The sequence below is a fragment of the Hypanus sabinus genome, chromosome 17 (assembly GCF_030144855.1).
Source record: "Hypanus sabinus isolate sHypSab1 chromosome 17, sHypSab1.hap1, whole genome shotgun sequence".
Taxonomy (NCBI): domain Eukaryota; kingdom Metazoa; phylum Chordata; class Chondrichthyes; order Myliobatiformes; family Dasyatidae; genus Hypanus; species Hypanus sabinus.
Window position 1 is genome coordinate 59,886,976 of NC_082722.1, and position 72,089 is coordinate 59,959,064.

The 72,089-nt window shown below is 41.6% G+C and overlaps 1 protein-coding gene across 1 annotated transcript; it reads right to left on the reverse strand.

Annotated features, from left to right (window-relative positions):
* Window positions 1–1,224: 1,224 nt before the first annotated feature.
* Window positions 1,225–53,407, reverse strand: mlycd (malonyl-CoA decarboxylase). Its single transcript, XM_059993154.1, has 5 exons — window positions 52,814–53,407; window positions 30,244–30,356; window positions 20,862–21,018; window positions 15,298–15,450; window positions 1,225–4,567 (listed from the first exon to the last, which is right to left on the reverse strand). The coding sequence occupies exons 1-5, from the start codon at window positions 53,309–53,311 to the stop codon at window positions 4,034–4,036; spliced, it is 1,455 nt and encodes a 484-aa protein (XP_059849137.1). The 5' UTR covers window positions 53,312–53,407; the 3' UTR covers window positions 1,225–4,033.
* Window positions 53,408–72,089: the final 18,682 nt, after the last annotated feature.

Genomic DNA, 72,089 nt, shown 5'->3' on the forward strand with positions numbered 1-72,089 from the left:
GTGAAGACAGGTGCAAAGTACCCATTATGTTCATCTGCTATTTCTCTGTCCCCCATTACTACCTCACCAGCATCACTTTCGAGTAGTCCAATATCAACTCTCACCTCCCTTTTTTTTATGTAACTGAAAAAAACCTTTGGTATCCTCCTTTATATTATTGGCTAGTGTGCCTTCATATTTCATCTTTTCCTTTTATTTTTTAGTAGCCTTTTGTTGAATTTTAAAAGCTTCCCAATCATTCAACTTCCCACTCACTTTTGCTACCTTACATGTCCTTTCCTTGGCTTTTATGCAGTCCTTAATTTCATTTGTCAGCCACGTTTGCCTACCCCATGAAGAACAGTTATTAAAAGTGTGAGTATCATTAATATCTTCACCTTAAATCCATCTCAAGAAACCATTTCAGAATTACTACCTTGCCTATGCACAAATATGTAAATGATAGCCAAATTTGACCTAGTAAACGGTTGCATCAACCAGTTCAGATCGAATTTGCAACCACACTGATGACGTCCAATGAGAATACACAAATTGTTCATTAAAAGAATTAACAGATTCTTTTCACAAAATTATCAGAGACACTAGTAAATTTGGCCTGAAATGATTGTTTACTCCCCTCAAATTGCAACAATTAAATCTTAAGAAGTGGAATACATTTAAAAACCTACATATGGCAAATAAGTCACCTATTTACCTTTTTTAAGTTTCCATTTATTACCAAAGTATAATAGCTGATGTAGGTTAACCTATATTAGGTATGCCAAATACATCTTGATCATATAAATACTTTGTTAACCCCTGTGCAATACTAGATAGTCATTTATCACTTCACTTATGCATGGTCTTGTCAAATCAAGCCCATTCCAATGCTGAATTTCTGGCTAAATTTGTTCTCTTGGCATCTTTGAACAATAAAACCTGTATAGTTAGCATGACACATGGTCATCATCTGTAAGCTGAACAAATGGATGATACTTTAGCAGCAGGTAAAACAGGTTATTAAATTATTGTTTTGTCAACTTTCTTGAAGGTTCTTTCTATCCATTCATTCCAGAATAATTTCAAAGGAAGAGAGGGCAGCCCTCATTATTTCGCTGATAGACAATCTTCACGTATCCCTGAAAAGTCTATGGCACATTCAAAATTACGAACATTTCAATCATGCATAATCCACCCACACCTGTATTCCCACATTTTCACTAGTTCATTGAAGTAGCCCAGTTGTACAGATTTAGATCAACAATTTTCATTTATTGATAGAAACCGGGAACTTTCTGGTTTTGATACATTCTATAGTACAATTTCTATTGATACATTCTATTGTATATTTTCCATTGATGGATTGCATGAATAGATCTTAATTTCTTTTATAAGTTCATTTTTCTTAACTTCATATTAATGTAATTTCAGAATGGATGTTTTGTGAATTACAAAAAGACAAAATTACATTTTGTATTTTTAATACTGTAATTTAATTAAATTACATCCAAGTAAGTGTTCAAAAAGTGACACATTGATGTGCATAGCATTTTTTTAAATATCAAATTGCATTTTATTGCATCCATAAATGTTACATTATCTGCAAATTATGTTTAATTATTTTCCTCATTTCATGGATTTTGACCTTGTTGAACTAGACAGAATTCTAGTAAACCTAATGGCACTTAGCTGTGTGTTCAGATATACCATTTTAAAAGAACCTCCAGATAAAAATCTAATTAAAAGTAAATGAAGGCAATAAAACTAAATAGAGAATGTTAATTGCAGTTCAACAGTTTCCTTTAAACTAGTTATTGAATAGTTTCACTGTTACTAATTCTGCTAGGGGTCATGTATGTTCAATGCAATTTCTCTAAATGGATTTCTTTAAGGTGCATATTGTCTCTTCCTTAGTTAGATGATTTTTTATTGCTCAGCTAGCAGTTCTTTACACATTTTAACTTTAGTCAGCTAAAATCAATTTTCAAATTGATATTAATGCCAAGACAAATATAAAAAACTGCCACACATTTGCTCTGTTAGCCATAATATATTAGAATATTACATTTTCTATTCTCTGCTGAAATCCTTTGATTTTGTTCATGACGGGGAAGTGCCAAGAATTTTCACCTTCCCAGATAGAACTCTTGCTGGGTGTCAGTTATAACAAGTCAGTTTTCATCTTTATTAACAACAGGGATCAATGCATTTTTACTTGTTCTTGTTTTCTGGGTATTATAAAGGTTTGTAATTTAAAATTATAGACACACTGAATAAAAGACGATTTTACGTGGGTGATCTCATTACCTTGGAGTACTTCACTGTTCAAAAGGACTTCACTGATTTTAGTCAATGGTTTTAATGTAGAAGTGAATGAAATCAACTATGCCCAATCAATTATCCTTAATTGGAAGCATCTGAAAACCAGATTTTTTAAAATTTATAAATTTACACTTCTTTCATTTTCTTTTAGATTGTACAATTAATCATCCAGTTACTAGGTGATGGATGTTTCTACCCAAAAGCAAATAAGTGTGCCATAAGGTGCCATGCTTGCCTCATTTCAGGTGCAGATTTGTTGGGAGTTTGCTTCCATGGTGATTGCTATGCTGCAAGATTTTTGTAGTTTGTTGGCAGAATTATGGGGGATGAATGGAACAGCTCACAGCTGGCCTTCAACTTTCTAACAATAATTTGCAGTCACACATCTGTATGTCACAGAATGAAGAAAGGTATGAGGACTAATTCTAAAATTAGGCGATCGATAGTATTCCAATGTCATTATTTTTGACGATTGTCACTGCTTTAATTTTTTTTTAATTTTTGAACAATATTCTTAGTACACACTGTTGTTTTTCCTCAAAAGCTCAACTGAATTCAAATAAACATTAGGTGACTTTTACCTTAGATTATAACAGTCATAAAATGCACAAAGTTTCTGTCTGCCATTTTTGGAATTAGTAGGACAAATTGTCCACTGTTAGCACAATAGGGAGAGGATTAGGTCCAAATTTCTGCAATCTTCAAATAATATTTAATTAGAAACTCACTCAAAGTCTACTGGAAGGGTCAATAGCATTCTGGACATTATTTCATCAGAACAGCTAAGTTTTATTCTGTAAGTCAAGATATTAAACTGCTAAGTTTCAACACTTTTTTTTGCTTTAGTACAAAGTCAATTATAGCCTGATATATATGCTGACTTTCATCAAGAACTTGGCAAAGTGTTGGTACCTATGATCTACAGCACATAATTCAATAATAAAAAGGATAATTATGAAATATTATCCTAGCTACAACATCCAAAAAGGATCTAAATTTAATGTTATAGAGGAGTTGACCCATTTAAGGAACTGCCAATAAGTGCAAGTTTGGAACGTGGACCGCTAACCTAACCACTAACACAAATAACTAAAATGGACAGGATGATCCTAGTGAACTTACAAGCAATTCACTATTTGAAGCAATTATTTATAATGGTAGTCTGTTGCCAAGGTGGAGTTTTCAGTAGTAGGATACAAGAGCATTTGAGTGCCGTTACCATCACAAATACTTTTGTGTGGGAATTGACTTTGTTTAGATTAGCTAAAAGGTTACAAAATGCTGAACATCAGCTCGTCAGCATTGAAAGCTTTTTAGCTGTGAAGAAGAACACAGAAGCCCTAAAGAAAATAATGATACTTTCCTCTCAGATTATTGGGCTTTACAAAGTTGAAAAGTTATACAAATGCCTATAAAACAAGGAAGGATATTCTAATCCAGCTGTGTCAAAAGAACACGTTGGTTGTCATTGTCTTTAGTGTTGAGGAAAAATCTAATTTTTTCATATGCCTTACTTAAAATTCAGTTAGAGAATTACCAGCCAATAGTATTTATCATTCTCATTAAATCATTATGTACGTTAAATGATATACTATCAACAAAGCAAATAAATAAAATTGCCTTCACCACCATGAATTTTCCATAATTACAATTTGCTTTATTTAAACACTTATAAGCAATACTGTACTGATTTCTCCTTTCTTAGAGAAGAAGTGCATTGCCCAGTAAAGCTCTAAAGCTTACTGAATTTCTGAAATTGAGCTACAAGACTCAAGACCTGTTCAGATGCTTCAATATGTCTTGTCCTCAAGTACTGGGCACTGTTATAATTAGTATCTTCCAGGAAATAACGATAATTAGCCATAATTCCAGAGGATGATGAAATGCCACGAGGGCTTGTGTCAGCCAACCAGTTTAACCGCCACATCACAGCACCATTTTGAAGATGAAAGTTGGCTACTTGATTAAGAGCAGCCCCACGATGTTTTTCTCCATACAAGTACCAGGCACAAAGTCTCATAAGTGGCAACTCCAGAACTTGAACAAGTTTTTTGGACTTCAGCCACTCATTGGTGATAAGCAAACTCTTAAGTTTTTCTAATACAGGGTCTCCAATAATTTCCTGGATTTCTTTACACTCAGCTTGTGTAAGGATCTTGTATGTAGTTCCTTCCTTCATTTGGTCACTGATGATTGCAACTAACCATTTTGTGAAGCCAGGAATAGGTGACAGACTGGAAAACTGCTTCATGTGAGGAAACTCGCCCTGAAAATTAGATTAAAAAAATGAATGCCAAAGCCACTACACATTTCAAATATAATCAGTAGTGATATTACTCTGGCCTGCTATGCCAAGTTTCACCTGCTCCTCTTTTTTTTTTATCCCATTGTTCCTTAAAAGTTTAATCTGCATAATACTCAATGTGATAAAACTGCCTGCATTATGAAAGTAGCAATTCCAAATAAATGTTACATACTACAATGCACATTGTCTGAAAACCAGATAAAAAGGTGCTGCAGTTAGACTAATTATAAAGAACTGTGCTTTTCAGAACATGACATGAACCATAAGCAAAAATGTAGTTCCTCAAGTCATTCAGTAAGGTCACAGTTAAATCCACTTACAATGGTTTTGTTGCTGCCCAAAACTATAGTAATCTTCACCTGAATATTTTTACCTATCGAGCAGCTACAGCCCTGGAGGTTGAGAATTATAAAGAATTACAAATGAATAAAAGCATCTCTTCTCTATGTCTGAGACAACTTCACCTCATTCTAGACCCTGTACGCGAAATTGGATTTAACCTATTTTTGAAGTGCTGCATTTTATCCTAACAGCAATTCACCCAAAAATTTGTGAAATCTGGATAACCTTTTTTTTAGAAATCATTATTGTGATTTATTTTCTTTAAGTAGTAATCAAACTGACCTGCACAACCAAGGAGGCTCCTGCTAGGTCATTCACATGCTGTTTCATGGCGAGCCTCAGACTCCAAGGGGATTAAAGAAATAAGAATGGGAGTCAGGTCTTGGCAACATGATAGATGACAAACTGATTGTGGAAGTGGGGGTGTGTGTGCAAAAGAACGTTGTAATATGTGGAGTGGATGGGTCTGTAGATAGTGGCAGGTTCGTAGATCCACATTTCCTTTGCCAATATAAGGAACCAATCATGCCATGAGTATCTCTCAGCCATGGTGGAAAGTGGCAACTTTGAGCTACAGATCAAGACATCACTGAACTGGAGATTCACAGATGCTTGATCTCACTTAGGTTGCTCACAAAGTTTTAATATATTAGAATGGCTGGGGTCGGGGCCCTATAACATACATAAAAAATTCCATAGTTTGGATTATATATAATTCTTTACATTCATCCAGAAGTGTGTGTGTATTACTGAGAGTTAAAAATGGAGCTCTTTTGATTGAATCTCCATTTGTATGTTGTTAATGAGCGCTGCATGCATTGATGATGTTATAATACGCACAGACTCAATACATGTCACTTAAGTTGAGTGAATTACAGTAAGTCCAATTTCCTAAAGAGCATCAGCATGATGCATCAACACATGAAAAAAAAGATTTTTGAATGACTTTCACGTTAAGAAGGGTGCAAATGCATTTTTTAAAAAATAAACCAATTATCAAGCAGTACCTGTCTCTCCACAATCTACCATGTCAGTCTCTCAGAATCTTGTAAATTTTGATGAGTTTATCTCTTATTCATCTAAACTTCCATGGCTCAGAAATTCAATTGCATACCATTTTGTTCAGCATTAAGACATACACACATTTTAGTTTACCTACAGTGACCACAATGATCCTGCGTGTCATTTACTTAGCAATACAGCGTGGAGTAGGCCCTTCGAACAGCACGGCCTTGACAATTCTGATTTAACCCTAACCTAATCAGGGGATAATTTACAATGATCAATTAATCCATCCAGTATGTCATTGTTCTGTGGGAGGAAACTGCAGAACCCAGGAAAAACCAACATATTCCACAGGGAGGGTATACGCACTCCTTAGAGGAAGCTGGAGCTGTACTCTGAACTCTGACACCCCAAGCTGTAATAGCATTGCATTAACTGCTAAGCTTCTGTGGCACCTTTCAAACCATTCTGGCTACTTTGTTGGAGTGAATCAAGTTTGTGTACCCTAATCAAGCAGAGGATGATTTTTTTTTGTCCAAAACTTGCTTTAGAGAATTGCAAGGGAAGTTAGAAAAGCCAATGTCTTCCAAGGTAGGTGAAAACTGGGGAATGTTGTTGACTCTTGAAAATGTTCCTTGTTCTGTACAATGTTTTTGATCCAGGTTTTACTCTATTTGTCATTACTGACAAAATGGACAATGTGAGGCTTGTAGTTTCAAAGAAACCTTTCTAGTCACCTATATTGGGACTTCAAAGGGACCTTAAAGGATAAACAGGTGCTGCCATTTGTGTGACCAGTATTTCATAAAATTTTGACAGACGTGACGTGGGGCAGTATTCATCAGCAAAATAAGTTACTGAGTGATGTTGACTTCGAAGTTCTAGTTGCCTCCCAGATAATCAAGTTGAACTGCACATCTGTGAAACTTGTTTGGTAGCTTGGCAATCAGACTGGGGGATAATGCACTGGGTATGAGAACCACTGCAAAGGCACCCAGGCAGAGCCTGCAAGTTCGCAAAAGTATACCAATCCATGCTTTAGTCTTGTTATCTCCTTTCACTGATAGTTGTACGAAGTGAGCCGCTGGGGTCAGGTCATAGGAAATCTTCTCTCTGGAGAAGGTAATGCCAAATGTTTTAGTGGCCAGGCTCTATGCAAGTTGGAATCTGGTTAGACCATAAGACACAGGAGCAGAATTAAGCCATTCAGCCCATCGACTCTGCTCTGGCATTTCAATATGGCTGATTTGTTATCCCTCTCAAACCCATTCTCCTAACTTCTACATGTAACCTTTGGCACCTTGATTAATCAAGACCTGTCAACCTCCACCTTAATGACTTGGCCTGCACAGCAGTCTGTGGCAATAAATTCCACAGATTCATCACCCTCTGGTGGCGATAAATAAGTTTTTCCTCAAGTGGCTCTAAATGGATGTCCTACTTAGGCTGGGGCTGTACCCTCTGATCTCAGACTCACCCACAGGAAACATCCTCTCCATATCCACTCTGTTTAGGCCTTTCAATATTTGATAGATTTCAATGAGGTTCTCCCCTACTCCCATTCTTTTAAACTCCAGTGAGTACAGGCCCAAAGCCATCAAACACTTAGGTTATCCCTTTCATTCCTGGGATCATTCTCATAAACCTGCTCTCGACCCTATATACGCTAGCACATCTTTTCTTAGATAAGGGGCCCAAAGCTGTTAACAACACTCCAAGTACTGACCCACACCTTATAAAGCCCCAGCATTACATACTTGCTTTTAAGTTCTAGTCCTCTCAAAATGAATGCTAACATTCCACTTGCCTTCCTTACTACTGATCCAACCTGCAAATTAATCTGCAGGGAAACCTGCATGAGGACACCCAAGCTGCTCTCATCTCAGAGTTTTGTATTTTCTTCTCACTTAGACAACAGTCCATGCCTTTATTTCTTCTGTCAAAGTGCATGATCGTACACTCCTTTACACTATATTCCATCTGCCATTTCTTTGTCCATTCCTGTAATCTGTCTAAGCCTTTCTGTAGACAACCTGCTTCCTCTGGGTACCCTCCACCTATCCTCCTATTGTTTGTAAACTTGGCCACAAATACATCAATTCTTCCATCCAAATCAATGACAGAAAATGGGAAAAGAAGTGGTCCCAACACTGACTTCTGCAGCACACCAACAGCCAATAGAACAGGCCCCCTTTAATCCCACTAAGTTCTAAGAAATACTGCAAGGTCACAACTCTCTCACAAATTACCCTGTTAAATATAATACTACTTTAATGGCATAGTATAATTAGCATCATTAAATTGGAGAGCAAACATCAAGAAATACTACCCCAGTGTAAAGCCCCAGAGGACGCAGTCAGTCAACCTGAAAATGACTGATTTATTTCTAAGCCAAGAAAGGACATTGGTGCAGGTGGTGCCTGATCTACTGATAACCACATTTTGTTTTATTTCAGATTTGCTGCTCATTCTGTTTATTTCTATTCCCTATTTTCTGCCCTTAAACAAAACTAAATTGCAGTCTTGTTTTGCCATTTATGCTGATCTTTCTTTTTGCAATCTAACATTCTTCTATCAAGGGACTAGCAAATAACTTTCCAGATGGCATCTGCTATTGGCAAACAGATGAACCGCTTGGAATAATTTTTTGCTTTCTTTACAGGGCACTTTTTCCTTCAGCTTTCATTGCTCTCTTCATTTAAAGTAACTGAAATGAGGTTTGTGACTCAATCACTATTTGGTGATGCTTTATCTGTATATTTAGTAAAGTGTGATGTATTTTTAATGCTTACTTTTCTAGCCTAACAAAAGGGTACAGTTATAAACTAAGCAAAATAGATTTCACAGCTTTTCAGTTTATTTTTAATTTGGGGTTTATCATACTTCATGCATACAGTTACAACTGATTAGAGGTGATACCTGTGGTGAATTAAAATAGGGGAGAGAATCTAGCTGCAAAATCTATGTCTGATGTACAGCAGAGCTCCAAAAAGTCAGAAACTGCTTAATGAAAGATGGCAAACTAATGGAGAGGATAGTAGAATCAGCATTTATATTAATTATATCTTTGCTCATAAATATCCAATGTTGAATTACAAGAAAAAAGACTATTGGTATGTAGTTTAAACTATATTGTGTAAGTATCAGCAAGGCATACAAAGTTAAGATTTATATAAAGAATTGCCATTTTCATTACTATAGGATTACATATTATAAATAATGTATTATAAGATTCTAGTTGAATTTATTTTCATTGCATTTTAAATGCAATGACAAAAGATCTCTACGTCATTAATTTAATGGATTAGCCATGGAAAAGATATGTGCATTATACATATACAAGCAAGAAATACTCTTCATATTGGTACAATCTTACCTATTAAATAATTTACTAATTCAACCATTCTGATATAATCTAACAGTGCAAGTGAAATTGATAGCAATCAGCATCAAAGTCTTTAAAAGTGGAAGACACAGGATTTTAGGTGTTTATTTAAGTAGCACAGAGTGGCATTGAAAAGTAATTCCCAGAATGGGGCGATAGTGAAGGAAAGACAGCTTCCTAAGGTAGAGGAAAAATAAGTGGGATTTCAGAACAAGAACAATGATGTGTGTGGGCTTTGTTGCTGCCTTTGGTTACTAACCAACTACAAAGCACACTATAAAAGTACAGTCATCACTGAATGGAGGTGAGCTTCTACAATTGCTTCTATTCTAAAATGAAAACACCGGAATTCAAGCAGAAAATCATTAATGTAGTGCATTGTTGGAATTGTCTTCATTCTTACTTACTACCCATTACGCCATTGATGCTTAGGGCAGCGACAAAGGTCCTTCATCTGTCTGTATAGAAGGGTTCTTCATTGCTGCTTCCGTAACAATTATTTTTGACCAGTCAGGGTTATTAGCCCTGAGCTGAACCTCCTAACCTGGAAGACCAATGGACCACTCTTAGTCTGGCCTCTACCCTTTGAGCTGTTTGGCATGGGTGATCCTACCAAGAGTCAAAGCACAAGGCCCTGACTCCAAGCAACAAACAGTTGCAAGAAAAATTTTGTGAACCCTTTGCTATTACCTGTTTTTTTGCATTAATTACTCATAAAACGTGATCTGATCTTCATCTAAGTCACAATAATAGACAATTGACGCTACGCCCAGTGAATGTTATCCAGGCTTTCTGTGTTTTGGATATGGACTTGGACTACAGATTTTTTTTCAGTCTTAATAGATTTATATTCTGTGTTTTTCACCCTATTTGTCTTGATTTTTTTGGGCAGGGAGGGGAGATTTGGGTGTTGATGAACATGATGCCTTTCTTTTCTTTCTTGGTTTCATGGCTACCCAGAGAAGAAATTCAGAGTTGCATACTTTGATAATAAATGACCCTTCGAAACACAATATGCCTAAACTAATAACACACAAACAATTGTACTTTTCCCATCTTCATTGAACTCATTGCTTAATTATTCACAGTCCAGGCTGGAAGAAGTCTCTGAACCTTTATCTTTAATAACAGGTAGGACCTCCTTTAGCAGCAATAACCTCCATCAAACGTTTCCTGTAGTTGCTGATCAGACTTGCACAATGACTAGAAGGAATTTTAGACCATTCCTCCATACAAAACTGTATCAGTTCATCAATATTTCTGGGATACCTTGCATAAACAACCCTCTTCAAGTCATGCCACAGAATCACAATTGGGTAAAGATCTGGACTCTGACCCGGCCACTCCAAAACACAAATTTTCTTCTTTTTAAACCATTCTGTTGTCGATTTACTCTTGTGTTTCGGATCATTATCTTGTTGCATCACCCAACTTCTATTAAGCTTCAGGTGACGGACCGCTTCCCTGACAGTCTTGTGTAAAATGTCTTGATACAATTTTGAATTAATTGTTCCCTCAACAATTGCAAGCTGTCCACGCCCTGAGGCAGCAAAGCAGCCCCAAACTATGGTGCTCCTTCCACGATGCTTCACAGTTGGGATGAGGTTTTGGTGTTGGTGTGAAGTGCCCTATAGTGGTGTGCATTTCTGCTCAAAAGTTCAGCTTTTGTCTCATCTGTCCACAGAACATTGTCCCAGAAGCTTTATGGACATCCAGGTGGCCTTTTGCAAACTTGAGATGTGCTTTTTTTTGAGGGGAGAGCAGTGGTTTCCTCATTGGTGTCCTTCCATGAACACTATCTTTTTCCAGTGTTTTTCTTATAGTGGTCACATAAACATAGATTTTAGCAAGTTCTAGAGATTTCTGCAGGTCTTTTGCTGTTACCCTTGAGTTATTTTTCACCTCCTTCAGCATTGCACATTGTGCTCTTGGTGTGAATCTTTGCAGGCCACTCCTAGGGAGAGTACAACAGCACTGAGTTGCCTCCATTTGCAGACATTTTCTCTTACTGTGGACTGATGAACACTCAGGTCTTTCAAAATGCTTTTCCAGCCTTTTCCAGCTTCATGCATTTCCACAATTCTTCTAAGGTCCTCTGAAAATTGTTTTGATTAAGGTGCAGTGCATATAAACAGATCTTTCTTGAGAAGAGCAGGCTCTATCAGTAACTTGACTATCATTTTTTTAATATAGGACAGGGCACCTCTACAACCCACATCTCCAATCTCATCTCCTTGATTGCAACACCTGAATCCAAGAGCTTTTGTGGAAGGCATTACCCCTGAAGTTCAAATACATTTTTGAATCTACAGTGTGGTTGGTTAAATGGTGTACTCAGTATTGACAAGAAGTAGTACAATTGTTTGTGTGTTATTAGTTTAGGCATATTGTTTGCTTATTATTGTGACTTGGATGAAGATAAGATGACATCTTATGAGTAAATAATGCAGAAAACCAGGTAATTGCAAACTTTTTCTTGCAACTGTTGCTCTCTGGGTCATTGAAGCACAAAAGCCTCCAAACCCTTTTGCAAGGTTGTGTCCTTTTGCAGGAATTTTCCTTTTCAGCTGTATGAAAAGCCAAAGGCATCATTTTAAAAGTATTGGACAGAGGATATCCCATGTGTTGCAGCCAGTAAGTATTGTTCAACCACCATCAAAAGACACCATCATCTTCCTGTCTGTCGGAATTTGTTGGGGTGAAAATTATCTGCTACACTTACTCTATCACAATACCTACAACTCAAAATAGCTCAGTAATTGTAAAGATTCCAGAGGTATTGAGTCCATGGAAGGTTTGGTATCAATATAAATCCTGCTTCCTTTTATTTTTACTTTGGTTTAGTTTGCAGCAAAGGATTTGTGGGGGACTAATTTCCATTTTCAGCATTTATTTAATAGACCATAAGCAGATTGATCACATCCATTGTCTAAAGAACATTATTTACACTGGGCCTCATATACAATAATAGGGATAAACCTGTGAAAGAAGCTCTCACTCACCACTTTGGTGTCTATTGGTTGCCGACTTCATTGAATTGTATCTAAAGCTAAACATCCTGAAAAGTAAGTCTAGATTTAACATACTAAAGCTATAATGTGACAGGATATGAATAATAAAACAGATGATGAAATTGGTACCTGGGCAGACCTGTTCTCAGCTTTACTGCCTCTCAAATCTGTCAAATTTTAAAGTGTTTCTGAGTGAACACTCAGCTTCCTGTGACAGAGCTCCACGTAGATCTGTTCAGTGGTGATGAGGGCTTTACCCATGATGGTCTGGCCCATATCTGCTACTTTTTGTAGGCGTTTCCATACAAGGGCACTGGTGTTTACATACCAGACTGTGACACAACCAATTAATATACGCTTCACCATACATCTATAGAAGCTTGTTAAAGTTTTAGATTCAGCCTGTCACCTTTGCAAATTTCTAAGTAGAGGTGCTGTCAAGCTTTCTTCATAATGGCACTAATGTATTGGATCCAGGATAGATCCTCCAAAATGATTACAGCTAGGAATTTAAAATTGCTGACTCTTTCCACTCTAATCCCCCAATAAGAACTGGCCTATGAACCGGCAGTTTCTCCCTCCAGAAGTCAATATTCATCTCCTTGGTCTTGCTGACAGTGAGAAAGTGGTGGTTGTTGTGGTATCAATCAGCCAGGTTTTCAAACTCCCTCCTATATGTTGATTTGGCACTACCTTTGATTCAGCCGATGGCAGTGGGAAACAGCATGAAGGCAAAAGATGACATTGCAGTTATTGGCTAGACAACACAAGAAACTGAATCAATCCTTCACATATGAATAATTTAACATAATAATTTTCACAGTTTTCCATCAAGGCTTCCATCAATGCACTTGGTAACTTGGTAACTGTGTGAGCAACGTCAAAGTTTGAGGTTCAGATAATTGTAGTCAGCAAGTGTACAGTTTACACAAAAATTACTTTCCCTCCTGTGGTTGCTTAGAAGTAGAATTTGAAGTTCAGTGTACTTTACTGTAATAGAAGGAAAATAGGGATTAGGCTAGAGAATGCTAAGGAAAGGCACTAAATTAATCATTAAAGAAATGGATATTGAGTATCTAAAAAAAATGAGAAATTGTAAGATATGAGAAGCAAATTCCAAGAGGTCAGCTAAAGTGACTGACAATGCAGAAAAGGAAAATGTATATTGAAAGAGTAAATTCCAACAATATGTTGAAAAGAAACACAGCAAATAGAATTTTAAAATTGCCAAGAACTCAGTAAAAAAGCTGATCATAATATATATATATATGTGTGTGTGTGTGTGTGTGTATGTGATTTTTAATTAATTTTCCCCCCTCACACGCAGTTCATTCGTTCGTTACATGCCATGTCATAGGATGCGGGCGATCTTGGTCTTTCCATGATCATGATTGTTGCTGGCAAATTTTTCTATAGAAGGTTCCATTGCCTTCTTCTGAGCAGCATCTTCACAAGACATGTGATCCCTGATCCCACCCATTACCAATAGTCTTCAGAGATTGTCTGCCTGGCATCAGTGGTCACATAACCAGAACTTGTGATATGCACCAGCGGCTCATATTACCATCCATCACCTGCTCCCATGGCTTCTTGTGACCCTGATCAGGGGAGCTAAGCAGGTGCTACGCCTTGCCCAAGAGTGACCTACTGGCTAGCAGAGGGAAGGAGTACCTTACATCGCCTTTGGTAGAGATGTAGCTCCACTCTGCACCCAACAGATACAACTGTTGGTTACATTAGCAGTGCAGTGATACAAGCTAAACACTTGGTAATGTGAAGATGTCAATCATCCTGTTAACAGGTAGTAGAATAATAATATTGAGACTGCTGGTGAATGCAAGTCAATTGACAACTTGGCTTGAGTATCAAAATTGAAATTCAATGCTGGTTAGTTTGAAAAGCACATGTACACAGACTGAGCCACTGTATAAATCTTCACTTGAATAAACAAGGGCGTCATGCTACTGGGACAGATTATTTTATGTTACCTTAGCAACTTTGAAAAATTATGCAAAAATTAATCTCAACATAGGTATTATTATATGTTATGTGTACTACTACACTTTACGCCCTGGTTTGATGATGTATACAATCATATACATTATAAGGCTATATATTATAATATAGTTAAATGACAATAAACTTGACTATTATAGATGTGTCTAATTTCTTGTATTAATTTATTTTGATCCTTTCATTAAAAGTAAATTTCTAAGTAGATGTCTTTCACTAGAAAGAATAATTACTGTGTTTCATATGATTGGGAAAATAGCATATGATTGAGCATCAATCCACACTAGTGAAGGGGGTCATTAATTTCGTCAGAACTGATAGCCTCAGAGAGCTGAGAGGTGCAGATGAAGTGAGAAATGGAAACAGCACAGAGGGAAAACAAGGTTATTTTGTTCTAAACCTTTGCTCTACCAGAACTAGCACTACTGACTGATAACAGACTTACAAAAAAAACTGAAAATAATTTTTTTTTCAGCACTGACAACTCCAGTCTTGATGCAAAATAAAAGCAGACTATTTCAGTGAAATTAGGTTAGCACAAAACAAAATCAGTTTAGGGAAGAAGCAGTGACAAGCCAGTGGAAACATGGGTCTGAAATAATACATACTATACTGTTTGAGTGAAAATTAATTGAGAAAGATCAATTTATCTTTTACTCTCCACAGTTTAAATTCTGAACTCCATCTACAATCCAGTATATTACAAGTGATAAATAGATAAATTTTATAACATACTTTTAGGGTAACATATAAAAGAATGGCCATCAGTGATAGGTAGGAACATCGAAACAATGTATAATCTATTCTGCAGTTATCAGACATGTTTTGCGGCAAGCTAAGCTCACTTATTGACATTGAACACTAATTGAGCTAATACCAGTTATTGTTGAACAGTGATCCTTGCAGACTACATACTTACTGTGACTAAGACCTACCTGTAACTCTTTTACTACTCGCTTGATGAGATAATTTCCAAGCTCTACCTCTTGCAGTCCTGGTTGTGTAGAACTGATGGAGTAGAAAATAGCTGTAGTGATCTTGTTAACGTCTTCAGTCATTTCAGGAGTGGGATCCCGTCCAACAATAGCCTACCACAAAACATTAATATAAAACTAAAACCCTTATCCTTTTCCACTATCCACTTTCCTTTCAAACATTGGATGCACATTAGACATACAATTGTACAACTTTTGTAAGAAAATACTAACTTTAATTTTCATCTAAACATAAAGTTCCAAAATTATGGCTACAAACATGTCTAGGATTCAATCTTGAAGCTAGGTGACTTTGTTCTCTAAATACGTCAATGATTTACTATTGATTTCACATCTCCTCCATTTCATTTGTGCTTTCAGTCGCAGTCTCCAAACCAGACCTAAGACTGACATAAAATAACAAACCTAATCAAACTCCTCCATATCCAGGCCCCCAATTCATGGCACATTGTATTGGCTTCCCCTTAGTGGTCACTGAATTCAGTTTACCCCTTGGTCCTTAATTCCAGACTTGACCAAATGCAATGACCCTCACTTCACTTTAGGAGATAAGCTAATTGTTCCATGTTTGAGCTGAGCAATCCTGATGAAACCTAAACAAGGTATTAATGAGCAGGGTTATTAATGTCCCTTTGACAGCCTAGCCAATGACACTGTTCATCACTCAGCTAAGAATCCCAATGCCAATCAATTCATTGTCTCTTATACTCATGTACTGAAGGATGACAATAAACAATCTCGAATCCTGGATGTAAGTTACTTGAAGATAGTAGTTAGCTTGGTTCAATCTGATTGGACAGGACATGCCTGGAGAATTCTGCACATTGTCAGATGTCAGTCTTGTAACTGCACTGGTACAGCTTGGCTCAAGGCTCAACCGTTTCTGTAGTTCATGTCCTTAGTACTACCAAGAGGATGTTGTCAGGCCTTATTAACTTTGTTGTATCCAATCTCTCAACCATGGAGTGAATAGAAAAGGTTGGAAACTAGCTTCCCTGATAGTGGGTTTCTCAGGAGGAAACTGGGATAGATCACCCACTGAACACTTCTGACTAAATACAGTTGTCACCAGCTGGGCCTTTTTTAACATTGTGGATGGGAGGTCCTTGGAGGTTTAGTTGCCCACCACAAACCAAGACTTGATGAGGGACGACCCAGAATTTTGATCAAATTATGAAGTTGTGGGATTGCTTACTCTGCATATTCTATGCAGTTTCTGTTGATAGAGCACGTAAATAACCCTGTATTGTAGCTTGACCAGATAAACACCCTATTGCTGGTATGCCTGCTATTGCTGCTAGCACACTGAACCAGGGTCAAATCGTTGGCTTGACTGTAACAGGCAATGAGATTACGGATTGTGCTGATGTACATTGCTGCTGAAGGACTACCACAGTGCTTCATTGAAATTCAGCTTTGAATTGGCACATTTCTTCTGAATTTATCCTATTTAGTGCAATTGTACTGTCACGTAAATGAGGAAAGGGGTTCATGATGTAAAGATGGGACTTTGTGCCATAAAGATGTATGGATAGAAGAGTTCACTCTTATGAGACTTTCAAGTGATCATGATCAATAATGAACTAGTCATTGTATAATTGGTTTTTAAGACTCTCTCAACTGTATTATAAAGCTGTAAAAGAAAGTTAAATATCCTAGTACTATTAACACAGAGAGCCCAGAGTTTGTTTTCTTTAATAAAAAAAAGTTTATGCATCCTTTTGTGTCTGACATTCTGTTAAATTAGAATGCTTACATTTCCTAACTCTCTATCATTATTTCTTTTTTATTATATTTGGTTTTCTGTGGAGAAAATCAAATACAATAAAAAAGAAATAAAAGTTTATGGAAATGTATGGCACAGAAGGAGGGCATGATATCTCTGCCAGTTGATGAGAGCAATCTAATATAAACCCATTTCACAGTTCCTGGTTCACAGGCTTGAGATCACTGTACATCTAATGCACATCCAAATGTGACTTAAGTGCAATGATCATTTCTGCCTCCACATCCCTATGAGAAGCAAGTTCTAGACCATACACAACATATGGATAAGAAATTATCATGTCTTTTCAACAAATAAAATCTATGTACCCTTGCCAATTATGTCAACAAGAGTTCTTCTTATCTATTGTAATTATACACATAATTTTACACTTTCAATTAGATGATGTCTTGGTTTGCTATGTTTCAAACAAATACAATCCTCCCCAAGTCTGACAGCGTGTTGGCATGCTCATAAATCTCCTCCACATCTGTTCTAAGATCATTACAACCTTCTGTAACCAGATGGAATTAAGCATTCAAAATACATACACTCAATTAATATTTTGTTGTTTGGGCATAACCTCCCTTGTGCTATATTCTATATTTTGCCTAATAAAAGGAAGTTTCTTAATGACTACTCTGCTACTTTCAGAGACATTATTACATGCACTTGTCATTCCAACATCCAGTGCATTCTTTCTCATGCCTTGTTTGATCTATGCTGAATTGAATTCCATTAGCAATTAAGCTCTCCATCCAGACTAATAATACATTTCAACAAATTTCTTTTTTAAATCAACCTTTCAAGCCAAGGTAAAATTAATTTTGACCAGATCAGTCATGACACGATGGGCTAATTCTTTATACAACGATCTAATCAGTAACTACAAATAGAAGCTGCAGTATAAATTTACTAGTGACTTCTTTGATCACATCCAACCTTGTCCCTTGGCTGCCTCAAAATTTATACAGTACTGTGCATAAGTCTTAGGTACATATTATATGTAGCCTAAGACATTTGCACAGTATTGCAGTAATTTTATGCATCGCACTGTACTGCTGCTGCATAAAAAAAAATCATGACACATATGAGTGAAGATAAACCTGATTCTGATATGGGTCTCTATTGTGGACTAAGAGTGGGGGAGTGGGAAGAGGACAGGGAAAGCGTTGGGAAAAGAGGAAAGGAGAGGAGAGGAAGTGGGAAGCACCAGAGGGAAATTCTGTAATAATCAATAACAAATTGTTATGAATCAAATGACCCTGCCTTATGTGTCTGCAGCCAAGTCACAATATAATTACTATGGTCTTCCCTGCCACCTATCCCACACTTATTCTGTGGCACTCCATCTTTGCCATTCCCAACATCCTTTGCTCCCGCCAGCTTTACAAACTCACTCTCCACTCCATATTGACAAATAGAGTACTGTACAAAAGTCTTAAGACACTCTAGCTATATACATGTGTGCCAAAGACTTTTCTACTCTACTGTATCTTATTTAATCAAGTTTAAGACATTTATTTGTATCACAAAATAATCAGAATGAATAGTATGATATAAATGTTAGCTATTCCTCTATTACTTTGTCTTTTAGAGCCCAGTTATCCACCTGAGCCAGATGGGACTAAACCTTATATGTGTAAATATTGGGTTGTGTTATGTTGGATTGAATTAAATACTTACAATTTGGGCTTGTTTTAGGTTGGACCATGCTGTGCCAGCTCAGCACTTTATGCAGAATAATTTCAGGTTCATTTACTTGTTTCTATCTTCAAGCAGGACAACAGCATGTTTGAGATTATTATACCTACAAAATTAGCATGGTTGGGAATAGGAAAAAGTGAAAGCACTTGAACTCCTATTGGGATAGCTTTAGGTCGTTTTAATTACTTATTTTTAGTAGCAATCTAGTTAGGATCTATTTCACCTGGACCTGACATTGTATCTGAATTCTTAAATGCCAATGGACATATCTTTCCTCGCTCTTATAGTCCTAGAATTCTACATGTGCCAATAAAATTTCTACCAAAACCAAAGCAATGTATGGTTACAAATTTACCAATGATGCCTGTGATTTTCTTCCTGGGCCTTTCATATGAATGATACACATATGGCCCAGATACTAGCTGCCAACAATGTACATATGAACATCTCTTTTGTAAAAAAAGAACCAATGCTTTTTTGGCATATATGATGAATAAACTCTTCTCGGGCTACCTGTAGCTGCTGGTAGCCCAAAAAGAGTTTATTCCTCTCTTTTGTATATATTGATAACGTAAGCTGGCCTATACAAAGGCACATGAAGCCATCTTCAACACAGGTTAAGAGTACTGCTCCAGTACTGGCAAGCTGACCTTAAAGCATCTAGCAGATGTTCTCTTTCAGATCCCGTAACATTGCAGAATACACATTGATAAAGATCTGAGCATACCCTCACCCCCATAGTACCCCCAGAGGCTGACTACAACTACTAAATCTCCCTACAATATCTTGACCTTCATGATGCTGATCACAGCAACCATCAACCTATTTTGCCAAACTGATTTTCCTGTATGCCCAAGGCCTGCACTATTTGAACACAAAACCTTGGGCTTCTGTGCAAGAGCTTTGCAGCTGTGGACTATTAAATACATTCACTGCCTTTCACACACAGTACTTTGAATCTGTACCATTCAGCCACTAATATATTTCTGATGCCAGCAGGTATTTTAAACCCTCATATCTACTTCATCAGCAGCTGCTCATTTGCAGGATCTCTTATGTTTGCTATTCCAATTAGTAATGAAGTTAGTGAAATCTTTTGCAACTCTCGTTGTAATTTTTTCAGACCTAGCCAAATTTTCCAAACACGTTTGCTCTTTCTTCTGCCGAATGTATCGGGTACTGGTACAGCAGGGGATGGGGATCACTGGCACAAGACTTACTGAAACAAGACTGTTATTTTGTTTTCTACTTCAATTCATATAGTTGATCTTTCATTATGTGCCACGTAGTATGACGTGGGCGAACATGGTCTTTTCATGATGATTGTTCTTTACAAATTTTTCCATAGAAATTGTCTGCCATTGTCTTCTTCTGGACAGTGTCTTTACAAGATGGGTGACTCCAGCCATTATCAATACTCTTCAGAGATTGTCTGCCTGGCATCAGTGATCACACAACCAGGACTTGTGATATGCTCTGGCTGCTCATACGACCAACTATCGCAGGTTTTGGGTGAGAATGATCAGGGGCTAAGCAGGTGTTTCTCACCTTGCCCAAGGGTGACTTGCAGGCTAGTGGACAGAAGGAATGCCTTACACCTCCTTTAGAAGAGACATATCTCCACCTCACTCTCTGAAGTTTAGTGAAATGAAAAAAAGGGCACAAGAAGCAGTATTTTACTCATCATTACTCAGACTTCCAATGAAATTTTTGTATATTCTCCTGATGGCTGTATTTTAATAGTTCATTCAGTGAATGAGATGTTCAACAACGTAACCCTCCCACCCCTTTAATTTCTTGAGTTTAGATTTTATGCTCGCATCTCTAGAGTTAACCTACAACCTAATGACTAACTCACTGGTAAAACTGCTACCACTGAGCAATGGCTAATTAATTGAAAATTAACAATCTTTATGAGTAATTTAACCAGGACATTTTATTTTTGAATATTCCATTGATACATTTTATTTAATTTATAAATACTGGGTTCTGACTAACAACCACTGTAAACTAGTAGTAATAATAAGCTCACCTGTATATTTTTAGATATATCATCTGTTAGTGCTACATGTAGAACTATCAGAGGTTCACCCGGCATGGTACCATGTGTGAAAACATAGCACCTTCTATAAGGTCCAACTCGGCGTTTAATGTCAGTCCAGCTTCTGACTGGATGCACTGCTTCATATCTGAAAGAAATAAATGACACATTCAAGCTGTATTCAAGGTTAAGTGAAGGAATGTTGTCCTGTTACACAAGTTTAGGGAGCAAGTAGCCATTTAAAAGTTGGTCCTCAAAGATTTTCACCTTTAACTACAACTTGGATTGCTTCTGGTGCCACAAGTTACTGAGTATAAGAATAGATAGATCAGATGAATGCATGGCTGAAGGAAGTTAGTATAGCAGGAGAGGATTTAGGCTCCTGGATCACTGGGAGCATTTCTGGAGAAGCAATATGTGTTGCATGTTAATCAGATAGGATCTGTGTTGGGAGCAACAAATAACCTGCTGTAGGAACTCAGCAGGTTAAACAGCATCTCCCCTAGAGGAGGAGGCAAACTGTCAATATTTTGTGTCAAAGCTGAGTAGGAGGACTGAGAATGGAGAGGGAGGATAGCCAGTTAAAAGAGAAGACAAGCAATGCAGAATGCAATAAAGCCATGATTGGCGTACTGAGGAATCTCAGCTTATTAACAAATATTAAATGGGCTTGCAAGACTGAGAAGGGATGAACGTTTCAAGGTGTGCCTTGGAGAGCTTTTTGACACATTAGGTACATAGGTCAACCTGGACCTCATCTTCAAGAATGTAGCTGGTTAGGTGGAAAATGAGAAGGGTACCATTTTGGAGATAGTGACAATAACTCAATAGATTTTAAACTGATTGTTGAAAAGGTGGATCATTAATAAAGGTCTTAAATTGGGGGAGGAAAATTGGAAGCATCTACTTGCAAGTTAGTCTATGTGTACATGCAGTTCATGTGTACAAAGCTAGGCAGGGAGTTAAACACTTTCTCAAAAATCACCCAAGCTGGAAGCTTTCTTCAATGTTTCTAATGAGAGCTAACTTGTGGAACAATATTGCTGTTTTAAGAGCACATGAAGAGTGGACTGAGATGGATGTTTTTCTTCCATGTGCTTCAAATCAAAATCCAAATTAATCCACCTTTTCAACAATCAGTTTAAAATCTATTGAGTTATTGTCACTATCTCCAAAATGGTACCCTTCTCATTTTTCACCTACCCAGCTACATTCTTCAAGATGAGGTCCAGGTTGACATGTCATATCCTGCATGGAGGTCGGTGACCAGTGGTGTGCCTCAGGGATCTGTTCTGAGACCCTTACTCTTTGTGATTTTTATCAATGACCCGGATGAGGAAGTGGAAGGATGGGTTAGTAAGTTTGCTGATGACACAAAGATTGGAGGTGTTGTGGATAGTCTGGAAAGCTGTCAGAGGTTACAACGGGACATTGATAGGATGCAAACTGGGCTGAGAAATGGCAGATGGAGTTCAACCCAGATAAGTGTGAAGCGGTTCACTATGGTAGGTCAAATATGATGGCAGAATATAGTATTAATGGTAAGATTCTTGACAGTGTGGAGGATCAGAGGGTTCTTGGGGTCTGAGTCCATAGGACGCTCAAAGCAGCTGCGCAGGTTGACTCTGTGGTTAAGAAGGCATATGGTGTATTGGCCATCATCAATCGTGGAATTGAATTTAAGAGCCAAGAGGTAATGTTGCAGCTATATAGGACCCTGGTCAGACCCCACTTGGAGTACTGTGCTTAGTTCTGGTCGCATCACTACAGGAAGGATGTGGAAGCCATAGAAAGGGTGCAGAGGAGATTTACAAGGATGTTGCCTGGATTGGGGAGCATGTCTTACAAGAATAGGTTGAGCGAACTCGGCCTTTTCTCCTTGGAGCAAAGGAGGATGAGAGGTGACCTGATAGAAGTGTATAAGATGATGAGAGGCACTGATAGTGTGGATAGTCAGAGGCTTTTTCCCCAGGGCTGAAATGTTTGTCACAACAGCACACAGGTTTAAGGTGCTGGGGAGAAGGTACAAAGGAGATGTCAGGGGTAAGATTTTTACTCAGAGAGTGGTGAGTGCGTGGAATGGGCTGCCAGCAATGGTGGTGGAGGCGGATGTGATAGGATCTTTTATGAGACTTTTGGATAGGTACATAGAGCTTAGAAAAATAGAGGGTTATGGGTAAGCCTAGTAATTTCTAAGGTAGGGACAGGTTTGGCACAATCTCATGGGCCGAAGGGCCTGTATTGTGCATAGGTTTTCTATGTTCTACGTTCTAATCCACATAGAAAATGATATTAAAAAAACAGCTTATGTATAGGAAGTGATGTTCATACAAAATAAACTGCATACAAAACAAACAGCGCCTCCAGAGGTCAGAACACTCCCCACCTAGTATCCATAGGATGTCTTAACTACTAAAACTAAAAGTCAAACGATCATTTCATTAAGTCTTTGGCAAAAGGAGGATAGTCTCAGAGAATAGTCTTGAAAACAGTCTTATTACAGTCTTTAACCATTCTCACTTCAAAAATGTTGGCCTTGATTACCATTTGCTCTTGGTAATGACTAGTGAGCAGAGAGGTGGTAAAATGCTTACCCAGAATGATAATTGTATGAGTTATCTCTGAAGTGAGCTGTACCCTCTTAATACCTCTCACAAAGCCCCCTCAGTGTCAAGAAATGGACAGAGTTTACTGAGGTAACTTTGGATTGGGAGAAGTTCCTCTGCATACACTATTCTTTGAACAACAAGAAAGATTCTCACCATTGCCCGTTTCAGATGCTATGTGCTAACAGATTGCTTACAAATGTACCAGAAACAGTAAAGGTTGTCTTTGGCTACTCTTGTAAAGGAATGAGAAATATGCAAGAGCCAGACAATTGCTCTGGTAAGCAACTTCCAGCTTGAAAATCACTCCAAGCATGCACTGCCAAGTTGGAGCAGTGATAAATGAATGATGTTAGTTGAGGCTTGAGTACTTAGTTGGACATCTACCTCAGGGTCAGAGAAGTCAAGAGTCTCCTGCTGACTATGTTCTTCTTGAGGATCTGCTGGAGACACTAACTCAGTATAATTGTTCCTTAATCTCTCCATGAACTCCACATAATGATCCTTCATTTCTGTTATTCTCCTCAAATGTGTGACTGAGGGACATGAGATGACTAATGGCTTGCTCTGTTGTTTGGTAGAAGTGTCATGAAGAGCAGTAAGGTAGGAGAGATACCAAACTGTTTGAATTCTCATTTTGTTCATGATTCAGAGGAATATATCTTCAAAGGAAAGTGCTAGCTTGTAATCATCTTCCAAGTGACAGGTGATCAGCTTGCCTAAATCCGACTGAGCAGAGGTAAGTATGGTCTGCTTATCTACAATATTCTCTTTCATACAGATTCTACTCTCAGGGTCTAAATGGCTTGGGGGCCCACTCTCCAGAGCATTAATTTTAAATGGACTGATAGTGGACCATCGAGGTAGCTTTCACCCCTATGACCCAACACAAGTCCAGTCATTGGGCACAAGGTGCATTGTGCCAACCACTGCACTGTTCACATACCTTACGTGCACAGATGGTGTCTCTGCCTAGCACAGAATAATCTCAGCAGAAGAGTCAAGTGGGGCAATTTTATCAGCTATGGCGTTAAGATGTGAATAACCTCATGCAGCTTCATGAGTTGGCTTTTCTTTCAGCAACTTCTGATGTTCCAGAACATGTCTTTAGACTGTAGAAGTAAGTAGCTACATATGATGGATGTTCAACTGGCTTGTGCTGTGCCTTGTTGTGGGTGTGCTGGAACCAGCAGTAGCCCAGGTAAACACAAGGAAATCTGCAGATGCTGGAAATTCAAGCAACACTTACAAAATGTTGGTGGAATACAGGAGGCCAGAGAGCATCTACAGGAAGAAGTACAGTCAACGTTTTGGGCCGAGACCCTTCGTCAGGACTAACTGAAAAAAGTTAGCCCTGACGAAGGGTCTTGGCCTGAAACGTCAGCTGTACTTCTTCCTATAGCTGCTGCCTGGCCTGCGGCGCTCCACCAGCATTTTGTGTGCGTAGCCCAAGGTACTGGCCTTGCATGAAGTGCTGATATGTGCTGTACACTGCTTCACTCAGTGCAATATGTAATAGCTAAAGTAAAGTAAGATGCACTGGCTGTTACAATGGCAAAGCATGACTGATTCTGGCTATAGGCTTACCACTGTTTAGGCCAGCTGCTGCTTCATACACCTTTGCCTCTGTTAAGGCAGCCTCAACTCCTACTCCTCGAGTGCACTCAACATAGTCCCGATACATGCTCTCTCCATGTCTTTACAAGCTTTCGCCATTTGCCTGTCAACTTCACAATTAGCATATGCTACTCTCACTTTTGCTGCTTCAGCACTAGCATGGGCCCGTGTTGCAGCTATGCTAATTGTGGTTTGCTTGAACATTGGTGAAGATGTGATCAATGTGCTATGTTGTAACCTGACTTCTGGGGTACTGCGATCAATGTTGTCTGGGCCAGAAGCTGACTTTGTTGCATATAGTGTTCAGACATGTCTCCAGTCCATGTGCAATGCGTTTGAAGACAAGTTATTTTTTTTCACTCTACTGCCCTCGCAGTACATGGGTACAAAGCTAGGCAGGGAGTTAAACATCTTCTCAAAAATTGTCGAAGCCAGAAGCTTTCTTCAGTGTTTTTGTAAAAAAAGAACTTACTTGTGAAAAGATCATTCCTTTTTCAAGGGCAAATAAGGAGTGGAGGGAGACGGATGTCTTTCTACTGTGTGCATAAAGTCAAAACCCCAATTATCCCATGAAGGAAATAATATAAAAGATACCTTACAGTAAAGTCTAAAACGTTAAGTGCAGGAAGTGATATTCATACAAAACGAACTGTGCCTCTAGAGGTCAGAACAAACAACATCTGCAGAGCAAGAAGAACTCAAAGGAGTAAAAATAAGTTCAAGACCAATATGTTCATATAAGGGTAAAAAGCCGGGTTAATAAGTATAAGGAAACCTGAATGTCAAGAGATCTAGAAGGTTAGACAAAGAGAAAATAGGAAATATATGATAGGTATAGAAAATGAATGATGGAGAAGCATGTTGAAAGTATGAAAAGTACAAGGAGGTTCTTAAATAACAAATTAGGAAGGCTAAGAGAGATCACAAAAAAAATCACTAGCAAACAGGATTAAGATTAATTTGAAGATAGTCTATCAGCATATTAAAGGCAAAAGAATAACCAGGGATAAAGAAGGGTCCATTATGGACAACATGAGCAATCTGTGCATGGAACGCAAAGATATCAATGAGGTCCTAAATGAATACTTCTTATCAATATTCACAAAAGAAACAGAACTGTTGTTGGAGAATTCAACAGCATGTCTCCATAAATAAAAGTTATCAATTCTTTAGCAGACTTAAAAGATAAATAAATCCACAGGATCAGATGGGATTTATGCCAGGCTGCTGTGAAATACAACGGAAAATATTGCTGGGGGCTCTGGCTAAGACTTTTAAATCTTCTCTGTACACAAATATGGCACTAGATGATTGGGCGACAGTAAATGTTGGAGTTTTCCAGGGAAGTAGGGAAAAACAAAGAACCATGAGCTTAACATCAGTGGGTAGTTGAGAGATTAATAGAAACAAATGATGAAGGAGAGAATTTGTGATCACTCAGGAGGATAAGGACTAATCAGAGACAGCCAGCATGGCTGTCTTTAAGGAGGCAGAGAGGCAAAAGAAAGGAATATATAGACCAGTTAGTCTGACCTCAGTGGTTGGGAAGATGTTGAGTCCATTAAGGTGACAGGGAACTTGGAGGGACATGATAAAATAGGCCATAGTTCTCAAGGGAAAATCTTGTCTGACAAATCTGTTAGAATTCATTGAAGAAATAACAAGCAGGATAGACAAAGAAGAATCAGCTGACATTGTGTAATTGGATTTTCAGAAGGCCTTTGACAAGGTGTCACACATGAGGCTGCTTGACAAGCTATGAGCCTATGGTATTACAGAAAAGATTCTTGCATGGCTAAAGCAGTCGCTGATTGGCAGGAGGCAATAAGTGGGAATAAAGGGAACCTTTTCTGGTTGGCTGCCAGTGACTAGTGGTGTTCCACAGGGGTCTGTGTTGGGACCGATTCTTTTTCTGTTATATGTCAATGATTTGGATGACGGAATTGTTGGCTTTGTTGCAAAGTTTTCAGACAATGTGAAGCTAAGTGGAGGGGCAGGTAGTTTTGAGAAAGTAGAGAGGCTACAGAAGGACTCAGACAGATTAGAATGGGCAAAGAAATGGCAGATGGAATACAGTGTTGGGAAATGTATGGTCATGTACCTTGATAGAAGAAATGAAAGTGTTGACTACTTTCTAAATGGAGAGAAAATACAAATAACTGGGGTTCAAAGGGATATGGGAGTCGTTGTGCAGAATTCCCTAAAGGTTAATTTGCAGATTGAGTCTGTGGGGAGGAAGGCAAATGCAATGTTAGAATTCATTTCAAGAGGACTAAAATATAAAAGCAAGGATGTAATGTTGAGACTTTATAAAGCACTGGTGAAGCCTCACTTGGAGCACTGTGAGCAATTTCGGGCCCTTTATTTGAGAAAAAATGCACTGAAACTGTAGAGGGTTCAAAGGAGGTTCATGAAAAATTTTCCAGGATTGAGTCGCTTGTCATATGAAGACCATTTAATGGCTCTACGTCTGTATTCACTAGAATTCAGAAAAATAAGGGATGACATCATTGAAACCTATTGAATGGTGAAAGGCCTTGAGAGAATGAATGTGGAGAGGATGTTTCCTATACTGGCTGAGTCTAAGGCCAGAGGACACAACCTCAGAACAGAGGGGCATCCTTTTAGAATGGAGATGAGAAAGAATGTCTTAAGCCAGAGAATCTGTGGAATTCTTTACCACAGAGAGCTGCAGAGGCCAAATCTTTATGCATAGTTAAAGCAAGATTGATAGATCCTTGATTGGTCAGTACATGAAAGGGTACGGGGAAAAGGAACAAGATTAAGGATGGGAGGAAAGTTGGATCAGCCATGATGAAATGGTGGAACAGACTCAATGGGCCAAATAGCCTAATTCTGCTCTTATATCTTATGGTCTTACGGCATTTGACAAGGGTGGATTTTGTCTAACCATGAATACAACAGATTCTGCAGATGCTGGGTATCTTGTGCAACACACAGAATGACAGTGGAACTCAGCAAGTCAGGCAGCAGTTACGGATTCAGGACTAGTTGTGTCCTGTCTGACAAATATCATTACATAGTTTGAGGAGGTAAGAAAGTACATCAATGAGGGCAGGAAAGTAGATAAAATCAAAATAGACTTCAGTAAGCCCTTCAACGTGCTTCCACATAGGAGACTGATTCAAAAGATTATGGCCATCAAATCAGAACAAGTTGGCAAATTGGCTTGACAATAGGAGACTGAAGGTGAAACTAGATTTTTTTTGTGATTGGATGCTTGTGACCGGTGGTGTGCTACAAGGATCAGTGCTGGGATCCTTGCTGTTTATAATGTACGTGAATGATGTGGAAGAGGGAAGTATAATCGTTTCATTTTTCGATCTTTTTATTCATTTTCAAATAAAGAATATACAAATCAGAAGAGGAGTTTAGCAAACAGATAATATAAAAGACATATAAACAGCAATAATAAAAACAGAAAGTATATAATAACAGAATCAAATTAGGTAAAATATTATGCTGTTATATATACAATGGTTAAAAAAAAACTACAACTCCTCATAGCAATCATAAAAAATAAATTGGAAATTTTATTGATAAAGGAAAAAAAACCACTAACTAAACTAAAGAAAAAAAGAAAGAAAAAGAAAGATTGGGCAGTCCAATTGAGGATAAAAATTTAAAAAAAAAGAAGAGAAAAAAAACATCCTTCCAGTCATCTCCGAACCTTTATGGAGAAGGATTTTCCCCAAAGAGAATAAAGAAAAATAAATAAATAAAAATAAATGAAATCATGTGAAAATATTGAATAAAGGGTCGCCAGACTTGTTCAAAATTAAAGGATGTATCAAATGTCCAGCTTCTAATTTTCTCCAAGCTTAAACATGACATAATGGAGGAGAGCCAATAAAAAAAGTATAATCAATAAATATGAAAACTAGCAGTGTTGTTGCCCGTGTGAAAAGTAGTTTTAAGCTGCAGACAGATGTTGATATGTTTATGGAATGGGCTGAAAACTGGCAGATGGACTTCAGTCCTGACAAATTTGAAGTGATGAATTTTGGAAGTACTAATGAGGCTAGGGCACATACCATGGAAGGAAGAGCCTTAGGGAGTATTGAGGAACAACTGGATATTGAAATACAGGTCCAAAAGTCTTTGAGGGTGGCAACACTGTTAGATAACATGGGTAGGAATACATATGGGATATTGGCCTTCATGTGTAAGGTTATCAAATACAGAAGTAGAGAAGTTATGCTGCAACTTTATAAAATCTTTGTCAGATCTCACTGCTCAGATCTGGTCACCATGTTATAGGCAGGATGTGACTGCAAAGATTCACCAGAAATTGCTCGGGATGAAGCAATTCAGTTATGTGGAGAATCCAGTCCCTAAAGTAGAGGAGGTGAAGAGAGGATATGACTGAGGTATATTATAAGGAGTATAGATGGAACTGACTGTAGGTAAAGTTTTCCCTACATCAGAAATATATAAACTATAGAACATAGATTTAGGGTAAGGGGGAAGAGATTTAGAGGGGACATGAGAGGCATTTTTTTTACCCAGAGAGTGACATCCCTAGAATTCGGTGCTAGATAATGGTAGAAGCAGGGTCACCCACAGTATTTAAGAAGTACCTCGAAAGTACATGATATAGCAGGCTAAGGGCTAAGTGCTGAGAGAAGGGGTTAATGCAGAAGGATGCCAGCTGGTTTGCATGGATGAGTTGGATCAAATGGAATGATTCCATGCTGTATATGATTCAAGGGAAAAGTGGAACCAAAGTCAGCATCATAAAAGACGTTTACAAAACCGAAATGCAACCATTAATCAGTCACAGACTAAAACTGTGTGTAGTGAGGCAGATTATAGATATAGATAATTTATTCAAAGCAAATTAAAAATAATTTCTCCAATCTTACTTTGGGCTAGTGGGCAAAAGAGTGACTTCAAATATACTTCCTATAAAAGAAATCAATTTTAACTCAAGGCTTATTTTCATGCTTTATCATTAACGATCCATCAGAAACTAATGATTGATAAGCCCTTCAAATGCTAGCCAACTTTGAGTGCAAAAAATAATCAATACTAGAACTTGACCTTATTGAAGCACTACTAAATTTTCTTGTAGTTCTGTCGACAATTTAGGGGTTGTTTCTAGCACAGAATGATTAACAGACGCTTACTGACTAATTTTCTGCAGCAGCTCACAGGAGGATTGCCAGGTGACACGTTCTAATTTCAAGAATCCTGTAGAAAACCAATTTGAGAGTAGTGTCTTCAATATCCCATTCATTTCCTGAAACACAAGGTTTGTCAGAAAATAAAATCAACTTCTGAGGCCTAGTAGAATACGCTTTTCTGTTCACATAATTCAATAGTACCATGTAGATTGTTTTTAAGGTAGCCCTATCAACTCCATTAGTTTTAAAATAAAATCCCAAATTCTGGTAAATTACTATACAGTTTAACTATTGGGCTTCAATCATGTACAATTTAAATGTTATCCATCGAATAAAATACACAAAGAACTGCATTTATATTTTCAATGAACAGATCAGTACTGTTTCCTTTTAAAACAATCTGTTATAGTTGGATGGTTGCATTGGATAAAAGCTCATGGGAAACGAGATGTGGATTTAAGACAAATTATAATGCTTGGAGTACACTGAATTTGGCCTAAAACATAATCATTGTAGACATTTGTTTTAACAATAGAACATGGAAAAGCTGGACAAATAACATGTAAATACAGTACACATCAATGTCACAATGATAAAAAAAAACCCTGCTGCAATATTTTTAGCTGGTTTGTTATTGTATATATTTTGGTCATTTGTACATATGTTTACATTATCAAAGCAATTGCAATTATATATAAAGTGGTTCATATATAAAGGGGCTCATGATTGAAATGCTGAGGCCTTAAACTCAAACTCTCTGGTGATGTAACGTTTCTGGAAAATAAAATTGAAGATCTCAGTGCAAGATTGCAGTGCCAGAGGGATATCAGAGACTGCTGTGTACTTTGCTTCGTAGAAACATGACTAACTCCCCCACCTGGTAGCCATGTACATTCCACCTCAGGCTGCCAAGCAGGCACTGGAGCTGAGCACCATGATCAGCAGTCATGAAACAGCACACCCTGATGCCAGGCCATCTACCACCAATATATCGCCTGTGAAACCAGAAGAGCCAGCACACCTGACCACTGTTACACCAAGAACTCTTACTGTGCCACCCCACCCCCTCACTTTTGAAAGTCCAAACACCTCACTCTACTCTACTCCCAGCATATAGGCAGAGACCAAAGACCACAGCACCAGTGGTGAGGACCAAGAAGGTGTGGTCAAGGGAGGTGGAGAAGTGCTTACAGGACTGGACTGGATAATATTCAAGGATTCAGCTTTGAATCTGAATGAAAACACCACAGTTGTTACAGATTTCATCAAGACCTGTATAGATAAGTGAGTGCCTTTGAGAACATTCCGGATACACCAAAACCAAAAACTGCGGATGAACCAGGAGATTTGTAGACGACTGAGAGCGAGATTAGTGATCCAGAACTATACAAAAAGTCAAGTTATGACCTATGGAAGGCTAGTTTAAGAGCAAGAAAACAATTCCTATTAAGTAAGAGACAGAATTGGATACACTTCAGCTTGGGCAGGATTTGCAGGCCATTACATCCTACAAAGTGAAACCTAATATCATGAATGGTTGTGATGCTTCATGGTTAGATGAGCTAAACGTCTTTTACACACTTTGACAGAGGGGTGAAACTATTCCTGTGTGAATACCAACAGCATCTGGTGACTTTGTAAACTCTGTCTCAGAGGTTGATGTTAGAACACCTTTCATGATGGTGAGCCCATCTGTGCCAACCAACTGTTGGAAATGTTCAAGGACATCTTCAATCTTTCAATGCTGCAGTCAGGGATTCCAACCTACGTCAAAAGGGCAATAATCATACCAATACTCAAGAGAGCAGGTTGATATTCCTTAACGACTATTGCCCAATTGCACTCACATCTACTGTGATGAAGCACTTTGAGAGGATGGTTATGGTCAGAATCAAATCCTACCTAAGCGAGCTGCAATTTGCCTAATAACAGCGGATGCAATCTCACTGGTTCTCCACTTGGCCCTGTATCAGCTGGACAATAGCAATACCTAAGTCAGGCTGCTGTTTATTGATTATAGCTCAGCATTTCTGAACCACCCTACCCGCTGAACTAATCAACAAACTCTGAAACGTGGGCCTCTACACCTCCTTCTGCAACGATCCTTGACTTCTTCACCAGGAGACCTCTCCTCCTCACTGACAATCAACAATGGCACACCTCAAGGATGCGTGCTTAGCCCACTGCTCTATTCTCTCTACATCCATGACAGTGTGGCTCAAATAGAATCTATAAATTTGCTGATGACACAACTATTATTAGCAGAATTTCAATTTCAAAAGATGATGAGAAGACATACAGGAGTGAGATACATCAGCTGGCAGAGTGGTGTCATGGCAACAACCTTGCACTCAATGTCAGTAAGACCAAGGAATTGATTGTGGACTTCAAGAGGAGGAAGTCAAGGGAATACATACACCAGCTGCAAAGGGTGAGCACTATCAAGTTCCTGGTTATCAGTCTATCTTGGGCCCAACATATTGATGCAATTACAAAGAAAGCACAACAGTACCTATATTTCATTAGTAGTTGAGGAGAATTGGAATGTCTGCAAAGACTGTTGCAAATTTATACAGATGTTCAATGGAGAGCATTCTAACTCCATCACCATCTGGTATGGAGGGGCCCCTGCATAGAACTGGAAAAAGAGGCAGAAAGTTGAAAACTTAGCCAACTCCATCATGGGCACCAGCCTCCCCAGTATCGAGAAATCTTCAAAAAGCAATGCCTCAAAAAGGCAACATCCATTAAAGCTACCACCACCCAAGACATGCACTCTTCTCATCACTACCATCAATGAGGTGGTACAGGAGCCTGAAGACACATACTCAATATTTTAAGTACAGCTTCTTTCCCAATGCCATTGTAGCGCCTCATTTCCTAGCGTATCCGAACCGACTCACAATTAGATAGCCTACGGGGGTTTGCGAGCACAGAGCTTTGGAGCCTCTTCGCCATGGGGGGCCGGTTGACAGAGGCTTAAAAGTGAGGCTGAAGTTTTCGAATAAAGTTTTTCCTTCGACTGCAGTTACCGACTCCGTGTCGTAATTTTAGCGCTGCTTGTAGCGCACCGCTACAATTGGTGACCCCGACGGTCCAAACGATTTTTGGACCAGAAATGACCGACGCCGCCTCTGTTCATGCGGTTTCGTTGAAACTGCCGGGTTTCTGGACACAGCGCCCGGACCTATGGTTCCAGCAAGCCGAAGCCCAATTCCACGTTCGCCGGATCACCTCAGAAGACACCCGCTACTACTACGTGGTGGGCTCCCTCGACCAGGACACAGCTGCCCAGGTCGCGGAGTTCGTACAGTCGCCCCCGGCAGACGGCAAGTACACGGAATTCAAAGCCCTGCTCCTCAGGACTTTCGGACTCTCACGGCGCGAGCGGGCTGCCCGTTTACTGCACCTGGATGGCTTGGGCGACAGACCTCCATCGGCTTTAATGAATGAGATGTTGTCTCTGGCCGAGGGACACACAGGCCTCATGTTTGAGCAGGCATTCCTGGAGCAGCTGCCCGAGGACATACGCCTGCTGCTGTCCGACGCGGATTTCAGTGACCCCCAGAAGGTGGCAGCCCGGGCGGACTTGCTGTGGAACGCCAAAAAGGTGAGCGGGGCGTCCATCGCACAGATCTCCCAGCCACGCTCCCGGCAGCAAACCAGTCCAGGCCCGGCCGCAGAGCCCACTAACTCCCGGCCCAATGACCACTGGTGCTTCTACCACCAGCGGTGGGGCGCAGAAGCCCGCCGTTGCCGCCCGCCCTGCAAGTTCCCGGGAAACGCCAGGGCCAGCCGCCGCTGATGGCTACGGCGGCTGGCCATCGGGATAGCCTCCTGTATGTGTGGGATAGAAGGTCGGGACGCCGGTTTTTGGTCGATACTGGGGCTGAGATCAGCGTTTTACCTCCGACGAGTTACGACACCCGCAGCAGGGCACCGGGTCCCCCCCTGAGGGCCGCGAATGGCAGCACAGTAAGGACCTATGGCACCCGTCAGGTGCAGCTACTGTTCGGCCCCAGCCAGTTCACGTGGGACTTCACACTGGCCGCCGTAGCCCAACCGCTTCTGGGTGCGGATTTTTTGCGAGCTCACGGCCTGCTGGTTGACCTGCCCAGGAAGAGACTGGTACACGCCGAGACCTTTCAGACGTTCTCCCTGGGCGCGGCCCAGTTGCCAGCCCCTCACCTCGGCTCCATCTCGCTGTCCGACAACGACTTCACCAGGGTCCTGGCGGAGTTCCCATCGGTTCTGGCACCGCAGTTCACAGCAGCCATGCCCAGGCACGGCGTACAGCACCACATCCCGACACAGGGACCACCCCTCCATGCCCGTGCTCGGCGGCTTCCCCCGGACAAGCTCCGACTGGCGAAGGAGGAGTTCCAGAGAATGGAGGAATTGGGGATCATCCGGCGGTCCGACAGCCCCTGGGCTTCCCCCCTGCACATGGTGCCCAAAGCGACGGGGGGCTGGAGACCGTGCGGCGACTACCGCAGGCTGAACGAGGCTACCACACCGGACCGCTACCCTGTGCCGCACATTCAGGACTTTGCGGCAAACCTGCACGGCGCCCGGATCTTCTCCAAGGTCGACCTTGTCCGAGGGTACCATCAAATCCCGATGCATCCTGACGACATCCCCAAAACGGCTCTCATCACCCCGTTTGGCCTCTTCGAGTTCCTCCGCATGCCGTTCGGCCTGAAGAATGCCGCACAGACGTTCCAGCGGTTAATGGACGCGGTGGGACGGGACCTGGACTTCGCGTTCATCTATTTGGATGACATCCTCATAGCCAGCGGCAGTCGTCAGGAGCATCTGTCCCACCTCCGTCAACTCTGCGCCCGACTGAGTGAGTACGGTCTTACAATCAACCCTGCCAAATGCCAGTTCGGACTTGATACCATTGACTTCCTGGGCCACAGGATTACTAAAGACGGGGCAGCCCCTCTGCCCGCTAAGGTAGATGCGGTCCGCCACTTCCCCCGACCCACCACGATCAAAGGCCTTCAGGAATTCGTAGGTATGGTCAATTTCTACCGCCGCTTCCTCCCTTCAGCTGCCCGGATCATGCGCCCCCTGTTCGCCCTGATGTCGGGTCCGAGCAAGGACATTACCTGGGACGAGGAGTCCGCCGCCGCTTTCGTTCAAACGAAGGAAGCTTTGGCTGACGCCGCAATGCTAGTACATCCCGCTCACCGACACCACCTCCGAATCTTGCGCCCGAGCCCTGCTCGCCACCTGGATATCCCGCTTTGGTGTACCAGCCCACATTACCTCCGACAGAGGCGCCCAGTTCACCTCCAGCCTGTGGTCAGCTATGGCCAGCCTTTTGGGGACTCAGCTGCACCACACCACTGCCTACCACCCACAGTCGAACAGGCTAGTGGAGCGTTTCCACCGTCACCTGAAGTCGGCCCTCATGGCCCGCCTGCGAGGAGCCAACTGGGCGGACGAGCTTCCCTGGGTCCTTCTCGGCATCCGCACAGCGCCCAAGGACGACCTGCACGCCTCGTCGGCCGAGTTGGTATACGGCGCGCCCCTGGCCGTCCCCGGGGAGTTCCTACCAGCCCCGAGGGGGCAAGAGGAAGAACCCGCTGCAGTCCTGGGCAGACTTCGCGAGAAGCTCGGTAACCTGGCCCCCATACCCACTTCACAGCATGGGCGGCACCCGACCTGCGTACCCAAAGACCTACGGAACTGTAAGTTTGTGTTTGTACGAAGGGGCGGGCATCGGCCACCGCTGCAGCGGCCATACGAGGGGCCGTTTACGGTGCTCCGGAACAACGGGTCCACGTTCGTGCTGGACGTTGGGGGGAAGGAGGAGGTTTTCATGGTGGACCGCCTCAAGCCGGCCCATGTGGACCTGGCGCAACCGGCCGAGTTTCCGGCGCCTCGGCGCAGAGGCCGACCTCCCAAGCAGGTTCTGGCCCAGGCTGTGGCCATTGGGGGGTGTATCGCCGGTTCTGGGGGGGGGTTATGTAGCGCCTCATTTCCTAGCGTATCCGAACCGACTCACAATTAGATAGCCTACGGGGGTTTGCGAGCACAGAGCTTTGGAGCCTCTTCGCCATGGGGGGCCGGTTGACAGAGGCTTAAAAGTGAGGCTGAAGTTTTCGAATAAAGTTTTTCCTTCGACTGCAGTTACCGACTCCGTGTCGTAATTTTAGCGCTGCTTGTAGCGCACCGCTACACCATCATATTTCTGAATGGACAATATAACCTATATAGACTTTCTCAATATTCTTTGCTTCTTTGCTCTTTTTGCACTACTTATTAAATACAATTATAATATTTCATATTATAATTTATAGTTTTTAATGATACATTGCAATGTACTGCTGCTGCAAAACATCTTTCATGGCATATATGCCAATGGTATTAAACTTAATTCATTAATGAAGAATATTCAAAGGATTAGAGGTCTCCTTGAAAATGGAAACTACAGCATATTTTGAATTTGCTATGGTTAATTCTGTGAACATAGTATTAACAATGAAGTCTTCCAATACTCCTAACAAATTTTAACCAAATATTATGAGTTTTCATAGACTGTCAAGTTATGAATTTCTGTGCATTTTATGAACCCAGTTCAGAAGCCTCTATGGACCTACAATTCCCTTCATAATGATGCAAAGGACACCACTGAGCGTGCTCTTGATGTTAGCTCTGATATGGAAAAGAATTAATAATATAGGAAAAAATGCCGAGGCGTACTCTGTGATTTCCGGAGCAGTGTGCAGTCATTAATCACAGAGTAGAAGTGGAAATATGGCAGTCTTCTTATCACTCTGCTGAACTTTTATCATTTCTGATACTTTTACTGAAGTGAATGAGAGGACAGGCCTAACATTAGAGATGCTGAAGATAAAGCTCCTGCCTTCAACTACCCCATACTGTTTTCAGACAACTAAGATCCACAACTTCACCCTGGAAAATGTAAAGAGCCATCTCTCAGTGAAGGCAAATGCTGATAATGAAATGTACTCTCACCTCTGGTATACCAGAGGCACAGCCTTCTACCAACAGAGGAATAGAGGTTGGAGTTTGCAACCTTCAGGTTGGTTCTGAACTCAGGACTGCAGGGATTCCCACCAATGTATGCTGCGTGCATGAAGACCACCTGCAGTAATACCTCAAAATACTAATTCCACGCAGCTGTTGTCTTCATAAAATCCTCTAAATCCAATGATAGAACAGGCGAATGTCAACAACTTCTTGCAACCAACATTCCCCAACGTGAGGGCTATAATCATGGTCAACCAGGTCCAAACTACATTATCCACATACAAGAGAAAATCTGCTGATGCTGGAAACCAAAATAATATACACAAAATGCTTGAGGAACTCAGCAGGCTAGACAGCATCTTTGGGAAAAGAAAACAGTCAACGTTTTGGGCTGAGACCCTTTATCAGGACTGGGTGATTATCCACATTACATTATCTGCATGCCTGAAATCAGATTTCTGAACAAAAAGCACTTTAATCCAAGCTTCTGTATACTAAGACATTTCAAGATGACAATAGAAATGTGTTAAAGGCATTTTTAAAATCTCCTTGGGGAAAAAAAATAGTATTTTCACTGAGCCATGAGAATCCCCAGCCTATGACTACTCAAAATAGAGGAGCATCACAGAAAGCAATGAGCATCTTGTGTCTCTGCAACTCAAAACCCATGAGTAATGAGGGGAATGAGGAAATACCACGCTAAACAGCACACCCACCAACTCTGTCAAGCTTCAGCTCCTCTAGTCTGCAGATCCCACATAGGACATTAGCTATCTCACAGCCAGAATGAAAGTAAGCCATCCTCAATCTTGAGGCATTGCCTAAAAAGAGTCATTAAAACCAAGTTGTATAATTCCAGTGTAGATTTTGAAAATGCTATCAAGCCTATGAGAACTCAAAACTTCATGTGGAGCACTTTTGGGGTAAAATTCCTGCCTTTCTCATAACATACAACACTCTTTTTAAAAGAAATATCTTAATTTCAAGCTCTTGCATATGGCCTTCCAGTGACTCATGGAGTATGAATTATTTAAGATCACAGTTAAGAACACTTTGATGATTCACACTGTTAATATTAATACTATTGCTTGGTGCCTAGGAGATTGGACTCAATCTACAGCAAAACAAGCTTCTGTTAAGCATTCATCCTAGCTGGCAAAAATACTCCTGACTCTAACTTCTGTATAACTGCAGTCACGGTAAGAGTTTGCCTTAAAGGAATTGCTAACATGCTGTATCATCAACAGCTCAATTTTTTCTTTGATACATCGAACACAGACTAATGGAATAATAAATCAGTTTGGGAAAAAATACAGAAAAATGACCATTAAAATAGATTAGCCAATTTTGTTTAAGTGTAGCTAATAACATTTTAACAATTTATATTTACACCAGCTTGTAGCCATAAAGGTTTAAAATAAATCAAGATTAAAATGCTTCTCTCTACAAACTTCATGTTTAGAAACAGCAGCCTCTCAAATTTGTGCTATTCATACAGTCTGCTTTTTGTCTGCACTGGGGTGGGAACTATGTTAAAGAAGTGCTGGCACATCTATATTTTAAAATCTATCTTAGTCTCATCAAAATGACAAATCTAAACAATATTCTTAAAAGCCCCAAAAGGGCTTTCATAACATAATGTTTTCATAACATACTTCATTGAATCATGCATCCATCATTTAACTTTGAAAAGACCACAAAAATAAAGACCATTTCTTCCAACATTTTTAAACTAATATTTCTTCCTCATTTTGCAGCGATTCCATTGGGAGAGTCATCATTGTATGACTGCTGACCAAATTCAATCTCTGTCATTTGCATAGGGTAAACACCAGAGGCTGTAAATTCATACCATTCTACAAAAAATATCTATGTTAGTAAAGAACACCACCATGGAATTAATTGCAAGACTTAAAAGGAGAAAAAATATGTATTTTTTGAATGGCTATAGCTGGTTTTGGCAAAGCTTCATCGCAGTCATACACATACAGCGGCATGCAACAGTTTGGGCACCTCCATCAAAATTTCTGTAACTGAATAGCTAAGCGAGTAAAAGATAACCTGATTTCCAAAAGGCATAAAGATGACACATTTCTTTAATATTTTAAGCAAGATTACTTTTTTATTTCCATCTTTTACAGTTTCAAAATAACAAAAAAGGAAACGGGCCTGAAGCAAAAGTTTGGGCACCCTGCATGGTCAGTACTTAGTAACACCCCCTTTGGCAAGCATCACAGCTTGTAAATCCTTTCTGTAGCCAGCTAAGAGTCTTTCAATTCCTGTTTAGGGGATTTTCGCCCATTCTTCTTTGCAAAAGGCTTCTAGTTTTGTGAGATTCTTGGGCCGTCTTGCATGCACTGCTCTTTTGAGGTCTATCCACAGATTTTCGATGATGTCTAGTTTGGGGGACTATGAGAGCCATGGCAAAACCTTCAGCTTGCGCCTCTTGAGGTAGTCCATTGTGGATTTTGGGGTGTGTTTAGGATCATTGTCCTGTGTAGAAGCCATCCTTTACTCATCTTCAACTTTTTTACAGACGGTGTGATGTTTGCTTCCAGAATTTGCTGGTATTTAATTGAATTCATTCTTCCTACCAGTGAAATGTTTTCCAAGCTAATGGCTGTAACACAAGCCCAAAGCATGATCAATCCACCCCCATGCTTAACGGTTGGCGAGGTGTTCTTTTCATGAAATTCTGCACCCTTCTTTCTCCAAACTTATCTTTGCTCATTGCGGCCAAAAAGTTCTATTTTAACTTCATCAGTCCACAGGACTTGTTTCCAAAATGCATCAGGCTTGTTTAGATGTTCCTGTACAAACTTCTGATGCTGAATTTTGTGGTGAGGACGCAGGAAAGGTTTTCTTCGGATGACTCTTCCATGAAGGTCATATTTGTGCAGGTGTTGCTGCACAGTAGAACAGTGCACCACCACTCCAGAGTCTGCTAAATCTTCCTGAAGGTCTTTTGCAGTCAAACAGGAGTTTTGATTTGCTTTTCTAGCAAGCTTACAAGCAGTTCTCTTGGAAAGTTTTCTTGGTCTTCCAGACCTCAACCGTTCCTGTTAACTGCCATTTCTTAATTACATTATGAACTGAGGAAACAGCTACCTGAAAACACTTTGCTATCTTCTTATAGCCTCCTCCTGCTTCGTGAGCATCATTTATTTTAATTTTCAGAGTACTAGGCAGCTGCTTAGAGGAGCCCATGGCTGCTGATTGTTGGGACAAGGTTTGAGGAGTCAGGGTATTTATAAAGCTTTGACATTTGCACGACCTGGCCTTTCCTAACAACTACTGTGAACAAGCCATAGCCCTAACAAGCTAATTAAGGTCTGAGACCTTGGTTAAAGTTATCTGAGAGCTCAAATCTCTTGGGGTGCCCAAACTTTTGCATGGTGCTCCTTTCCATTTTTTCACTCTAAAATCGTACAAAACAAAAATAATACAGTAATCTTGCTTAAAATGTTGAAAAGAATGTTTCATCTTTAACCTTATGCCTTTTGGAGATCAGGTCATTTTCTACTCACTTAACTATTCACAGTAACAGAAATTTTGACCAGGGGTGCCCAAACTTTTGCATGCCACTGTATTTTCATTTATAAACATTTAAAGAAAATAATTAATAGTTCTATAGTATCAAAAAGATTCTGCAGCAAGCATAACAGATGTATTAACGTTTTGTTTTTGTTTCTTTGACTCATAATTAAAATCATATTGGGAGAGAATCTAAGACTGAGTTTGTTTGCCCCACATCACTAACAGTGCCAAACAATGAAAATTGTAGAGAAGTAGAACACATAAAACACGGAACAGTACAGGCCCTTCAAACCATGATGCTGTGCCAACCTATTAACCACTCTAAGACATGTTACAGCTGTGAGAGAACTTCATAAGTTTACACCAAAACACCACAGCTTTCTCCACATATTTATCACACAAAACTCAGAAGATAACTTGCATAAATTCTAAAGTTAATGTAACATTGCAACCCACCAGAGGGCAACTTCAGCAGAAGCCACATGGTCATCTTCTCCCGGCCTCAGCATACGAGAGGTGATTAATAAGTTCATGGCCTAAGGTAGAAGGAGTCAATTTTAGAAAACCTAGCTCATTTACTTTTCAACATAGTCCACACTTTATACACTTAGTCCAGCGGTAGTGGAGCATACAGATCTTGAACCTCCAGAAAATGTCCACAGATGGGTGATTGATAAGTTTGTGCCCTAAGGTAGAAGGAGTTGAGTTATACAGCTGTCATTACATGCATATGCAGGTCAACTCTTGAAGTGATTATGCAGAAAGTTTGAAGTTAATAATCGTCTCCTTCTACCTTAGGCCACAAACTTATCAATCACCCCGATGCGAGATCCGTATGCTCCACAACTGCTGGACTAAGTGTGTAAAGTATGGACCATGTTGAAAAATAAATGTGCTAGGTTTTCTAAAATTGACTCCTTCTACCTTAGACCACAAACTTATCAATCACCTCTCGTAATGTGTGGCAATGGCAACTTTTAAGTCCACTTAGAAAACCTTTCCACAGACTTACAGACCATCAACCAGCCTTGCAAACACAAATGTTAAAAATTCAAATTGTTTTATAAACAATTTTAAAAGTATACAAAGTTATATGAAACCAAGATTGTAAAATGATTTTGTATTCAATGCTGCTGGATAACACTGTGTCTTATTGAAAGTTACATTCTGTGTGGCAGCTGACTATAGGGCATATTGAAGGCTGAACAAAAAGCTATTAAAACCATTATTTCAATCTGGATGACATGTTGATTGAGGATGCAGATTATTTGGGCAATGTAGCATTCCACGCCTCAACATCTGCAGCAACAGCAGTGTTTGAACAAATTTATCAAAATGCCAAAAAAAATTTTGAATTCTTCAACATAAAAAGCATGACACAAAAATACACAAAGGTTCATGATGTAAAATTAGATGATGATAAATTATATGTAGTAATATATGTCGTAATTATATGTAGATAAATTAAATGTAGTACAATACATTTATCTCAGCAGGGTAAAACACATCATGGCAATAACTACATATAATGCAGTGAAACTGATGAGAAAAACATCCATCAAATTTTCAGGTATCTAAATTAAAACCAGAAATATTTTCATATCACCTTGGATATCCCATTTATGAAGCAGATGTCATTCTAAATTTTCTTCATTGACAAGATACAACAATTAATTATTTAAGGTGCATTCTGGATCAAGTGCCTTAGAAAATCCATAACAACAAATAAATAGGGAATAAAAAGAACACAGAAGTTCAAAGAAAACTGCCAGCAAACACAATTGGGCACTGGCAACTTTCAGTATTTCCGATTGAATGCAAAATAAAGCACTGCACATAAAGCTGGGGTAATTCAAAATTTAGAGATTTTGTTTTTTAAAAAAATATCACTTACTCATTAGCAAAATTCAGGGCTAAACCTCTACAGCCTTGGGAGCAAGAGAGTGAATAATTAAAACAACTGAAAAAGGTAGTAACTTCAAATTAAAACAACACACACAAAATGCTGGTGGAACACTGCAGGCCAGGCAGCATCTATAGGGAGAAGCGCTGTCGAAAATTCGGGCCAAGACTCTTCGTCAGGACTAACTGAAAGGTGAGATACTAAGAGGTTTGAAAGTAGTGAGGAGAGGGGCAAATACAAAATGATAGGAAAAGACCAGAGAGGGTGGGATGAAGCTAAGAGCTGGAAAGGTAATTGGCGAAAGTGATACAGAGCTGGAGAAGGGAAAGGATCATGGGACGGGAGGCCTTGGGAGAAAGAAAGGGGGAGGGGGAGCACCAGAGGGAGAAGGAGAACAGGCAGGGTGATGGGCAGAGAGAGAGAAAAAAACAAACAACTAAATATGTCAGGGATGGGGTAAGAAGGGGAGGGGGGCATTGACGGAAGTTAGAGAAGTCAATGTTCATGCCGTCAGGTTGGAGGCTACCCAGCCGGTATATAAGGTGGTGTTCCTCCAATCTGAGTGTGGATTCATCTTGACAGTAGAGGAGGCCATGGATAGACTTATCAGAATGGGAATGGGACATGGAATTAAATGCGTGGCCACTGGGAGATCCTGCTTTCTCTGGCGGACCGAGCGTAGGTGTTCAGCGAAATGGTCTCCCAGTCTGCGTCGGGTCTCACCAATATATAAAAGGCCACACCGAGAGCACCGGACGCAGTATATCACACCAGCCAACTCACAGGTGAAGTGTCGCCTCACCTGGAAGGTCTGTCTGGGGTCCTGAATGGTGGTGAGGGAGGAAGTGTAATGGCAGGTGTAGCACTTGTTCTGCTTACAAGGATAAGTACCAAAAGGGAGATCGGTGGGAAGGGATGGGGGGGGGGGGGGAACGAGTGGACAAGGGAGTCGCGTAGGGAGCGATCCCTGCGGAAAGCAGAAAGAGGGGGAGAGGGAAAGATGTGCTTGGTAGTGGGATCCCGTTGGAAGTGGCGGAAGTTACGGAGAATTATACGTTGGACCTGGAGGCTGATGGGGTGGTAGGTGAGGACAAGGGGAACCCTATCCTGAGTGGGGTGGCGGACGGATGGGGTGAGGGCAGATGTGCGGGAAATGGGAGAGTTACATTTGAGAGCAGAGTTGATGGTGGAAGAAGGGAAGCCCCTTTGTTTAAAAAAGGAAGACATCTCCTTCGTCCTGGAATGAAAAGCCTCATCCTGAGAGCAGATGTGGCGGAGACGGAGGAAATGTGAGAAGGGGATAGCATTTTTGCAAGAGACAGGGTGGGAAGAGGAATAGTCCAGGTAGCTGTGAGAGTCTGTAGACTTACAGTAGAAACCAGTAGATAAGCCGTCTCCAGAGATAGAGACAGAAAGATCAAGAAAGGGGAGGGAGGTGTCGGAAATGGACCAGGTAAATTTGAGAGCAGGATGAAAGTTGGAGGCAAAGTTAATGAAGTCAACGACCACAGCATGTGTGCAGGAGGCAGCGCCAATGCAGTCGTCGATGTAGCGAAGGAAAAGAGGGGGACGAATACCCGCATAGACTTGGAACATGGACTGTTCCACAAAGCCAACAAAAAGGCAGGCATAACTGGGACCCATGTGGGTGCCCATGGCTACACCCTTGGTTTGGAGGAAGTGGGAGGAGCCAAAGGAGAAATTATTAAGAGTAAGAACTAATTCTGCTAAATGGCTGCTTCTTTTTGGATTCCAGACCTAACCAATTCCCCTCTACCACCATTCTCCTCTGTCTAGTGGAATTAGTTCTTACTCTTAATAATTTCTCCTTTGGCTCCTCCCACTTCCTCCAAACCAGGGTGTAGCCATGGGCACCCGCATGGGTCCCAGTTATGCCTGCCTTTTTGTTGGCTTTGTGGAACAGTTCACCTTCCACATCTATACAGGTATCCTTTCCCCTCCACACACCCAAAATGAGTATTAATCAACATTATCTGGTTTTTCAATTAACTGTTCACAGCTTTAAAAACCTATTGTCCAGGGCTGCATTTTAAATTTAATCTACAATCCATGTTCAGGTCTAAAGATTGGTTGCTGAAGTTAAAAATTTGACATGTACACTAAGTCTTGAATATACCCAAACAGGAGGAAGGAAAGGAAGGTAGCGAGAAGGTAATAGATGAAGCCAAGGGGGTAGGAAAGGTAAAGAGCTGTATTATACTTCTCCAATCCCATCTTAACAGATCTAAATTTCAATTTATGGGAAATAAGTTAATTGATTTAACTATATAAGGTTACCCTATAATAAGACATCTTCCTACATGCTTCAAATGCTTAGAGTTAGTTCAATCTTCAAGGACATGATCCAGGATATAAAACAGTAAAATAAATCTGAAAGCCTTGAATTAAGTTTGGCACATGGTATTTGGACTATTGAGAATTTTTCTTTCAAAGATTTACCACTAGGATTTAGATACTAGACAGTAATACAAATTTTGAGCTCTGAAACCTTTACTAGTCATGACATGTGTCAAGTCAAGTGAAGTTTATTGTCATTTAACTACAGATAATATATAAAATTATATATAGAAATGAGACATTTCTTCAAACAAGGGTGTAAAGTACATAACACATGGTAACTTATGAAGGCATGGATAAAATCTACATAAATAACAAACTGAAGTGCCTTAATATTACATACTGTAAGGTATGAAACAGGTTACCCAGTGACACGTCGAATACGATGTAGGCGGCAGTTCAGAAGCCAAATGGCCTGGGGAAGAAACTGTTTCTTATCCTGACCATTCTTGTTTTCTTTTTGCGCATCATGGTCTCCTGCCTGATGGTAGAAAGTCAAAGAGGATACTAGATGGATGGGTGGGATCATTAATAATACCAAGGCCTCCGTGTATGCAGTGCTCCTGATAAATGTCCCTAATGGACGGTAGACCACTATGATCCTCTCAGCTGTTCTCATAGTCCTTTGTAGGGACTTCGGGTCCGATGCTCAACTGCTCCCATACCAGATCAGATGCAAATTGTCAGGATGCTTTCAATGGTGCTCCTGTAAGACACAGTTAAAATGGAGAGATGGGAGTCTTGCTTGCCTCAATCTTCTTAGGAAGTGAAGGCACTGCTGTGCCTTCTTGATCAGGGAGGTGATATTAATGGAACCAGGTGGGACCATCATTTGTAATGTGAACTCCTCGGAACTTAGCACACTTAACTCTCTCTACGGAGCAGCCATGTATTCACTGAGGGGGATGGTTTGTCTGCACCTTCCTGAAATCCAGTGATTTTCTTTGTCTTTTCCATGTTCAGGCTTAGGTTGTTCTTCTTATACCAATCCACCAGCCTCTCCACTTCGTCTCTTTACTTCATCTCATCATCTTTCTTGTTAAGGCCCACTGATTTTTGTTTCATCCGCAAATTTTGATGACACGGTTTGAGCTGGATCCTGCTGCAGTCTTGGGGAATGCCAGTGCTCAGCACAATGGGATGAGAGATGTTGCTGCCCACAAGGACTGATTGTGGCCTTTCTGTTATCTAATTGCAGTGGGAGGTGTTTAGACCCAGCAAGGACAGTTTCCCTACCAGTCTCTGGGGTACGATGGTGTAAACAGCATTCTGGCACATGAGACCCCATTTTCCAAGTGGAACGGGGGGAGTGGAGGGCAGAGGCTATTGCATCATCAGTGAATCACTAAACCAATGTTCAGTGACAAACATATTTAGAATTCTCAATTATTGTTCCATATCATAACGAAAGATAGTCGGTATTCCAAAAACTCAACATTAATCACTCAAGATATCAATAAGATCATCAGACTGCTCTGGAACTTGGTGAAAGATTAAAATCAAGGGCCTTGTGCAATTACTGAAGAAAATACTGCCTCTACAATAAAATTACAAATATAAACTGCAATGTCATAGATGAACTCCAACCGCTTAGCTAGCCAGTAATGGAACATGTTAAGTCTTCTCATTTATAGTTTGTAGGTTTCACTGGAAATGTACACTTTACTGGCCACTCTAATTATAATTTTCTACAGTCCTGGTGGTGTTCCAGGAAAAAGAAACTGGAAAATGAAGGCAGTCCATCTCACCAGTACATTTCAATTTCATGTCAAAAAACCAGTGACCTTTAACCTGTCTAATATCATGTCTTGCCTGAGAATACTTACTTTACAGTTTAGCTTTCATCATAGCAACACTTCAGGAGATCAAGTCTGGGTTTGTCTAAGAAATGAATATTCCTTCCATTAATGAACTGGAAAACTATTTTAGCTGTATGGAAGTAAAATAGTAATACGCTCATTCTGCAAAAATATTGTACTATATTTTTTGAAAGTCACATCTCAAAGTTTTAGGCCCTTATCCCCTTCCTGACAAAGAATGTGGTTTAAAATTATAGACCCTGAATTTTTCAATTTTATATTGTGGAACGAAGTTACTTTACATCACCAGAGTCATTCATCCATACTATTCAGGATTTAATAAATTTAAATCCAATGTTATCTTTGGAACAAAGAAAAATCACTTAATTTTCAATTTTACCACATTCTAAAATTATTCTTATTAAAGGCACAGGATGTGGCCAGTGAAGAATAGTATTTTAAAAACTCAAGATACCAGAATGTGGGAGCATGAAGGAGATAAAAAGAGAAGGGGAAGAGAGCAAGAGAGTGACAGAAAGAAAAAGAACTTTATATAGATTCTAATTCAGAATCAATTCTGAGGGTAATTAGCTGCTGAAACTATCCAATGATTTATAGCGGTCCCAACTTATAACATAAAATATATTGCAATTAGCTTCACATAACAAATTTCACATCTTTCATTCCACTTATTCAGCCTGCTTACATGTCTTTGTCTACATTTACAATGGTCTAATTAAAAACAGTATTTATGCAAAATAATTTCTTTTTTGGTTTAACCGTGTTTACACAGCCAACCATGGATTTTCAGAGGTCACCATATAACTCCAGCTTCATGGTAGGGTAACTTTTTGTAAAGGAAAAGATTAGGTTCCAATGTATTGTGCCATTTGGCCAACCTATTCTCAACATCAAAATGCAAATTTATTAGTCTGGACTATTAATGGGCAATACAATCTGATGATCTACATCCCAGAGTTTTGAAAGACACTATTGAAGTAGCAGATTCTCTAATTCTCTTCTTCCAAAATAACGTGGAATTATGAAACAGAAATCATGTTCAACTGATCCAGAGTTCTTAGAGGAAGCAGCTAGCAGGCAGAGAAGTACAAACAAATGGCTAAAATGTAGAGAATTCTGGTTAATTGGGGCACATCAGGACTAGTACATTTTGGATTAATTAAGTAGCAGCCCCAATTTGCCAAAGTTTCATGGAAACTGTTAAAATGTATCAAAAAAACAAACTATCATTTAACTGAGTAATCGCTTATGTATATAAATAAAACAGAATTAGAACACTGCCAACACCTCTACAGTACAATAAAACTGTGTATTAGTTCTTAATAGTTATTGATGGAGGAATTCATCTGCTATGTTTTTTTGACTGACTGTAAATAAACAAAATCAGCACAGGCACCTAGTGGAGATAATGGACTGCCTTCATACAGCCTGAGTTATCAGTCTGATGACCTGGTGAAGAAAATGCTGGTCCTGGCTTTTATGCTTCCCACATAGTAGCAATGGGAATAGATTGTGGTTCGGATGACTTGGGTACCCAATGATCCAAAGGCCCTTTTTTACACATCTGTCCTTGTAAATGTCCTGAATCATGGGAAGTTCACAACTACAGATGCACTCGTCTGTCCGCATCACTCTCTGCAGTCCTGCGATTAAGAGATGCAGTGATGCAGCCAGTCAGGATGCTCTCAGTTTACTTCTGTTTTAATGTTCTGACATCCTTCTTGCATCTTCTATATTCGCATAACAGATACGCGGCCCACTCCTACAAGAATCCATAAATCTTCACGTCACATCCGCACAACTCTTTGAGTGTGTGTATGAAGAGGGTTGGTATTTGGTGATGTTGTTTGTATGGAGGGATAATTAGATAGTTTAGGGATTAGAGTTAGGATAAATGTAAACTTTAAAGAGTGCAGGAGTGCTGTGTTTTTGGAGCTAGTAGTAGGTTGCAAGGGTGGTTACGTAGTATTAGGATTAGGATTAGAATGTACATGTAGAGTGTTTGGGTGCAGGAGTTTGGTGGATATTGGTGGAAATCAAATCACAAACAAGAGAAAATCTGCAGATGCTGGAAATCAAGCAATACACACAAAATGCTGGAGGAACTCAGCAGCCCAGGCAGCATCTATAGAAAAAAAGTAGTTGCCCCTCCCCCCCACTTCACCATTCTCCATCCCGTTTTCCCTTTCACACCTTAAGGTTTCTGTGGAGATTGTGGTGAAGTGTGTGCAGATTCGAAATACCATAACTGTGTTGCTGGTAGATTAATGTCATTTTGGGGAATAGTGGGATGCCTTAGGGTAGTCATGGTACAGATAAAGGTTCTCTTGTGGGTGTGGAGGAAAAGGCCAGAGAGCTGGGATGCAGTAGTATTTGGAGAAAGTGGTGTCTGCTGGAAGGGACTGGCAGCAGTTGTGAGGCAAGCATGTAGCTTCGGTGTGCAGTGTGTGCAGGGAAACACTATCTCTCTGGTGCCAAGTGTGTGTGGAGAAGACTGACAAGTCAACATGATGTGTGATAGACCACTCATGTCAGAGTTCAATGGGTATAGTTATGTCAGGATATCAAAAAAGTATCAAAGAACTCTGCTGCATCAAGAAGAAAGAGGGGAAGACTCTTGCATTGAGACACAGTAGGGGAAGAATTATGACAGAGGTTGTAGGTATGGCAACATGTATGGAAAAAAGTACAGTCAATGTTTCAGGCCGAAACATCAACTGTACATTTTTTTTCGTAGAAACATAGAAAACCTACAGTACAATACAAGCCCTTCGGCCCACAAAGCTATGCCAAAAATGTCCTTACCTTAGAAATTACCTAGGGTTACCCATAGCCCTCTATTTTTCAAAGTTCCATGTATCTATCCAAGAGTCTCTTAAAAGACTATTTCGTATCCGCCTCCACCAGCCCATTCCATGCACTCACCACTCTCTGCGTAAAAAACTTACCCCCGACATCTCCTCTGTACTTACTTCCAAGCAACTTAAAACTGTGCCCTCTCATGCTAGCCATTTCAGTCCTGGGAAAAAGCCTCTGACTATCCACACAATCAATGCCTCTCATCACCTTATACACCTCTATCAGGTCACCTCTCATCCTCCATCGCTCCAAGGAGAAAAGGCCAAGGTCACTCAACCTATTCTCATAAGGCATGCTCCCAATCCAGGCAACATCCTTGTAAATCTCCTCTGCACCCTTTCTATGGTTTCTACATCCTTCCTGTAGTGAGGTGACCAGAACTGAGCACAGTACTCCAAGTGTGGTCTGACCAGGGTCCTATATAACTGCAATATTATCTTTTGGCTCCTAAACTCGATCCCACGATTGATGAAGGCCAATGCACCATATGCCTTCTTAACCAGATTCAACCTACACAGCAACTTTGAGTGCCCTATGGACTCAGACCCCAAGATCCAAAGTTAACTGGATGGATAACCTTGCAGAAAAGACAGTGGAACAGCAATAGCAGGTATTCTCGGGAATAATGCACAAGGTGCAAAATCAGTGCATCCCCCAGAGAAGGAAGGAGTCAAAGGGGGGGAAAGGGGCCACAGTGGTTGACAAAGGAAGTCAGAGATTGTATAGCATTAAAAAAAAAGGAAGTATGACAGAGCTAAGGTGAGTGGGAGGACAGATGATTGGGAAATTTTTAAGGAACAAAAGGCAATACAGGGAGAAAAAATGAGGTACGAACGCAAGCTAGCCAGGAATATAAAGGAGGATAGCAAAAGCTTTTTTAGGTATGTGAAGAGAAAGAAGATAGTTAAGAACAATGTTTGGGCCCTTGAAGAATGAATTGGGTGAAATTGTTATGGGAAACAGAGAAACGGCAGAAGAATTTAATAAGTACTTTAGATCTGTCTTCACTAGGGAAGACACAAGCAATCTCCCAGATGTATGGATGGGCCAAGGACATAGGGTAACAGAGGAAATGAAACAGATTGGCATTAGGAAGGAAACGGTGATGAGTAGGCTGATGGGACTGAAGGATGACAAATCCCCAGGTCCAGATGGTCTGCATCCTAGGATACTAAAGGAGGTGGCCCTGGAAATTGCGGATGCATTGGTAATCATTTTCCAATGTTCATTAGATTCAGGATCAGTTCCTGAGGATTGGAGAATGGCTAATGTTATCCCACTTTTTAAGAAAGGAGGGAGGGAGAAAACAGAGAACTATCGTCCTGTCAGCCTAACATCAGTAGTGGGGAAGATGCTAGAGTCCATTATCAAAGATGAAATAGTGGCATATCTAGATAGCAGTGATAGGATTGGGCCGAGCCAGCATGGATTTACCAAGGGCCAATCATGCTTGACTAATCTATTGGAGTTTTTCGAGGATGTAACCAGGAAGTTAGACAAGGGAGATCCAGTGGATGTAGTGTACCTCGATTTTCAGATGTAAGCAAAAGGCAAGTAACTATAGGCTTGCTAGTTTAACATCTGTAGCTGGGAAAATGCTTGAAGCTATCATTAAAGAAGAAATAGTGAGGCATCTGGGAACAAATGGATCCATCAGGCAGACACAGCACGGATTCAGCAAAAGCAAGTCCTTCTTGACAAACTTACTGGAGTTTTTGAGGATATAACAAGCACAGTGGATAGAGAGGAGCACATGGATGTTATTTACTTAGATTTCCAGAAGGCATTCAATAAGGTGCTGCATTAAAGACTTGTGCATAAGATAAGGATGCATAGAGTTGAGAGTGATGTATTAGTATGGACAGAGGATTGGTTAACTAATAGAAAGCAGAGAGTTGGGATACATGGGTATTACTCTGGTTGGCAATCAGTGGTGAGCGGTGTGCCTCAGAGGTCAGTGCTGGGTCCGCAACTGTCCACAATATACATTAATGATCTGGAAGAGGGGACTGAGCGTAGTGTATCTAAGTTTGCTGATGATACTAAATTGTGGAAAAGCAAATTATGCAGAAGATACGGAGAGTCTAGAGAGATATAGATTGGTTAACTGAGTGGGCAAGTGTCTGGTAGATGGAGTATAAAGCTGGTAAATGTGAGGTCATCCACTTTGTATAAAGAAAAATGAAAGAGCAGATCATTATCTAAAAGGTAAAATATTGCAGCATGCTGTTGTGCAGAGGGTCTTGGAAGTGCTTGTGCATGAATCACAAAAGGTTGGTTTGCAGCTGCAACAGGCTATCAAGAAGGCAAATGGAATGTTGGTCTTCATTGCTAGAGGGATTGAATTTAAGAGCAGGTAGGTTATGCCTGTACAGGGTACTGGTGAGGCCACTCCTGGAGTACCGTGTGCAGTTCTGGTTTCCTTACTTGAGGAAGGACATACTAACTTTGGAGGTGGTGCAGAGGAGTTCACCAGGTTGATTCTAGAGATGAGGTGGTTTTACTATGAGAAGAGAGTGAGTCGCCAAGGACTGTACTCGCTGGAATTCAGAAGAAAGCCACTTCTGCTTTGTTTTAAAATTCATGATTGTTATCATGTGATATTCACTGTTTATGAACCTGTGAATTTGTCCATTTTCCACCTTTTTTTATTTGAATGTCTCTTCTCTTTCAAAGAACACATGATGTGATTTTTTTTAACTCTGATGACTCACTGCATTTTTTAAAAACTAGAACAACTCGCTACGCTTCAACGGGTAAGTTGTCATCTCGGGTGTATTTAAAACTTTCTCGTCGCCAGTTATACTTTGTACCTTCAAAATATAAAATTAAAAAGAAAAACAATGGTGCACGAGAGATGGCGTGTAAATTTGGTTCTTTACTATCAGTGAGACATGTATGTCATTCACATAATTTTACATTAAACAAAAATTCTTAATCTTAAAATATATTTACAATATTACTAAGGCATTCTATACACAACAGTAGGTACAAGGGTATTGAGTGGGGTGGATGAATACTGAGTGTTGTGGAAGAATGTAGACTGGGGGGTGTGTGGCTAGCTGCGTCCCTAACAACCCCCTACGCTCACCTTGATGTGAGGACTGTCGGCAGGCTTCATTTTCAGGTACCGCAGGACGTCAGCCCGCAGGTCGACAATGAACTTCACTCCGTCCTCCAGGCGACCGATGCGGCCGATGAGGACGCTGTAGCGAGGTGTCAGTGCGTTCCGCAGCCGCTCCTCTGCCTGCAACAGGGCGCCCAGGTCTCGGCTCTGGGCCTCGGCCAGCCGGCCGCACAGTTCGCCCACCCGGCCGTGCTCCACGCCGTACTCGGCTGTCAGCTTGGCCAGGAAGTCCGGCCTCTGCTCTGCGCTTAGGCCGCGATAAAAGCGCACGAACTCTCGCGTCTGCTCCTCGAACAGAACCGCCGGCGCCGTCTTCTCCCGGGGCTCGCAGGCCGCGACCGTCCGCCGGAGCACCTCGTCCATCTCGGGGCCTCGGGCTGCGCTGCAGAAGCGAAGCCCGGCCGGGTAACGCAGCAAAGTGGCTGCCTGCCGCCCGGACGCCCACAACAGCGGCCAACGCATTCTGCCTTGGTTCAAGTCGGCCTGCGCAGCGCCCGTTGGGAGCAACTCCCCCGGTAACTGCACCGGCACTTCCCACCCACCCACCTCGCCCGTGCCCGGAACTTGACATATCTAGCTCTTGCCGAAATATGGTTAATGCACATAGTTTTTTTTTCTCACCTGGGAAAGGGAGGGAACAAACAAAAACTAGCAGTCATAGGTTTAAGGTAATTTAAAACGGACCTGTGTGGCAACTTCATACACAGAGTGGTATGTTGAACAAGCTGCTAGTGGTGGGTACAAAACCACTTACTTGGATGAGTACGTAGATAGGAAGGTGTAGAGCAGAGGTTCCCAACCTGGAGTCCATAGACACTAGGTTAATGATAGGGGCCCATGGCGTAAGATAGGTTGGGAACCCCTGGTGTAGAGGGATCTGGGTCAAATGCAGGCAAATCGGAGGAGCTTAGGAGGCAACATGGACCAGTTGGTTTGAAGGACTGCTACATACTTGTATGATTCTCTCCATCATAGGCTTCAGCTTGCTGGCTAAGCATTGCAAAAACAGTTTAATTCACCTACCTACACTCATACTCTGGCCTTATTTGCTACAGATTCTAACACTTGCACTCTGTTACACCTTTCAGGAAACCCAACTTGAAGAATAGCACGTCATCTTCTGCCTGACATATTGTAGCCTTCCTGACTCAGGTGCAAGTCTTCTGAAGATTATTAAAATAAGTCCTGATGGAATCTACCCCTTACATCAATAGGAGTGAAAAGGGACAGTATGGCTATCTGCAGAAGAGGTCATGCTTACAAAGTAAGTTTTTTGAGGACATAGAGATGATTTATGAGGGTAGGGCAGTGGATGTTGCCTACACGGACTTCAGTTAAGCTTTCAATAAGGCCCCTCATATCCACAAGATTAAACCACATGGATACCATGGAACTTGGTAGATTAGGTTCAAAATCAGAAGGCAAAGAGGAGTGAAGGATCAGTGTTATTCTGACTGGAGGTCTATAACCAATACATCAGTTTTGGGACCTCTCGTTTGTGATAATGTAAATAACTTGGACAAAAGTGTAAATGAGCTTAGTGAATTTGCAGATGGTACTAAAATCGGCAGAGTTGTGAATAGTGAGGAACATTGTCAAAAGAAACAACTTTATATATACCAGTTGGAAACATTGGCAGAAAAATGACAGATGGAGCTTATTCTAGATAATATTGGGACCATTACTTACGGAAGGATCTTGGGCTACAAGTTCAAGGAGATGATTGTGGACTTCAGGAAGGGTAAGACAAAGAAACATTAATCAATCCTCTTAGAGGGATCAGAAATGGAGAAAGTGAACAATTTTGGGTTCCTGGGTGTCAAGGTCTCTAAGCTGGTCCCAATATATCAATGCAGCTATAAAGAAGCCAAGACATATTTCACCTAAAACACTGAAAAACTTCTACAGATGTACAGTGAAGAGCATTCTAACAGGCTGCATCACTGTCTAGTATGGATGAGGGCAGAGGATCGAAAGAAGCTACAGAAAGTTGTAAAATTAGCCAGCTCCATCTTGGATATTATCCTCCATAGTATCCAAGACATCTTCAAGGATTGGTGCCTCAGAAAAGCAGTGTCCTTTATTAAGGACCCGCATCACCCAGGACATGTCCTCTTCTCATTGTTACTGTTTGGAAAGAGGTACAGAAGCTTGAATGTACACACGTAGCAATTCAAGATCAGCTTCCCCTCTGCCATCCAATTCCTAAATGGACATTGAACTCATGTATACTATCTCACACTTTATTTTTTTTATATTTCTGTTTTCGCACTATTTTAATTTAACCATTTAATATACATATATCTACTTACCATAATTAATTTCCTTTTTTTCTCTATCATGTATGCCTTGTACTGCTGCTGCTAAGTTAACAAATTGGCCAACATATGCCAGTGGTATTAAGGCTGATTCTGATTCTATTTGTTCTCAGAAAATGGCACAACTTTAACAACTTTGTAAAGTTAAACTTTGTTACAACTTTGTTAAAGTTGTAACAAAGACATGGCATACTTGCCTTCATCTGTTAGGGCACTGAGTGTACAAGTTAGGAAGTCATTTTGCAGTTGTACAAAACTTGTCTAGATTACATTTGAAATATTGTATATCGTTCTGGTTGCTACATGACAGAAAGGTTGTCGAGTTTGTAATGGATATTCATTGTGTAGGGCTAGATGATGTGTAAGCTTTTTGCCAAGCTCAGCTTTCTAACATAGCAGCTGAAACTTCTAGAGATCAAATAGTTGTTTTTGAATAACAGCCAACATATTTTGTTCAGCTTCTTGCCATAAACAAGTCAGTCTTCAGTTCCTAATGTAAATGGCAATCAGAAATCAGTCTGAAGTTAAAACGACAGCTAGGCAAACAAATAGTACCATTGTAAATGACTTGGAAAATATGTAGCTCAGGACATTGATTTTTGGGTTGAGTTGTTCTCCAATCAAACACTTCGACACCATACAAGGAGACATCATCGGTGCACTGTTCATTTGTGGCGTCCCCTTCGAATGCTTGGCTTTTATATACTTATCAATTGATTGATTGGTCGCATTATGGAAACTCAATTGTGACAAAGGGAGGAGGTCTTGTCGCTAATTGGTTGCATGGTAAACTTTGTATGTTGTCTGTAATTTTGCCCATATTGGCTTATAAATAGGATCAAGGTCCATGTCTATAGAATCGTTTGCTTCTTGGAAATCTCTTGCGTGCCACTTATTTGCTTGCGTCATGACTTTCACTGATGCCCAGTTGAAATTGTGCCCCTCTTGATCATGAGCAAAGACTAGTGACAATTGGTCATACCACTTAACAGACAATTGAAGTTAATGGATCCTTGTGGATAGTTTTCTATCCATTCAACAACTCAACCCAAACAGTACTGTCTATTAAGCACAGGCCACTGGCCCACAGCACAGGCTAGTTACTCAAAATATGTACTGTAAGACAATAGGGTTGTTTTAATTCTGTATCAAACTAGGCAACACAAGTTGTTTTGTTCAAGGAAGTTTGCAGACCAGACTGGTACTGTCACTTACCACATCAAATATCTGATCTATCAATAGTTGTAAAGATTGTAAACTTAGCTTCTCAGTATTAATTGTGGGTGTTTGGGAACTCTGTCTCTAGAGGTTTTTTAGACCATAAATGTGAAAAGGCATCTTAAAGAAATAATATGAAGTCACTCAAGTGGCAAAACAAGTATAAATGTAATAAAAGAGTCAGGCTTGATAAAAATGGTAAAGGAACATCAAGAAGAATGCTCTATAGGAAGTTTTGTTTGCTTGCAAAGCGGTCCTGTAAACCATTCCTCTGCCTTCGATTTCTGTGAGGAATGACTTAATTATCTATGACTCATTGGTATGTCTTTATAGGGACCTTATAGGGGTTGGACCTGTGTTTTGGAAATCCTTTATGTTTTAGAAATTGTTTAGAATTTGGAATTCTTTTGTGAGGTAGAAATCTTCACACACCCAAAATGCTGGAGGAACTCAGCAAACCTGGCTGTTTTTAAATGTGTTTTCAGAAATTTATCTAAATTTAAATGTGTATCACTAAAATTTAATGATCTGTGTGAAACTACTTTGTTAGCTGGAAGCATCTTCTTCGTAAGGAGGTGAGACGGGTATCAATAAATGAACTGAGTTTAAGCTCTTGTCGGCTGCAAGTATCTCCTCTTTGGTAAGGAGGGGGACTCGACTTACTGCTCAAATTGTGGGGATTGTCAGCTAAACTCACTGTGGAGGATAAACGGGGGAGTGACCTAGTCTTTGAAGAGAAGATGGCTACAGAATAACCTCCCTTTAGAGAGTTAACCATAGCTAATCTGTATCAGATAGGGCTTAAGATCTTTCTTTGAGTTTATAGCTTCATGGTCAGCAAATGCAATACAATCACAAGCTTTGGAGAGGATGCAGAAGAGGTTCACCAGGATTCTACCTGGATTAGAGAGTATTAGCTATAAGGAGAGGTTGAACACAGCAAGAATAGGATGACAGTACAGACACAGGAAACTGGGTGACACAGGGAGGGGAAAGAGGCTAAATAGTCAGTGTAGTCTACCCTTGTGGCCAACCCCCTCAACAACAGGTATACCACTTTGGATACTGTTGGAAGGGATGACCCTACAGAGGTCTCTGGCACTGTCTGGCTCTGTGATCAGAAGGAGAGAGGGGGAGAAATGGTGAGCGGTAGTGATAGGGGGATTCTTTAGTTAGGGGAACAGAAAGGAAGCTCTGTAGACAAGAACGAGATTCCCGCATGGTATGTTGCCTCCTGGGTGCCAGGGTCTGGGACATCTCAGATCAAGTCCTTAGCATTCTTAAATGGGAGGGTGAACTGTTAGAGGTCGTGGTCCATGTGGGTAACAATGACATAGATAGGAAGAGTGATGAGGTTTTGCAAAGGAATTTCGGGGATTAGGTGCTAAATTAAAGGGCAGGGCCTCCAGGGTTGTGATCTCAGGATTGCTACCCATACCAGTGAGACCAGAAGGAGGGAGATTAAACAGTTTAACACATGGCTAAGGAGTTGGTGTAGGAGGGAGGACATCAGATTTTTGGATCATTGGGCTTTCTTCCAGGGCAGGTGGGACCTATACAGAAGAGAAGATTTGCATCTGAATTGGACGGCGACTAATTGTCCTGCACAGGAGGATGTTAAACTAGAATTGCAGGGGAATGCGAACCAGAGTGCCAGAACAGAGAAGTTGTGGAGATGTTGTTAAGATGTCAGTCAGGAATTATAATGTTGAGCATGGTGCGACTAGTGTCCTGAGCTGTATATATTTCAATGCAAGAAATCAACACTTGGAATTAGCCATTAGTGAGACTTGGTTGCAGGAGGAGCAGGATTGGCAGCTCAATATTCCGGGGTTTTGTTGTTTTAGTTGTGACAGAACATGAGTGATTAAAGTAGGACGGGTGGCGTTACTAGTCAGGGAAAATGTTATGGCAGTGTGCAGCCAGGACAGACTGGAGAACTTGTCTAGTGAGGCATTTTGTGTGGAATTGAGTAATAAGAAAAGTTAATGGGGATATATTACAGGCCACCCAACGGTCCAAGGAATTTAGAGGAACAAATTTGTAGAGAGATCACAGACTGTTTCAAAAAACTTAAGGTTGTAAAAGGACTAGATGGGATAGAATTTGTCATATGTGTTCAGGAAAGCTTCCTTAATCAGTAGGTAGAAGTCCCGATGAGAGTGTGTGAAACTGTATCTGCTACTTGGGAATGGGACAGGGCAGGTGACAGAAGTTTGTGCAGGAGAACACCTTGCATCTAGTAAAAACAATGTCGTTAGTTTCAAAGGCAATATGTAAAAAAAAAAGAATAGGTCTGGTGCATGGGTTGAGATTCTAAATTGAAGGAAGGCCAATTTTGGTCCTATCAGTGAGATCTTGGCAAGTGTGGATTGGGACAGTCTTATTTTCTAGCGAAGTTGTACTTGATAAGTGGGAAGCCTTCAAAAGTGAAATTTTGAGAGTACAAAGCTTGTATGTTCCTTTCAGAATAAAATATAAATATAAGTGGTGTAGGGAACTTTGGTTTTCAAGAAATTTTGAGGCTCTGCTTAATGATAAAAGGTGGTGCATAGCAGATATAGGCAGTTAGGAACAAATGAGTCACTTATGGAGTGTAAGAAATGCAGGAAAACACTTAAAGAAATCAGGAGGACTAAAAGAAGGCATGAGGTTGTCCTATCAAACTAGGTGAAGGAGAATCCCAAGGGATTCTACAGGTATGTTAAAAGCAAAAGAATTGCAAGGGCCAAAATTAGTCCTCTGTCCTCTGGAAGATCAGAGTGTTAGTCCATCTGTGGAGCCAGAAGAGGTGGGGAACATCTTAAATAAGAGAAAATCTGCAGATGCTGGAAATCCAAACAACATACACAAAATGCTGGAGGAACTCAGTAGACCAGGCAACATCCATGGAAACGAGTGCAATCAAGGCTTTGGGCTGAGACCCGTCAACAGGACTGGAGAAAAAAAGAATATTTGCTCCTCATCTTTTTTTTTCTCCACTCCTGCTGAGGGGTCTTGGTTTGACGCGTTGGACAAAACCAACTTGTTGATGTAGAAATTTGGAGGATCAGCTGATTTCAATGAATTCATAAGAATAAATATCCCTTTCCTCTGTAAGGTCCAACATTATGGTAGATTTTCAATAGACCAAAACAAAATGAAGACAAAAGTGTATTCAAAACGTCAGGGAAATAATAATAAAGAAGCACAAATAGGGGAAGGGTACAAAATCATCTCAAGGCACTGAACATAAATCAGAGCTCAATGTAGTCTATCATGAAAAGGTGGAAAAAATATGAAACTATAGCCACACTGCTTTGGTCAAGCTGGCTCTCTAAGTTGCTGGGGAAGAATGGCACTTGTAAGAGGAGCAACTGTGATGGCAACAGTCACTGAGTGAACAGGAAATCTAGTCAAGATTGATGGGAAGATGAATGCTTCTAAATATAGAGAGATCCTGGATAAAAATCAGCTGGATAATGACCCAAGGCACACTGCCAGAGCAACCATGGAGTGGACTTATCCAAAAAGATTACTGGCTGTAATAGATGTGAGAGGTAGTTCAACTAAGGACAGAGTAAAGGAGAGTTAATACTTCTGAAGTGCTGTCATTTCAGTTTTTGAATTATTAGTTCTTAATACTTTACTCCCAACTATGACCTTCACTCAGCCATGAATGTGATGCCCATAATGTCATACCGACCAATCTCTAATTGCATCACTGGTTTGTTCACCTTCTTCTGAAAGCTACATGCATTTAAAGTTAGCACCTTCAATCCTGCTGAAGTTACCTTCAGTAACTTGCTCTTTCTTACTGTATCAGAACTGGTCATTTATCCAATTATCCATAGGTGATCTTGAGTCTCTATCTCTAATATATATTGTGGCCATATCCTACAACCCTGATATAGACCAGACATAACAATCTATTACATTTAGTCAATTTAGTTTCACCCCATCAGAGACATTATTCCCCAGCACCCATTTGTTTCTCCTATTACTCCCCCCACCTTCTTGACAACGTAAAACTAATTTCCTTTCTCTTTTTGTAATTCTTACGGAAAGCTTTGGGTCTGAAATATTAACTTCATTTCACAGATATTGCCTGACCTACAGAGTGCTTCCGACATTTTTGTTTTTATTTCAGATTTCTAGTATCTGCGCTGTTGAATTATGCTTTTAACAATCAAGTTTCTCATTCAACCTTAGACTATTGTGATGGCAAGAGGAATAATTTATCTTTGCTTTATATTTAATAATTATTAATTCTGTCCACTTTTATTTTAGAGCCTGAATGGTCCAGCAGTCCCTGTGATTGGTCTTAAAAACATGCATAAACTAATTTACTGTTTAGAAAAAAACTTAGAAATGTAACAGGATAGGAAAAGGACTAAATGTTTCTGTAAATTAAATGGTAAAATAAACTAATTTCTGGCTGGTGGCCCAAGAAAATATGTAGTTTGACAAATATGATAAATGGGATCAATGATTTTATTAGGAGTTATTTCAAGTCAAGTCACTTTTATTGTCATTTCAACCATAGCTGCTGGTATAGTACTTAGTAAAAATGAGACAACGTTTTTCAGGACCATGGTGTTACATGACACAGTACAAAAACTAGACCGAACTACGTCAAAAAAACAACACAGAAATCTACACTAGACTACAGACCTACACAGGACTACGTAAAGAGCAGTGCAGTGCAGGCATTACAATAAATAATAAACAGGACAATAGGGCAAGGTGTCAGTCTAGGCTTCGGGTATTGAGGAGTTTGATAGCTTGGGGGAAGAAACTGTTACATAGTCTGGTCGTGAGAGCCAGAATACTTCAGATCCTTTTCCCAGACGGCAGCAGGGAGAAGAGATTGTACATGGGGTGCATCATAATGCTGTTTCCTTTGCGTATGCAGTGTGTAGTGTAAATATCCGTGACGGCGGGGAGAGAGACCCTGATGATCTTCTCAGCTGACCTCACTATCTGCTGCAGGGCCTTACAATCTGAGGTGGTGCAATTTCCGAACCAGGCAGTGATGCAGCTGCTCAGGATGCTCTCAATACAACCCCTGCAGAATGTGATGAGGATGGGGAGTGGAAGATGGACTTTCCTCAGCCTTCGCAGAAAGTAGAGACACTGCTGGGCTTTCTTTGCTATGGAGCTGGTGTTGAGGGACCAGGTGAGATTCTCTGCCAGGTGAACGCCAAGATATTTGGTGCTCTTAACAATCTCTACCAAGGAGCCGTCGATGTTCAACGGGGAGTGGTCACTCCGTGCCCTCCTACCAATGAAGGGATTTATCAAGGAGCAGAGATGACCACGAACCTGGGTTAGGTGAACTAGTAAATGAAAGATATTCATTGTGATTATACTGTGATTCCAGAACAGTTGTGCCTATTCAGTAGTTGGGCAATTGGGAGAGTAAGCTGCAACATGAGGCTTTGGATGCTTAAATGAAGCAGTTACGAATTTATTTGCTGCTGTATGCCAATGATTCTGACTAAACCCTACCATTATTCTAGAAAAGGTTTTTGACTGAAACAGGTCTAAAGGAAGCAGACCCTTAAAACTTGTCTTTCCCACTTTGGAGATTTCCAAGGAAAAGCACTGTCCTTTTCTTTGAGAGCAGGAAAATGAATGTGTTTGCTGAAATTATTGACAGCTCTAAACCTGATACTTGATTTTGTTTCAAGGAGATTTATAAGCAAATCAAATCTTTTTTTTTAAACACACAGAAGATGGTAGGTGCCGGGAACACTGCCATAGGTGGTGGTGAAAGTTGATGTGATAGCAATGTTTAAGAAGAATTTAGACAGGTACATAAACAGGCAGGGGACAAAATGATATGGAACAGAAATGAACAAGCTCTCCTGCAAAAAAGTATCTACTCATTAAGGTGAAATAAAGGTGGCCATGATGGATAAAGTGGTAGCATTGGCAGTAGTGGAGCCAACTCTATTTTCTACACTGTTGCCATGATGCGCCATGTAAGCTTAAGGTTTAACTTTTGTTTCAGCAATGTAGCAGCCTCATTGTCCGAATATCAATATCTTTAACTTTAAACAGGCTAGATTATACTCTGTAGTTTGGGAAGAATGAAAGGTTATCTCATGGAAACATATCAAATTCCTACAGGGCTTGATGCAGGCACCATTCTTAGAATGTCTAGTCCCCAATTAATGGGTTAGCTGTTCAGTATGGAACTGAGGGAAATACCTTCACCCCGAGACTAGTAAATATTTGACATTTTCGACCCAAGAGTGTGTAGGAGGCACAGTTACTAAGTTTATTCAATACAGAAATAAATTTAATTTTGTATATAGGAGGAGTCGAGGGATGAGGAGTTAGCACTGGAAAGTGGAAATGTGATGGCAGATCAAGCACAATATTTTTCAATAGCGAAACAGTCACACGGTGCCAAGAATTCTTATGCATATGTTACTTTTCTCATTGTCACATTCATTAAAAGTAGTGAATCTATTGAGGTAGCCTTGCTGACTGCTTGCTCAGAAGCCGACGTGTAAAATATCATTGAAAGTTCAACTTAGTGTTCCCATAACAAAAACTCTCTGCCAGCCTGGCTTTGCTTAACCGTGCTGCCCTCCAATGACAGATGGAGACCCTAGCAAAAAATGGACCACTTCAATATCAAGGGAGCCACAGCTCATCAATAAGAAATTCAGCACTGTCTTCAGTGCAGTAACACAGTTTAAGGGGAATTTAAGGATACTTGAAGAGTAGAACCTCAGACCTAGCACAAAGCACATGGTGTACTTGACAATAGTGATCTTTTGTAGCGGTGTGCTACACGCAGCACTAAAATTACGACACAGAGTCGGTAACTGCAGTCAAAGGAAAAAACTTTATTCGAAACCCTCAGCCTCACTTTTAAGCCTCCCTCAACCTGCCCCCCGTGGCGCAGAGGCTCCAAAGCTCTGTGCTCGCAAAACCCCGTAGGCTATATAATTGTGAGCCGGTTCGGATGTGCCAGGAAATGGGTCGCCACATAACCCCCCCCCCCCCCCCCCCAAGAACCGGCGATACAACTCCCAATGTCCACAGTCTGGGCCAGAACCTGCTTGGGAGGTCGGCCTCTGTGCCGAGGTGCCGGTCCACATGGGCCAGTTTGAGGCGGTCCACCGTGCAAACATCCTCTTTTCCCCCAACGTCCAGCACGAACGTGGACCCGTTGTTCCGGAGCACCATAAACGGCCCCTCGTATGGCCGCTGCAGCGGTGGCCAATGCCCGCCCCTTCGTACAAACACAAACTTACAGTTCTGCAGGTCTTTGGGTACACAGGTCGGGTTCCGCCCGTGCTGTGAAGTGGGTATAGGGGCCAGGTTACCGAGCTTCTCGCGTAGTCTGCCCAGGACTGCTGCAGAATCTTCCTCTTGCCCCCGTGGGGCTGGTAGGAACTCCCCGGGGACGACCAGGGGTGCGCCGTATACCAACTCGGCCGACGAGGCGTGCAGGTCGTCCTTGGGCGCTGTGCGGATGCCGAGTAGGACCCAGGGAAGCTCGTCCACCCAGTTGGCTCCTCGCAGGCGGGCCATGAGGGCCGACCAGGTGACGGTGGAAACGCTCCACTAGCCCGTTCGACTGTGGGTGGTAGGCAGTTGTGTGGTGCAGCTGAGTCCCCAGAAGGCTGGCCATAGCTGACCACAGGCTGGAGGTGAACTGGGCGCCTCAGTCGGAGGTAATGTGGGCCGGTACACCAAAGCGGGATACCCAGGTGGCGATCAGTGCCCGGGCGCAAGATTTGGAGGTGGTGTCGGTGAGCAGGATCGCCTCTGGCCATCTTGTGAACTGGTCCACGATAGTCAGGAGGTAACGCGCTCCGCGCGACACTGGCAGGGGGCCCATGATATCCACATGAATGTGGTCGAAACGCCGGTGGGAGGGATGGAACTGCTGCGGTGGGGCTTTGGTGTGCCGCTGCACCTTGGCCGTCTGGCAGTGCATGCACGTTTTGGCCCATTCACTGACCTGTTTGCGGAGTCCGTGCCAAACGAACCTGCTGGAAACCATCCGGACAGTCCGGATGGAGGGATGCGCCAAGTTATGAATGGAGTCGAAAACACGGCGCCGCCAGGCTGTCGGGACGACGGGACGGGGCTGGCCAGTGGCGACGTCACAGAGTAGGGTCCTCTCACCCGGGCCCACGGGGAGGTCCTGGAGCTGCAAACCGGAGACTGTGGTTCTGTAACTCGGGATCTCCTCATCCGCCTGCTGCGCCTCTGACAGTGCCTCAAAGTCTACCCTTTGGGAAAGGGCATGAACGGTAGGGCGAGAGAGCGCATCCGCCACGACATTGTCCTTAGCCGAGACGTGCCGGACATCTGTCGTGTATTCAGAGATGTAGGACATGTGGCGTTGCTGGCGGGACGACCGGGGGTCGGACGCTTTCGTAAATGCAAAGGTAAGCGGTTTGTGGTCCGTGAACGCGGTGAAGGGCTGACCTTCTAGGAAGTACCTGAAATGCCGGATTGCCAGGTAGAGCGCCAACAGTTCCCGGTCGAAAGCACTGTACTTGAGCTCGGGTGGCCGCAGGTGTTTGCTGAAAAACGCCAGGGGTTGCCAGCGACCTGCGATGAGTTGCTCCAGCACCCCACCGACTGCCGTGTTAGATGCGTCCACTGTGAGGGCGGTAGGGGCGTCCATTCTGGGATGTACTAGCATTGCGGCGTTCGCCAAAGCTTCCTTCGTTTGAACGAAAGCGGCGGCGGACTCCTCGTCCCAGGTAATGTTCTTGCTCGGACCCGACATCAGGGCGAACAGGGGGCGCATGATCCAGGCAGCTGAAGGGAGGAAGCAGTGGTAGAAATTGACCATACCTACGAATTCCTGAAGGCCTTTGATCGTGGTGGGTCGGGGGAAGTGGTGGACCGCATCTACCTTAGTGGGCAGAGGGGTTGCCCCATCTTTAGTAATCCTGTGACCCAGGAAGTCAATGGTATCGAGTCCGAACTGGCATTTGGCGGGGTTGATTGTAAGACCGTACTCACTCAGTCGGGCACAGATTTGACGGAGGTGGGACAGATGCTCCTGACGACTGCTGCTGGCTATGAGGATGTCGTCCAAATAGATGAACGCGAAGTCCAGGTCCGTCCCACTGCGTCCATTAACCGCTGGAACGTCTGTGCGGCATTCTTCAGGCCGAGTGGCATGCGGAGGAACTCAAAAAAGGCCAAATGGGGTGATGAGAGCCGTTTTGGGGACGTCGTCAGGATGCATCGGGATTTGATGGTACCCTCGGATGAGGTCTACCTTGGAGAAGATCTGTGCACCGTGCAGGTTTGCTGCAAAGTCCTGAATGTGCGGCACAGGGCAGCGGTCCGGTGTGGTAGCCTCGTTCAGCCTGCGGTAGTCGCCACACGGTCTCCAGCCTCCCGTCGCTTTGGGCACCATGTGCAGGGGGGAGGCCCATGGACCGCCAGATGATCCCCAATTTCTCCATCCTCTGGAACTCCTCCTTCGCCAGTCGGAGCTTGTCCGGGGGAAGCCGCCGAGCGCGGGCGTGGAGGGGGGTCCCTGGGTCGGGATGTGGTGCTGTACGCCGTGTCGGGGCATAGCCGCTGTGAACTGTGGTGCCAGAACTGATGGGAAATCCGCCAGGACCCTGGTGAAGTCGTTGTCGGACAGCGTGATGGAGCCGAGGTGAGGGGCTGGCAACTGGGCTGCACCCAGGGAGAAAGTCTGAAAGGTCTCGGCGTGTACCAGTCTCTTCCTGGGCAGGTCGACCAGTAGGCTGTGAGCCCGCAAAAAAATCTGCACCCAGAAGCAGTTGGGCTACGGCGGCCAGTGTAAAGTCCCACGTGAACTGGCTGGAGCCGAACTGTAGCTGCACCTGACGGGTGCCATAGGTCCTTACTGTGCTGCCATTCACGGCCCTCGGGGGGGGGACCCGGTGCCCTGCTGCGGGTGTCGTAACTCATCGGAGGTAAAACGCTGATCTCGGCACCAGTATCGACCAAAAACCGGCGTCCCGACCTTCTATCCCACACATACAGGAGGCTATCCCGATGGCCAGCCGCCGTAGCCATCAGCAGCGGCTGGCCCTGGCGTTTCCCGGGAACTTGCAGGGCGGGCGACAACGGCGGGCTTCTGCGCCCCACTGCTGGTGGTAGAAGCACCAGTGTTCCTTGCGCCGGGGGTTGGCGGGCTCTGCGGCCGGGTCTGGACTGGTTTGCTGCTGGGAGTGTGGCTGGGAGATCTGTGTGATGGACGCCCCTCTCACCCTTTTTGCGTTCCACAGCAAGTCCACCCGGGCTGCCACCTTCCGGGAGTCACTGAAATCCGCGTCAGACAGCAGCAGGCGTATGTCCTCAGGCAGCTGCTCCAGGAATGCCTGCTCAAACATGAGGCAGGGTGTGTGTCCGTTGGCTAGAGACAACATCTCATTCATTAAAGCCGATGGAGGTCTGTCGCCCAAGCCATCCAGGTGCAGTAAACGGGCAGCCCGCTCGCGCCGTGAGAGTCCGAAAGTCCTGAGGAGCAGGGCTTTGAATTCCGCGTACTTGCCGTCTGCCGGGGGCGACTGTACGACCTCCGCGACCTGGGCCGCTGTGTCCTGGTCGAGGGAGCTCACCACGTAGTAGTAGCGGGTGTCTTCTGAGGTGATCTGGCAAACGTGGAATTGGGCTTCGGCTTGCTGGAACCATAGGCTCAGTCGCTGTGTTCAGAAACCCGGCAGTTTCAACGAAACTGCATGAACAGAGGCGGCGTCGGTCATTTCTGGTCCAAAAATCGTTCGGACCGTCGGGGTCACCAATTGTAGCGGTGTGCTACACGCAGCGCTAAAATTACGACACGGAGTCGGTAACTGCAGTCGAAGGAAAAAACTTTATTCGAAATCCTCAGCCTCACTTTTAAGCCTCCCTCAACCTGTCCCCCGTGGCGCAGAGGCTCCAAAGCTCTGTGCTCACAAACCCCCATAGGCTATCTAATTGTGAGCCGGTTCGGATGTGCCAGGAAATGGGTCGCCACACTATGTCCTTTAAAATGCTTCTGATCCTGGACTGACAACAGCCGCCTCTTAAGGCACTGGAAAATATGTTGTCACTGCAAAATGCTTCAAATTCACTGAAATTACATGCAATCTATTGTGTACTTACTATTTCAGTAATATTTGAGTAATATAAAAATATTGTTTAAGTCTAGTCTATTGTGATTTAACTATATATGTATACAACATTATTAACCATATAATGTATATAGAGGCGAGACAACATTTCTCTGAACCAGGGTGTAAAGCACAGTGGTACACAACACACAACTTAGGAAGGTAAAGATACAATCTACAGATGAATCACACCTAAATAACAAACTAACATGCGTTAAAATTAAATATTGTACTGGAACAAATTAACCAATGACACTTCAAATACAATGTTCAGAGGCCTAATAGCCTGTGAGAAAGAACCGCTTCTTATCCTGACCATTCTTGTTTTTATGCATCGTAGTCTCCTTCCTGATGGTAGAAATGAGCCTGGGTGGATGGGTGTGATCCTTAATAATACTTAGGGCCCTGTGCACGCAGCGCTCTTGATAAATATCCCCAGTGAATGGTGAGGAGCTCCCAGCTGTTCTTAGAGTCCTTTATGGAGACTTCCAGACTGATGTCCCACTGCTCCTAGATAGAGATGCAACTCATCAGGACGCTCTCAGTGGTGCTCCTGTAAAACACAGGAGCATCATTGAGAATGCAAGCATTCTTTGTTTGAAGAAATAACTACAGGTTGTATGTAAAAGTATGTTGAATGGCATACATCGTCACAGCATCACATCATACATATGTGCCTTGCTTAAAATAAAAACTAAGCATCACTTGCTGTCGTCACACCAGTGATGCACAAGCATTACACAAGCGTGCTGAGAAAATTCAAGCAGTGGTAGATTCTCCACCGCCAAAGGGCATGTCACAGGTGCAATCCTTTTCAGGATTTGTCAATTACAATAATAAGCTCCTACTAAAGCTGGCTACTGTGCCTCACCCCTTGAACTCATTACTACACATCAGGAAGAAACGGTAATGGACAAATCAGTGTGAGGTGGCTTTCCAAAAGTTAAAGGAAATAGTGTTGTCAGACATTATGATCCACATTGTCCAATGAAGCCTGCCACACATTCATTGGGATGCCAACACATACAGAAGAAAGTTGTCCAGAGCTGTCAGAATCACTTCCTGCAGCCTCAGAGTTGACTCTTACAACTGCCATGGAGGACCCAAAACCTGAGATTGTTTCACAGGCACATCTCTCCTGCCAAGCAGAGTGACACTGCACCCCCCACCCCCCCCCCCCACCCCACTGCCCTGCCCTCCGGTCTGGAAAGATGTTGTCCCACAAGAGTAAGAAATCCTTCACAGCAACTAAATCTATCGATCTGAATGGAATGGTACACTTAATTTTACGATGCTATGGATGTTCAAGGGTTCATTTATTATCAAACTACAGTGCCTATAAAAAGCATTCACCCCACCCCCCCAGAGGTTTTCATGTTTTATTGTTTTACAACATTGAATCACTGGTTTTAATGTGGCTTTTGATCGACACAGATCAATGACAATAGACAGTAGTTGCAGGAGTAGGTCATTCGGCCCTTCTAGCCAGCACTGCCATTCACTGTGATCATGGCCGATCATACACAATCAGTACCCCATTCCTGCCCTCTCCCCATATCCCTTGACCCCGCTATCTATAAGAGCTCTATCTAACTCTCTCTTGAGTGCATTCAGAGACTTGGCCTCCACTGCCTTCTGGGGCAGAGCATTCCACATATCCACCACTCTCTGGGTGAAAAAGTTTTTTCACATCTGTTCTAAATGGCCTACCCCTTATTCTTAAACTGTGTCCTCTAGTTCTAGACTCACCCATCAATGGGAACATGCTTCCTGCCTCTAGTGTGTCCAATCCCTTAATAATCTTATATGTTTCAATCAGATCCCCTCTCATCCTTCTAAATTCCAGTGTATACAAGCCCAAAAATGGAAAAAAGACTCTTCCATGTCAATGTGAAAACAGATCTCTACAAAGTAATCTAAATTAATTACAAACAAAAAATAATCAATTACATAAGTATTCACCCTCCTTTACTATTACACACCAAGTCATCACTGATGCAGCAAATTGATTTTAGAAGTTACATAATTAGGTAAATTGAGATTTGTTTTTGGAGACCTGTGTGCAGTCAAAATGCTTCAATTGATTGTATTGAAAATACACCTGTATCTGGAAGGTCCATCTGCTGTTGAGTCAGTGTCCTGGCAAAAACTACACCACGAAGACAAAAGAACACTCCAACTCTGAAAAGGTTATAAAAAGCACAAATCAGGATGGATATAAGAACATTTCCAAGTTACTGAATATCCCTTGGAGTACAGTTAAGTCAATCATCAAGAAATGAAAAGAATATGAAACAGCTGCAAGTCTGCTGTCCTCGAAAACCAAATGACTATGCAAGAAGGGGACTAGTGAGGGAGGCTACCAAGAGTCCTATGACAACTCAAGAGGTGTTACAAGCTTCAGTGGCTGCAATGGGAGAGACTATGCATGTCTTGCCCGGGTGCTTCACCAGCTGCAGCTTTATGGGAGAGCAGCAAAGACAAAGCCACTGTTTGGAAAAAGCTCACATGAAATCTCAGCTCAAGTTTGCCAGAAGGCACGTCAGAGTCTCTGAAGTCAGCTGGAAGAAAGTTATATGGTCTGATAAAGCCAAAATTGAGATTTTTGGCTATCAGATTAAACACTGTTTGGCTAAGCCTAACACTGCACCTCATCAAAAACACACCATTCCTCCTGTGAAGCATGGTGGTGGCTGCATTATGCTGTGGGGATGCTTCACTGCAGCAGGCCCTGGAAGACTTCTGAAGGTAGAGGGTAAAATTAATGCAGCAAAATACAGGGAAATCTTGGAGGAAAACCTGATGCAGTCTGCAAGAGAACTACGACTTGAGAGAGGGTTTGTTTTCCAGCAAGACAATCATCCCAAGTATAAAGCCAAAGCTACAGAGGATTGGCTTAAAAACAATAAAGTTAATGTCTGGGAGTGGCCAAGTCCAAGATCGGACCTTAATCCAATTGAGAATTTGTGGCTGCACTTGAAAAGAGCTGTTCACTGACCATTCCCTTGCAATCTGCCAGAGCTTAAGTAGTTTTTTTTTAAAGAAGAATAGGGAAATTTGCAGCATCCAGATGTGCAAGGCTGATAGAGACTTATTTACACAGCCTTGAGTCTGTAATTGCTGCCAAAGGTACATCTACCTGAAGGGGGTTAATACTTATATAATCAATTATTTTGTGTTTTATATTTGTAATTAATTTAGATCACTTTGAGGGAGATCTGTTTTGACTTTGACACTTGAGAATCCTTTTCTGTTGATCAGTGTCAAAAAAGCCAAACTAAATCCACTGATTCAATGTTGTAAGACAATAAAACATGAAAACTTCCGGGGAGTGGGGTGGTGTGTGACTACCTTTTATAGGCTCTGTATATAACTCTGAAATTCTTTTTCTCCAGATAGCCATGAAACTAAGAAAGAAAAGGATGGCAGTATTGTCATCAACTGCCAAATTCCCCTTCCACGCCCAAAAATTGAATAAAAATATAACAGGCACACCGACCCCCACATCCCCCTTCCCCACACATAAAAATCAAAAAAGATCAGATGAAAAACAAAATATAAAAACTATAAGACTGGAAGAAACATCCATAGTCCAAGTCCATATCCAAAACACAGAAAACCCGTTTAACATACTCCAGGCACAGCAGCAGCTTCCTTCCCCGGCAGGACAATCCCACCAGTGATCAAATGGCAGTCTCCGCTACGCAGCAGAACAATCCCACAGGCAATCAAAAGGCAATTTTCCATCTCCAGCAGCAGTCTGATCCCAGCAGTCATCTAAAGGCTAGCAGCTTTCCGCATTCGTCTCAGTTTCAATCTTCTTCGTTGCTTTAATCAACAAAATGTTAGTCGAACATCAACTTGTGCCTTGCCCTGCAGCCTTCTCTCCATGAATTCTCTCGGAGACTGCAGAGCACTGAAACACTCAAACGACCTCCAAACTGCGAATCACAGACTCCCAACAGTTCCAAAACCACATTCAAAATGAAAAGCAAATGTGAAAGACATAAAAGTGAAATACATAGTTTCATGGTCTATCAAGAAGATGTCATCCATGGGAGTGTCATGCACAGATGCCTTCCTGACTGGAAAGATGTCTATATTGTATTGTAGAATATACAGTGTATTATAAACTATCCAGCACATTGTAGAAGGTGCAAGATGCAGGTAGGGACAGCAAAGACAGAAAGGCACAACCAACTTCCAGGAATTGTGTACAGTATCACCTGTGGAGAATATGGATTGGACACTCCCAAGTCCAAATGGGAAACTCCCGAGAAGGCAGTGGAGAATGACAGAGCTAAGATCCTGTGCGACTTCCAAATACAGACTGATGAGCAGGTACTGGCTAACCAACCAGACATAGTAATACTGGACAAGGAACAGAAGAAAGCAATAGTAATAGATGTGACAATCCCTAATGAGAGTAACATCAGAAAGAAACGATATGAGAAGCTGGAGAAATACCAGGGCTTAAAAGAGTAGATAGAAAGGATGTGAAAGATTAGAGCTAGAGTATTCCCAGTGGTGATAGGAGCACATGGAGCTGTGACATCTGGACTGGGAGAGTGGCTCCAACAGATCCTGAGAACAACATCTGAG

Bases quoted from the DNA above. Each gene is read 5' to 3' on its own strand.
- mlycd (XM_059993154.1), bottom strand. From the start codon at position 53,311: ATGCGTTGGCCGCTGTTGTGGGCGTCCGGGCGGCAGGCAGCCACTTTG. The intron at 21,019-30,243 runs GTAAGCGTCTGT...TATTTCTTTCAG, and splicing joins CTGCTGCAGAAAATTAGTCA to ATATGAAGCAGTGCATCCAG. The intron at 4,568-15,297 runs GTAGGTCTTAGT...TCTAATTTTCAG, and splicing joins GAGTAGTAAAAGAGTTACAG to GGCGAGTTTCCTCACATGAA.